Raw genomic sequence first — 67,950 nt, 5'->3', positions numbered from 1 at the left:
TGTGATGTTGAATTTCTTGAACCCACTATGAGGCTAGCTAGCTCTGTTTCGTCTCTTCTTTGCTTGAGGGAGAAAAAAAATAAAAAGAAGAAAAGCTTCTGGGTTCTTACATGGTGTATGAATCCACTTAACACAATTATAAAGCCCAATTAATCTTAGCAACATGAGTGATGAATCATTTCTCCAGGTGTCTCTTCAAAAGAGAGTAAATTTCATTCCAACATTTGACTATTGTTTTAAACCAACTATAATCTTGCTACATTAATGAGGAAACTAATAACTGAACTCAAATCCATATTGAAAAAACACCTCTCCACAGGCACCACCGTAAGAGCACACTGACTACCCTGGATACCAATTTTCCAGGTAATGCAAGGAACAATGACTGAATTTTGTCATTTGCTCCCCTTTTTAATCTTGATTTGATGGTATCTCCTGCCATCTACTGATAGATAAAAAATATAAAATCAACTTTTCTGAATTATTTTTGCCTTTATACCATAGATAATCAATTGTCACCTTTTGCTCAAATGTGAAAAATCACCTAATTTTAACATCCGTGGTTTCGTATCCAGAAACTAGCAATATGCTTGTTTCTAGTGGAAAACCTTTGGCTGTATTTACAATGTTTTACATTTAAAAGCATCATTGTATAAGAAAAAAAATTATCACTGGCTTTAGAGTCACAGACCTTAGGGGCTTATGCCCCATCCCAACACAGGGCACAGACTTTGCCGTCTTCAGCTTAGGCTCCTTATTCTAAAAGTGTGGAGGTGGGGGCAATTCTTCCCAGCTTCAACATGCTCAGACTTACAGGGCATTTGTTTGCATTCTTGATAAACACAGCTCCTAAGACCAGGTCACTCACAGTTTTATAGATGGCTCAATTAAAAACAAAAACAAGCAAACAGAATGAACAGCGTTCCATCTCTCCGTCATGATTCCAGAATCCCTCAACCACCATCTGCAGAGGCTTTTCCCCATTTTGTTCGTTACATCCAACTACCCTTCCAGCCTGGCCCAACATGTAGCATCTTCAGGAGCTGTCTGCTCTTTCTCCTCATGTTAACACAGCATCTTCACTGTGAAGACTTCTCTGCATTCATTCAGAGAAAGTGAGCATGGGAATAGCGAATAAGCTGTTGAATCTAAATGAGTTTCCACCGACAGCTGACTCCAAGTCCCTGTTGGGAAATAGATATATTTGACTCTTCTTTTTTACCCTTTGAAGAGCAGTCAGTCCAATGACTCCTTCTTATCTGAGGTTCACTTATCTGGTAACTTCAAATGTCTAAGACACCACAAAGAACCACAGATGGATTAAAGAAAAGTCCTCTGAGAAACATCTTTAAAGGTCTCCAAAAAGCTGAAATGCATGTCACCAAAACTCATTTCACTAAAGTTCATGCACTTGGCATAAGAGTTTCTTCTGTCCCATTCAGAGACATATATCATCAAAATTTCTAGTTTATCCATGTTGAATTTTTAGCCATTGCCATTTAAAAGCAGCAAATTGGACACGGGGAAAAAGTCTACTAGAAGCAGGAATGGAAGGCTTGAGAAGTGACAGCTGAGCATCTGACAGTAAACAGAAAAGTGAAAATGTTATATTATCTTAACTAAATCTTTTAAGAAAGCAAAGAAGTGTGTACTTCATTTTTAGAAACATTGATGTTAAAATTAGTGTTTGTTTAAAGTAAAACGTAAAGCACAGGTTAGAGAATAAAGTTAGCAATACTGTAATAACTATGTATGGTACCAGGTGAGTACTAGAATTATCAAGGTGATCACTTCATAGGTTATATAAATGTGTAATCTCTATATTGTACGTGTGAAACTAACAAAACATGGAATGTCAACCATAACTGAAATATTTTAAAAATTATTTATAAAGCGGTCAGAAGCCTTAAAGGTATAAGATTCAGATAAAAAAAATTCACTGTGTAGATTTCTGCATTCCATTTCTAAGTGATTTTAGAAAGGTGAAGAATTTCTATAGAATAAAAAAAGCATTGACACAGTTGGGCTCTTCCATATCACGTTTTTCTATTCATAATAATTTTTTGAGGACATTTTCCCAATCTGCTTCCTTACACCACACCAAAATTTTCAGATTCTTAAGAAGACAGTGTGTGCAATGAAACTTTTCGTGATAGTTCAGATTCTTCTCTATTAACATCATGGGCCAAATACTGATAACCTTAGGGCTGACAGAGTGGTAGAATTGTGTGGCCTGCCACAGAAATTTCCTTGGCCAGGACTTTGTTGGAGTTCTTGCCTGCTTTGTTTTGGTTTATCAAATTGAGCTCAAGTTTGCCAAATGGCTAGGATTCACAACGTGTAATATGGTCTTCTCCCCTTAGGGTCCTCCCCTTTAACTAAATTATTTTCCCAAGCCCTCAGCAACACCTTCCTCCTCTCCCCTACCATCCTAATTCCACCAGGGCTCAAGGTTTACTCAACCTGAAATTTACAGAGCCATGCAAGGCAGACCAGGCAATTCTTTCCTCACAGTTGACCTTCGTTTCGACCATTAGTACTGTCATGTGAAGCAAATTGTGTCAAAAAACAATAATGTGTAACAGATTGCAAGAAAAAATATGAGTATGCTTCTGCTTCCGTCGGATTTGCCCTTTTGCTGTCATGCACTGGGGTGTGAAGAAGCACAGCTTGGGAAGAAATTGACCTACTCTGTAAAGGTCACAAAAGTTTCCAACAGAAAGTGATGACTCATGTTCCATACATCCTGATATTTCAGAGTGTTCAGGAAAAATGCAGTCTAGGCCAGCACACCCTTTCTTTCCATCATTTTCTTGCCAGGTCACTGTACTCGTGAATTTCACTACAAAGGGAAGTTCAACAACGAAGGTGAGGGAAATTGCTTAATGTGAACAAAAGTTCAAAAGCAGGGCAAGAGGAGTCAAGCTTCTCTGTGCCTTGTGTTTATAAAAGAGACAGGTTTCATCCAAACATACAGATCTTTCCCATAAAAATATGTGGCACAGTGTTTTGGCATCTTTCAAAGCAGAGTCTTAGAGGCTGCCTTTCCTCCCTAGTTCTGTACACACAGATGCACGCACACACAAACACCAGCTTTGAAATCGGCTGGTATTGTCTCAGAACTTGAAACGTGTCCAGCATTTGACCTTAACTTTCCAGCACTTCAGGAAACAGGAATTCTCACACCCTAAGGCCTCTAGTTAAATGAGCCCATGGAAATCTCTCCTAAAAGATGATTATTTGAAGACACTGGGTATATATCATTTTTCATTTTTACTGAAAACCAACAAGGTCACACTCCAAATGTTGATATAAACTTCTCATTTAACAACCAAGAAATATGAATACATAACAAACACACAATTTGTGAAATCAACTTGCCATCTATTTGCATGTGGATCTAGGTAACAAGACCTAAAAGACTTTCCCTTTCCAAGACCCTGTAGAGAAACAATGAGTTCCAGCCTTCCTCAGGCCCGTGTCACAGTCCTCAATAGTCCAATTCCAAGACAGAGTCTGATTGGCCTAGTGAGGGTCAGTCCCCACCCCTTAGCTTAGAAAAGTCAAGGATCTTGGATGGAGGGAACTACCAAGACTGCATGCAGTGGGGAAAGCAAAACACTAAGGGAAATGAGAAGAGATACCACGTGGGCAAAATCCACAGGTTAGCTTTATAAGCAGGGAAGTAGCAAGATATCAAAACTCAGTTAAAAATCTTCTGAGGATGTTCAGGTTATAATGAGGATCAATGGGTACTTAGCCAGGGTTGTAATTTTTCCTTAATACATGATTATGTACTCCAAAGAGAAAATAAATCAGAAGTAAAAAAATGGGTATAAGGCCAACTGTGTTAAAGCCACAAAACAGCTTAGTTAGCTCAATTATCTTCTCCTATTGAGGAAAATAGGAAGAGAAAAGAGGTCTTTTAAGCCTCTGTCCAAAAGATAATTGCACAAGAAACTCCTAGTTGAGAAAATTATAAAATATTTAATGGGAGGTATCTTCACAAGTCAGACATAACTATTTATTAGTGCAGAATTCTCTTTACAAGGTCTTACTGCTTTTGCTTGCACATATATATTCCATCATTGCATAGCTAAGAAGCAGAATGATGTTCCTTATATAGAATAAAAATCTGTAGCCATGAATCCCACATATTGATTCTAGTTCTGCTGACTAGAACTACATGAAAAAGAAAAAATAATTTGCATTTCCACATGACAGCCGATCCAACATTTGGATCATGGCCACTACCCATCCCACCCCATTCCCACCCCCCCCCAAAAAATAAATAAATAACTGACCACTCTAAGTGGAACACCTCCAGTTTTTTTAAACAGTTCCTCATAGCATTTTGCTGACTCTTTACCTCTTTTGTGCAGATACTAGTTATGCATACATGAATGCAATTATTGCTGCTCCTGTCTTGTTCCCAGAAAAAGATTTCTGGTGGCTGACTTTCAGTTTGTCAATACTCCTTTAAAAAATATGATGCCCAGAATGAAACACAATACTCCAGAGTCAGAAAGTAAATGGACTGTGTTCAGCACACTTCACAGATAGGCTACCATATGTCACTAAGTGTTTTGGGATCTGCCATCATTGAGGAGGAGGAAGTACAAGACTGCAAGGGAGTTAAGACTGAGTCCTGAGTTGCTGTTCCAGTATCACTCAGTGTAAAAAATACTCAATATAAGGAAAACAACAGATGCAATGTGCTGCTTGTCATACAAAACTCTTCCACCCTGGGAATATCTTATCAGAACCACAATCTAATGTTGCCTCACACCCCCTAGGGGAAATTCCCCCGGGATGTGTTAGAAGAGGAAACTGCCTTGAAAGAAATTTTTCAGGCACATTATAGCTGACAGAAATCGGTTCTGATGTCAGGACTGGGAATGTGAAGGATCTAACCAGAAACGCAGCCCAGGTGCGCTCAATGAGCCATCACCGCCTGTGCTGAAAACCACCTCCCCGCCGCTCCTGGCACTGAGGACTTTAGCGATCTCAAATATGGGGTAAGAGGGAAAATGAAGATTTGGAAGGTAGGAGGTTGTAATCATGGACAGATTTTGTTGGCAAAAGCACGTTTCACAAGTTTACTGCATTCTCCATGCCTGCTAGAACGCACAACGTATAGGAGAATCTGCTCTGATTTTCAGTCAGTTGTAAACTGTCTGTCTCCATGTGATTTTAGCATTGTTTGTGCTAATTCAGAGATTTAATATTCCAGCCCATGAAGCCTCTTGTGCATAAATGAAACAACTGAGAGATTACTGGTTCAGAAGCCAGGGATACCTTGCATTTAGTTCCCCAACTCACAACACATTCACACACACACACACACACACACACACACACAAACACACATACACACTACCCTTGTTGATCCCTGGTAGTGTGTGTGGTAATAGTCTCTTTTTTAAAAAATAGTCTCTTTAAGCATGATTATTTAATTTTCAAATCTCCTAAGCAATGACAATCAATTTTCTATGCTTTATCTAAAGTCTATTTCTAAACTTCTTATTCTTACCACTGAAAATAGTAGTTACTACTTTTGGAAATGTAACAGTGAACTTTGTTTTATTTAGCTGTTTTTGAACTCTGTCTTGCCAAAAGAAAAATAAATGAGAGCTCTGTGTAGTGACTCTGGCTGACTCTGACTACATGTGGCTTATGCAAACCTGAGTTGGGATTGCAATAGCATTTCATGACCGGTGGCATAACCCTGCTTGAAATGAAAGGCATGTCACACTGTACAAGCACAGAAAAGTATCTCACACTCCTGTTTCAAGAGAAGCCTGCCAAAGCCTATCCTGTTTGAAAAGTCACCCCGTGGCATAACTTTCACTGTGTAGGAAGTCAGACAGTTTCCTATACAACACAAACAGCTGCATCTCAAAGGCAAAAAATACAGGGAAAGCTGTAGCATGCAAGCAGGTACAAAAATCTACCTGTGTTTTCATATAAAAATATGTTATATGTAAATAAGCCCCATGAGGGCAGACTTTTTTTTGGTCTATTATATTTAATGATTTGTCCTAAGCCCCTAGAATAGTACCTGGCACATACTTGTTGAATAAATGGTATGATCGAAAATGATTTTCTAAGTTCATGGACCCAATATTCTGCTCATAAATTTGAAGAAGTAAACAGTCCCATGCTGGCAAATATCAGCATGTAGTCTAATGAGGTGATGGGCATCAAATGAGCAGCCTTAGTAGATGATAGCTGGACCCATGCAGATATTTTTCAAATTGCTTTGATGTCTTACTGACCAACAAATTACTCTTCATGTCTTTCTATATCATATAAAAAGAGTTTACAAAGAAAAGTCTGGTAGTCATATTAATCAGGTGTTTTCTTCACTTATATCTATAAGAAATCACCACTTTACTCTTTTAACTCAATGCGAGGTGTTAAAACTAAGAATCAGGCAGATACATTGAACCCTGGTGCTAACAAGAATCTCTACTAAACAGGGTAGGGCCCAAAAAGAGGGACCAGAAAGAAGGGACTGGGATGCTGAGGAGCAAGTGTAAATAGGGATGTGAGGCTCAAGCTGAAGGATAAAGGTGTGACTACCAGAAACCAGCAAAGCCTGGGCCTGCAGGCAGGGCACAGAGCCCAGAGGGAGACTGCCCAGCCTCTCCCGTGCCCACCTTGAAGGATGCAGAAGAGAAGGGGAGAGGCCCCTTGGAGATGTGTGTGGCTGTCACTACAGTTCTCCTAATTATTCTGTTTTACTACTTGCTTGTGGCTGTTTAACAAATAGCAGATCCGGAGGATGGACCAGGAATGTCCTCATGAAGATCCTACAAGCAAAATTTGGCATCAGTTTTTTAGTCACATACCATTAGCGATATTACTTTGGATGGATATATTAAACACCATAATTAAAACCATAAGATATCCATAATCTGCTTATACATAAGTGACATCTTTCCTCTAGGAACTTCCAAAATCACATTTTATTATTTGTACATAAATAAGAACTACAGGTTAAGTAACTTTCGTATGCTTATTGTAGCCAATAGCAGAGGCAGGAAAAATCCATGCTGATCCAAGTCCTACACAGTTGTAGATTCTATTAGGTTGTTAATTTGTTTTGATGGTTTCACAAAATTTTCATAATTGTGCCACCTCTGAAAGTGAGAGAAATGAAAAAAAATATTTACAAAAGGTTGTATTGTTTTTCATTCAAATACAGGCCAAAAGTTGAGAGCCTTGAGTCAAACACTGTTTACCCTTCACACCACACTGACTTGGAGGACCAGCACCGTTGGGCGTGATAGGGACCATGCTTAGGCTGCCCAGCCCTCATGAGCGGGCCAGATCGTATGTGGTGGGTCACTGACAGAAAGTTCAGGTATGCTGGAATCAACATTGTCTGTATTCTTAAAGTACTAAAACCAGTCCCGAGGCACAGATTTCTGCTAGAGTCCTGAAACATGGACAGATTCTCACATACATGGGGCCGTGAGAGAAATGGAGAAGAGTCAAGTTCTGTCATCTAGCATGAATTTCCAGGGGGCAGATTGGAGCCCTTGGGACTGCCTCCTCAGACCTTTCCCAGGGAAATCTTCTAATGTCCCTGACAAAAATCTGCATATGTGGGAACTTGGGAATCACTCCCAAAAGAGATTGCACAGAAATGTCTTTTTTTCCAAGTTATTATTTCATCCCAAATGGAGACAGTAACTTCATCTTCCAATTAGAAATGATAAAAATGTGAAGTTAATGAATACAGATTTTTATTTTGTAGACCTTAACCTTATTAGATATGTATAAAAATTAAAATAAAGCTTAGATTCAACCAGATTACTATGTGCTGGTTTTCTATAATAGCCGTAGAGCAGCTATTGAGTGGTGAAGATCATGATTACGCCAGTACACTCTTTACGGATATGAACCCTGGGGAGGGACAAGTACAACAGGCCCTCTCTATAGAGCCGTGGAAAACGCACCGACCAGGAGCCAGGAAGATTACTCTTGCCCAGGCTCCCAGCTAACTGACTATGGGATATAGGGCAAGTCCTGTAACAGATTCTTGTCTATTTCCTCATCTGTAAAATGAAGGGAATGAATAATGATGATGACCATGACAATAATAACAATGACAACAATAATAATAGCTAACAAGGAGAGCTTATTATTATTTGCAATTTAATTTATTCCTCTCAATACTCCTATGATTTAAATATAATTATTATCTTCATTTTACACTTGAGGGCAGCAAGGCTCAGAGAGGTTTAGTAGTTTGCTTGGTTGTATGGCAAGTGCCAGTGAACTTGCTGGAAAATAAATGAAATTGAAGCTTCAGAGCACCTTATTTGCATACGCCCTGTCCAAGACTCTCAACCTAATTTTGTATTTTCTACATTAAAAAGGTCTTCCAAATTGTATAAAATTTCCAGGTCCAACAAAAATCGACTTTTCCCCTGATACACACAAGAGGTAGAATTGAAATTCAAATAGAGGTGACCCAGCCCCGGCTGGTGTGGCTCAGTGCATTGAGCACTGGCCGGCAAACCAAAGGGTCACTGGTTTGATTCCCTTTCAGGCACATTCCTGGGTTGCGGGCCAGGTCCCCAGTGGGGGGCGCAAGGGAGTCAACCATGCATTGGTGTTTCTCTACATCTCTTTCTTCCTCTCTTCCCCGCTCTCTAAAAATAAAATAAAAAATAAAATAAAAATCTTAAAAAAAAATACAGGTTATCCAAATCCAAAACCTGAGCTCTTGGTCTGTTTAACTGGCTCACTCTGTTCCCTGGAACTTCCTAGGCTGTCTGTTATTCACTGAATTGTATCCACCCCCGATTCATATGTTGAAGACCTCACTCCCAGTGTGACTATATTTAGAAACAGGGCCTTTAAAGAGGTAACTGATTAAATGATAGGCTCAGTGTCCTTATAGGAAGAGGAGGTAAGAGCAGAGCTTGACCTCTCTCTCCCCAGGACTGGGGACAGCCCATGTGAAGACATGGCAAGAAGGTGACCATGGCAGTCTACAAGTCAGGAAGAAAGTTCCCACCAGAAACAAAATTTGCTAGCTCCTTGATCATGGGCTTCTAGCCTCCAGAACTGTGAGAAAATAAATGTTTATTCTCTAAGCCACCCAGTCTGTGGTATTTTGTTGTGGCAGCAGGAGCAAACTAACACACTCTCTTATGCCTGCCTCATCCCTAGAGTTTATGTCTTATACAATAGGCCTGATGACACTTCCTTAAGAGAGTCATTCCACAATGTGGTATTTTAGATACAGCCAGAACAACATCTTTCTGAACCTGATTTTAACTCATTTCTTATAGGAAAAAAAATGCCTTCTTCTCTGTTTTTGGAAAAATGGTGCATTATTAAATTTTGAACAATAGCAAAAGCTTAAGTTCCAATCTTAATTATTCCTCGTTTGCTAATGATATGCTGGAATTCCATGTGTAAGCCATCCTAGCATCCTTAGGGTTAATTATTTCATTTGCATGGGATTGCTGAGCAGAATAATTCATCAAGATTGTACTGTAGAAACTGTACATGTATAATAGTCACAGGCCTCTCAGGAAAGTGAATTAAATGGACAATCAAATCACATGATGTTTTGAATTCAATGTAGGATACTAAACAAGCATTGTAATATACAAGCAATAATTTATTTTTACTTCTCCCTGTCTCCTTGGTTCTTACTTGCTTCATTGTCATTCATTCAAGCATTCATTCATTCATTTACATGTATTAAATACCTACTAAGTGTCAGATGCCCTTCCAGGTCTTGGAGCCTCAACAGTGTGGAAGGTAGAAGCATATACTGGCCCCCAAGACTCCTACCCCTCATGTATCTGCCCTGTATACTCCCCTCTCTTTGAGTGTGAGCAGGACCTGTGAATATAATGAGTTATCATTCCTCTGATTAAGTTATATTGTATGGTAAAAGTGGTGATATTGTGTAGATGTAATTAAAGTCCCTAGATCAGTTGACTCTGAGTTTATCAAAATGGGACTATCCTGTGTGGGAATGACCTAATCAGGTGAGCTCTTTAAAAAAGACCTAAAAGTCAGAGACTCTCTTGTTAACCTTGAAGAAGTAAACAGCATGTTGAAAAAAATCTAATGGCTAGAACCTTGGGGAGCTTATAGAAGTTGTGAACATCCCACCAGCTGACATCTAGCAAGAAAAAGAGAACCTATATCCTACAACCACAGAAGTAGATTCTGCCACACTCTGAAGGAGCTCTGTAGAGGACTCCAAGTCTCGGGTGAGATTGCAGCCTGGCCAGCACCTTCATTCCTGCCTGCTGAAACCTGAAGCAGAGGGCCCAGGTAGCCTCTGAACGGACTCTGGATACGCAGAAACTAAGATAATAAATGTGCATTGTTTTAAGCTGCTATATTTATCTAGAAAAATAATACAGAGTGAATGTTATAGACAAGATTTCTGCTCTCATGAAACTTTAGATCTAGTGGAGGAGATAGGCAAAAGCAACTCACAGATAAACAGTATTATTTCAACCATTGATATGGGCTACGAAAAAATGCAATATGGTGGTAGGTGACAGGGGACAAGGATGAACCCCCCTTAGGTACAATGGGCAGGAAAGGTTACTTCTGAATGATGAGAAAAAAGTCAACCATGTGACAATAGATGAGAAGGACATTCCAGGCAAAGAGAACAGCACAGGAGAAGCCCTTAGCTACACTGGCCACGTCATTACAGAATTATCTCGAAAAGCCAAATGGAGACATTACTACATAAGCCAATTTATTCAACAAATGTTTAATTTAATATAAAAGTATAACTGCCTAAAAATATGCTTCAGTGGAGTGGGCACTATTGGATATTAATCAGTTTAAGTGTCATTATCAAAAGTTCTAATTATAGTAGCCTTTTAAATTTGACTTTTCTTCAATTTTTGCTAGGAGAGATTTGCCTTATAGGACGGTTATTGAACTGGAGTAAATTCTTCAACTTTATTTGAAGTTTTATGTTTGGTTCTTTTAGGGATAATGTTGTTCCTTTTTTTAGGAAAACATAAAGAGAAAGGGCTATTAAATTGTGCTTTATTCAAGACTGCTGATGGATAGGTCAAGATCTCAATATATGTTTAGAAGACTGTATTTTTTGAGTAAATACAAAATGGGAACACATTGGTAATTTTGACTACTTTGCTGTATTTTTGTATGTCATCTTTAATAAGCCCTTTGTGGTGTCATTAAATCTGAAACATTAAATAACACTGCAGTAAATATTATTGTTAACAGTAGTGGTGTAATTTTTTAATAAAGACACTGAGGCTTAAAAAAGATTAAGTAATCTTCTCAATGTTATACAGCTAGTAAGTGAGAAGCTAGTTCTTGAATCCAGATGACTGACTCAGACTCAGCCTGTAACACCCTGGCTGTATGATCATTGTAATAATTAAAATGAATGTGTTTACCATGTGCCAGGTTAAGTAAACATGAAAACTCATTTAATCCTCATGGCAATTCTACAAAATATGTACTCTTAGTGTTCCTCATTTTATAGATGAATCTCAGAGAGGTAAGAAACTTGTTCAAGGGCACTCAGTATATGGCTCTGGGGCTCAGTCCCCTCATCCTAAGGAGGGGCATCACAGGACCTACCTATGATGCACAGGGCGGCAGGTGGGTCGGACCCCAGACAGCCTGGCATCACAGCCACACTCCGAACCGTCATAAAACACTGCTGCACGGGCAGCAGTCCTGTGATCCAAAAGAAGAGAGTAATGACCACAAAACCTACCTGGCATATTTCTTGTTCTTCATTACCCTGGTGGCAGGTTTACCTAGCCAAACGAATTATAGCTGGACATTTAACTTAATCATTCATTTCTTTCATTTTCTTTTCCTCTCAATTCTCTATTTTATACTGCTTGATCAATATTTAAGAGCTGGAGTAAGGTGTCCCTCTGTCCCAACCATCACCAAATTTTGAAATTGAGTACTAAGTAAAATAGCATGCTGTGCAATTGTGGCAAATAAAATTAATCAAAACAGATAGGAATTGCTAGTCTGCAGAATAACCTACTATAAAATACATTTTGTAAATGTGGGGCTAATGAAACTTCCTTGTATTGTAAAAAAAAAAGACCACGTGGCCTCCAAATCCAAAGAACTAAAGAATATTTCTCAATCTAAGCAAGGTGGCAAGAGAATATCTTGAGGGCCAAGATATAACTAGCATAAAGAAAGTTCTTATTTGATCAACTGTATCGTAATCTTTCCAGGACAACAAATGGGCAACAAGAGGGATGTAATCTGAGGAGAGCCTAGAAAATGAGATTCAAAAAGGAAACATCTGCCAGTGTTTGTTCAGCTATGTCCTGGAATGAGAGAGCACTGAGTCTAGAGCAGTGTTTTTCACATTGTGGCTTGTGACTCATCGGTGGGTCACGAGATCGAATTGTTGAATAGCAACTAACATTTTTAATGAGTAGGATAGATGAGACTGGCAAATTCCACCTTAAAATAAGTGTTGTTTTGTGAATCTTTTAATTCTATGGGTAAATATTTACATATGCATATTTCAGTAGGTGTGAGTTGCCTGTACTTTTTCATGTGGTACTACTGTTTTACTTTGTGGATCTTGGTCAAAAGCTTCAAAGCCACTGGTATACAGATCTCACTTCAGTTTTCTAAATCAGTGATTCTCAGACTTGCGGGTTGCATGGAACCACAAATGAGCCTCTAAAAGAGAACAAAGCAGGACCTGTCATAGGGTTGCCAATATTTTCATTCTGCCAAGTTCAAGAAATTTACAAAGATAGTACTACATTTGGTTTTAAGTAATTTCATGTGTACTGCCCTTATTTTTTTTATTTTACTACAGATTTTTGAAAATACCCTCATTACCAAGCATCACAGAACATACAGAAAAATGCCCAAAATGTGTAAGAGCAATACATAGAGTTCCTCTCACCTTGATGAAACATACCTACCTTCCTTTGCTCTATTTGAGCACACAGGAGCTACCTTCAGGTATGTAATTTTGTACCTGAAGAGGCATGACCTCCCCGACAGTGAGCCAGGGCAGAGGAAGTGAGGGCTGCAGTTCGTTAGTGCCAGGTCAGTCTCCTTTACTAATTACTACACATACTTTATAAATCACTCTCTTCCAGGTTTAATAGCATGAGTCAATTTTCCCTAAATCTTATTGTCTAAGAGTAAGTGGATAATATTACATTTCTGGACCTATAAACTGGAGAATTGGATATTTTAGACCACATGACTCTGGGGGACAGAGTGGAAGGTCACCTCATGACAATTTCTGCCAGTTTAATAACACTGTGGTAAGTGCCTAAAGCTGATCCAGGGCGTTTACATGTGTTTCCCATGTTTTCAAATGCTTTTTAAGAAAACAACCCAGTAGCTTCCTGCACCCAGACTGCCTCCTCTTTCAGGATGCTTTTTTTTTATTGGAGAGAGAAAATAGGGGTAGGGGAAGAGAGAGAGAGAGTCCTTATTGCACTCATTTATGCATTTATTGGTTGCTTCTTTTGCATGTGCCCTGACCGGGATCAAACCTACAACTTTGGTATAGGAAGGACATTCTAACCAGCTGAGCTACCTGACTAAGCCTGGGATGCTTTTAAAACTTTGTCATCTCAGCTTCTCCTTACTTCTTTACTGGATATGACTTCCTTCTTTCCTGACCAATAGCCAAGCTTAAGCAGACACTGTGAGGAACTCTCTTTTCTACTTTGTTTTACTTCCATCTTCCCAATGGCTGTCAGTGCTCTCGTGCCCAAGAAGAGCTTCCAAAAATTGGTCCATCATGCCCTTCAAATGGCAAATAACAGTAACCAGTTGGCCTCCCTCTTTGATAACTCTTTTAATGATAGCTCTTTAGAAATTAGTTTCAGATCTGATTGTAATAAAAGTGCACTGTTTCTAGTAGACAAGAATCCAAGTGAGACAGCATTTTCCCAGACTATACTGATGTGTAAACTTTTGAAAACCAGAAGTCTAGTTTACCTCTGAACCATTTATGTGAAAAGAAAGGTCACTAAACAAATGAACAGCATGAGCAAAATTTAGAGAGCTTGACTGGTCATTTTATTTTAAACACATTAACATATAAATAATGTGCATTTAAAAAATATTCTTAATAAATCAGACTTATTTATCCATTAAAAGAAGATTCCAATAGCACTTAAACTTAGATGCTTTTGTAGCAATCAGTTCAACTTACCACACATACTTGAAAATAATATAATTGCATTTTTAAAAAATGATTGTATAATTCAGGTAATATTTTTCTTTAAAGTAATTGGGCTTCCTCCCAATTGAACTAAATTAGTTCAATTTTATGTCAGGGATATTTACACCAGTTTCCTCTACCAGCTTCATTACCCTCTCCCTGCCCTGATTCTTTTAAAGGTCAATTCCCGAACTGGAAAAACTCCATCTTCCCACGTTTTCATTTCTCTTACACCCTGTAGAGTGCAATTAGCAGTGACAGTAGACATGCCTAATCACCGTAGTAGATTGTGGTTCTAAGTAGCTGCTGCAGTGAGCTGTATACATGAGTTACAGTGTCTGAAACGCAGACCAAAAAACACCTTTCCTTAAAAGGCTCTTCAGCTATAGGTGTTCATCAGCTTTCATAATACTTGAAAGTTCAAAGGCACCTTATGCCTCCCTTGTGCTCCTAGAACTGCATGGTTTGTTTTTCCTATTATAATGCTTAACCTTGTCTTTTTTCCCATTGGGTATGTACTTCATTGAGCACTTCTCCACATCTTTATCTCTGTATTTTCCCCAAGTCCACCCTCATGTCCTAGTGAAGGGTCCTGAGTGTAGGAGACCATTAATAAATGTTTGCTAAACTGAATTATTAGATCAGTCAAACCCTTCATGTTTCACATGAGGAAACCCATTTCCTCAAGGTTGAGGGATGTCATCCCGTTAGTGTCAGAGCTGAAATTCAAGGCTATGTCAGAGCTGAAACTCGAGTTCAAGTCTTACATTCCCAGTCCACAGAAAAGCCACACTGTGCCAAACTACCTTGACTCTGAAAAAAGATGAAACGTGGTACCCAAAAGATGCTGTGTTGTCTGTTTCAGGTTTCTATTCATATTTCATCTTCCTGGTTTTTTGTTTGTTTTTCTCTTTCATTTCAGTTTTCATTAAATAAAAGGAACAGAGGGAGGGGAGCACCTACAGTCTCTTGTGCTCTGAGAAAGAGCCATGAGCCCCTCCCTCCCTCCCTCTGAGGGTCATGGGCAGGGAGGGAGAATCCTGGGCCCCAACTACAGCTCATCCTCAGGGCTGAGGCAGCCTGACCTAAGGCTCAGCCCAGACCCTTTCTTACCCCAGAAAGAGGAAGGGGTAACAACGGCCTTTATTCACTGGAGGCGGCAGAGCTGTGGGGCAGTGTGTCTAGCCCTGGACTGGTGGACATCCCAGATCTACAAGTTTGTCAATATTTCTTAATGAAAATCTGAAGTAATACTAGCAAAATTACTCTATAAAGTGAGTTTAAGTATTCATTAAATTATAAAATGTCGTCATTAGAAAAGGCCTTAGAAATCAAGTGGACAAGTTTTACAAATGAGGAAAGTGAGGCCTCAAAACACAAAGTTTCCTTTGCATCATAACACATTCACGTTTGCCATTATTCAGGCCTGGTATTATGAGCATGTCTATGCCACAGCCTAAAAGTGTTGCAGAAAGGGATACTCAGAAGATGTTTTAGTAAAGCAGTCATGCACATGAGCACAGCCAGCCAGACCCTTGCTCCCTCAGCACTTGTCACCTGTGCTCGTTACCTGGATTTCTGGCTCACTCAGGAGTTATTTATTTTTCCACTTGGAGCAGAGCCATCGCTTCAACTAAGACAACAGTTCTTTGAGGCCAAAACATGTGAGCCCGCCCAGAGGGAAAGGAATTTGGAATCACACATTTTTAACATTCAGAGATAATTTGAGATTCTTCAAGTGCTTTGCAAGTGTGAGCCAACAGGCAAGTGCTTCTTGCTGCCACCATTATTTGCCTACAAAATTTGTTATTGCAAAGGCATGTTGTATTGCCAAAATGTTTTTTTAAAAAATATTTTATTTCAGTGACTTCTATATAGATACAGCCTCAACAGGGATCCTAAATTTTAACATGAATATGTGGAAATTACAGAAAAATGATTAATAGGTAATTAATAAAAATCCATTATGTAGATGTTCATTAACTCCAAAAACAGAACAGAATGAGAGGAAATGGCTTTATATAGTTATAATAAGGATTTAAATTATCTATGAAGAACTGCCTGACAAATACAGATTTGGTTACCAAAATGGTTTTGGAATTTACTTCTTTTAAGTTTTTGAATTAATATGCCTTTCTTTTAAAACAGGGTGAGAAGTTTTTGTTGCTGTCCTTGCTGTTTTTCTCTTGAAATATCAAATACAATTCTTAGTGTTCATTCACCACAATACTTCTGGGAACAAGTTCACAAAAAAGACCTCAGAATGAACTACTTAAAAAGGCTTATTAAACTCTGAAACAGGTGACTAAAAGAATCTCTAGAATTTTCTTCCTAGGAGAGAGTTAAGATTCAATAAACAGCGGCAGGGTACAGAGGAAAGGGTGGGGAAAAGGAGGAGGAGGCTGGAGAAGGTCTACCTCTGGAGGAAGGAAGTGCCAAGTGCATGTGTTCATCTAATAGTTCTGTCTGGAGACCAAGGCCTCTCCAAGCAGCCGCACAGTCATGGGAAGAAGAAAAAGAAGAAAAGAAACAGAACCAAACAAACAAAAAAAAATGGCGAATTGCTGCCAACTTCCTTCAAGTATTATTTTTCAAGGTCTAGCAGTATCTTGAGACAACATACGTGAAAAGCGCTGTATTATAAGAACAGCATTATTGCTAAATTACTCTTCTAATTTAAATCTCTTTGCCTCAATTCCTGTTTGCTTTAGGGCTCTGTAATGAGAAAAGCAAAAGCTAAGGTTATTGTGAGGTTAAGAGGTTTCCTGAGACTGAAAAGGGACAACTTCAACGCCTCATTAGGTATTGCCTTGTATTGTCTTCTAATTGCTTCTTGTGCGTAAATCTCGCCTTTCCCAAAAGATTTTGAACCTCTTCAGGATGATGACCTTGTTTATATTTTGTTATGTTGTCTAAGGGTCTAAGTCTATGCTGAGCATGTAGCCATTCATGTGAAGTGGGTGATTAACTTATTGGTAGGAAAGACTGAGACACTTCCCCACATTTCCCCTGGGTGTTCCACAAAGTGCCAGCGAGGGACAGCAGAAGAAGTATTCATTTTGAATGTGGCATGAATGTGGCATATGTGCCACAAGACCTGGAAATATTTTTGAAAAAAAATAAATTACATCTTCAAAGCCAAGATAGATGCTAAACAGTTATGTTAAGAATTTATATATATATTCTTATTTATATATATATTTATATTTATATTTATTATAAATATATATATATATATATATGGGGGAGGGCAAGAATAGTATGGGAAATATAGAATCTAAAGAACTTGAGACACGTGGTCATAAACTAAGGGGGGGAACGGTGGGGGAGGGGTGTGCAGGGTGGAGGGGAATGAAGGGGGGAATAGAAAAACTGTAATGGCATAATCAATAAAATATATTAAAAAATAAAATAAACATAAAATAAAACTTTTAAAAAAAGAATTTTTATTTATTTAATTCATCTATTTAACACATATGCTGCTTACCATGTTACAGGCACTGGTCCAAACATTTCAGATATACTCATTTGAACCTCATAATAATCTATAATAATAAGAATTTTTATTATTATTATTATTGTTTTGTAATAAGAACCTGGAGCCAAGAAAGAAAAAGCAATCTGTCCAGTCATACAACCTTGCTGGGATTTGAACCTAGAAAATTTGCCTTGAGAGTCCATATTCTTAACTATTACTCCTCATGCAAGCTAAATCCCCTGGGGCATGAGCAAGGAGCACGATGAGGAAAAGAGGACAGGAGAGGGACAGATCTGAGGGAGCAAGAAGGGCTGTCATCTTCAATCTTCAATTCAGTAGTTTCCACTTCAGCATCCAGGTCAGCTTTGCCACCTCCTAGGAAAATTTGGAGAAGGAGGACTAGTGATCAGTAGGAGCACGAACCTAATCCTTTGAAGGGCAGTATCCAAAAGTGGCCTGTGTCACTTCTGCTTCTATCCATTGAACAGAATTTAGTAATACTCATATATCCACTCCTAACCCAGAGAGAGACTGGAAGTGAAGTCCTTAGTTGGGTATATATGTGCCTACCAAAAACCCCATCATTGTGTAAACACACGTATTACTACAGAAGGCTTTCTCCTCTCACCTGCATTCCTGCAACATATCTCTGCTTAAATGTGCCTATTTCAAAGAGGACTTCTGTGATCACTTTATCTACGATCACACTCTTCTCACTCTGACCCATTGTTCAGCTTTATTTTTCTTCATAGTAACTTGTCACTGTCTAAAATTGCATTGCATTTTTATTTTCATCAGTCTCTACCCCCACACGTCCAAGTATAAACTCCACATGACGAGGGAATTTATGTCTCATTTTCTGCTACATTGCCAGAACCTACTTGTTGCTCAGTAATATTTGTTGAGTGAGTGAATGAATAAGTGATGAATGAACAATATTCTAACTTGTCTCTCTGTCTCTCATCTTGACAATAAAACAAGATGTTAAGGAGTTTAGTTATCTTCTGGAACCAGAGTTTTGTTTCTTTGTAAGGGAGGTTGGAAACACCATTTATGATAATGTAGTTTCTCCCCTTGGTCTAAAGAATAAAACACAAGAGCCTGTATTAGACTAAAATTTCCCTTCATTCAATAGGAAATGGAGGTTAAGAGAAAACAGAAGACAGGAAACTTGGAGGAGAAAACCCAGAAAGATGTCAGCAATGTTCCTGACTGTGACCCTGAAGTTTCGTTAACATTCACCACACCGAGCAGACACTCTGTGTGAGTAGATTCTGAGATGCTTACAGCAAGGGTTGGGGTTCACAACTAGGAAGGCAGGGAGCAATACGGAAATGGTACGTGGGGAAATTGGAGTCCAAGAGGCAGAGGAGTCCTTGAAAATGCAAGTCCCTCTAAAACTTAAAAAAAAATCATGGCATTTTCTAAATGATAGTACATAGGGAGTAATGTGGAATCTACCTTTTATGTCAAAACCATGCATTATTTATGTTTTATCACTCATTTTTATGATTTTTTATAGCTTGTATGGAGACTTTGGTTGGAAGACATTAGGGTCATTTAATCATATACTTTTTATCATTAACATTTCCAGTGAAAGTGAACACTTAATTTGTATCTATTATCTCAGAAAAGGATAAGGAATAGGCAGGACCTTCTGGCTTTCGACAAACTGCACCCTCACTTCACCTGGCCCCACTGCAGGAGGCACTGTGGAATGAAGCCAGATGCGGTTGGAGGGTCCTTCAACTCCACATTCCTTTCTGCCTAACTCAGTTCATCTTAGTTTATGCTTATCCCACCACTTTTGGTATCAATCTCAGAGTTAAGTTTCTCTTAGGCTAAGAGTAATTAAACAAGGTCTTTTATTTTCTTTTGCAATATTATTTTAGGAGTTAAGTTTTGGGACAGGAGTGCACATAAAAAGTATTGAGTGCAGGAGTTCTAGCAACAAACCTAGACTGTTCATAATAATTCTTAAAGAACTTCATTTTCATGGTAAACTACATGTTCCCAGTTATCTATTGCTGCATAGTGACATAAAAAACTTAGTGACATAAAAAAATCATTTTATTATACATTCAATTTTGTGGATTAGATATTCGGGCAGGGCACGGCATGGGTAACTCCTCTGCTCCACAATGACTAGGGCTCATATGGGCAAGTAATGCGAAAGGAGGCGCTCAACCACTTAAAGATCACTGACACAGCTGGGGCTAGCCACGTGTGTTTTTTTCTTCATAACCTCTGCATGTGGCTGTCTTGGGCTTCCTCGTAGCATGACAGAATCAACATAGTCAGTTTTTTTTTACATGGACCTGGCCTCCTTCAGAGTTAATGTCCCAAGAAACCCAGGAGCAAATTATAAACCTTCCCATGTTCTAGCTTCAGAAGTCCCAGGGTGTTATTTCTGGCACATTCTTGTTGACCAAGCAAGTCACTAAATCTATTTGAGGTATAAAAAAATGGAAATTGGATTCTACCTCTCAGTGGGAAGAATAGCAAATAATTTGCAGCCATGTCTAGTCAACCACATGGCATATCCCCAGAATCCAATAATCCCATGTCCGTATCCCATAATCTCAACAGAAAACACAGACTCTATATCTCCCTTTGCTCATTAAATTCTATAAGGACAAGGATATACGAATGTCAGTATATTCATGAAATGGGCACATTCCTTTTAAGTGATTGGTGATCAATAAATATTCAATAAATATATAAATGAATGCATTTTTAGAAGCATGATAAATGTGGGTAGCAAATATCCATGCCACTCACCAAACCAAAACTACCAAGCAAGAATACGCACATGGAACTTTATTTCTTTAGAAAGAAATTTTCCTCAGACTCTAAAATAAAAGCTATAACCACAGAGATGTTATTATACCTACTGAAGACCTTTCTAAATAGGCTGCAGGGGACACTCTCTTCTATAAAACTTGCCCTTGAGCACTGAGCTGTGAGCATGCCCTGGCAGCAGAAACCCCTATTGTACCAAGGCATGACTACCACTAGAAATTATCTCTATATGCACATTCTTTCTCCATATAAGTTTCAGTCCACAGAAATACAGGTGCAAGTGCCATTTGAGATCCCTAGTTAGTCAGCCTTCTGGTTCCAGTGTCTTTAAACATATTTTCATATTCTCAAGTTTATCCTCTGAACTTCATTCATGCAAGATGTTATGATTGGGTTAAAATTGATCAATGTCGAGAACAGTGAATGGTCTGACATTTTACCCTACACACAAGCAAACAAGTTAACCTGCCACAGTTTCACGGCAGAAGGTAGGGACTCCTGCCTCAGAGACAAAGAGTTTACTACTCACAGCCCCTAGGCACATAAGCTTCATGTTCAACACTGAGGGGGGTATAGGTGGATACTGCACATGCCATGGATTTGTATCTAAGGCACCTCAAGTTTAGAAAACCCCAGTTTTTTACAAGAGGCTGCAAACAACCTGTCCAAAGTTTGCCCCAGAAGGACCATTATCCTTACTACCATAGGTGTCCTATGACCCTACCCTCCGCTCTTTCTCCATCCTCTGTTACTATCTCTATTTTCCAAGGCTGTTCACCATAAAAGTCTTCTTTTAAAAAAAGATTTTATTTATCTTAAGAAAGGAAGGGAAGGAGAGAGAGAGAGAAATATCAATGTATGATTGTCTCTCATGTGTCTCCTGCTGGGAACTGGCCTGAAACCCAGGTATGTGCCCTGACTGGGAATCAAACTGTGATCCTTTGGTTCACAGGCTTGCACTCCATTCACTGAGCTACACCAGCCAGGGTATAAAAACCTTCTTGAAAAGATAGTCCAAAACAAAACACTTTCAGTGTATTTGCTCTGCAAGATCCATGGAGATTTGCCTCTCAATAGCCAAAAGCTAAAAACATCAAGGAGACTTCACAAGTATGTGAGAGGTAGTGGCATTTTCATTAAGAAAAATAGACAGAAAACTGTACTTGAAAAATAATTAAATAAAATTTTAAAAAAAGAAAAAGAAAAAAGTGGATTCTTCTCTCTTCTGTAGACACCATCCCCTTCTTTTGTTTTCTCTCTCTGTCTCCTTCTTTCCTTAAAAAATGTTATTGTATTGTTCCTCTTTCTTTCCATGTGGTTAATATATTCATAAAACCTACTGCTTAAGAGGCAACCCAATCTTTCAAAGGCTTTTGAATTCTAACATGGGGCTCAAAAGAAAAGATATATGAAGTAGACAGCTTATTTTCTGCTTGAAGAAGAACTTTCTTTTTCTGGGAGCTCATCATCCAGGCCATCTAGCACTGCCACAGTAATAAGACCTCCAGTGTCAGGATTCCCATATAGGTTTAAATGGAAAAGAAAGGAAGGCATTGAGCTGCCTATGGTCTATAAGTTATACTAAAGTGTTAGCCAAGCCCTGGAGCCTGCTAATGATCCAGAATGGAAAAACACATAAAGATTGAGACAGATGTTCTAGCCAGTAAAAAAGTAGGCATTTTCCTGGAGTGACCTCTGTGTTTATATAACTTAAGAGACCTGAGATAATAGTAGGTGGCTAATGATTAGACAGAGGATTCAGACCCCAAGCCATACCCTTGTGACTAAAGCCCTCACGTTACCCCAATCCAGCTCCACAGCTGTATACCTATACCCAGTATTTGTCAACATGCCTAGTTCCAGTAAAGTGGGAGCTTTAAAGGCTAAATATATGTCATTCATTTGGCATCCCCAGTGCTTAGCACTTATTTGCCATTCAAGAAATATTACCAGCTGAGAAGCCCCTTGCTACAATTTATTTCTATACTGATACTTCTTAACACATCACTTTCATGTCCAAAGCCTCTGGGAGCCTCCTAACTGACATTGTATCAAGTCTAAATTCCACTGCCTAATTTCTAAGGATGATCATAATATGGAACAAGTATATTTAATTTTTCAAAAAATTATTTTTAAAATTGCTGAATTTCATTCTTTTTCTCTCAGACAAAGGACTTAATTTAGGTAAACTAAATGGCAAGTGTGCCTGCTAAGAGTCACCTCAGATTCTAACCCATTGGCAATGCTCTCTTTTATTGCCTTTGTTTTCCCCTTCTATAAACTCTTAAGTTTGTGTCATAATATATTCCTTAGTTGCAGGCCATCTTATACAGGACAGGATCCCATTCTATAGTTCCTCATAGTTCCCATGGTTATAAAGTTGTGCAACTAAGCAAATTACATGACAACATGACTATTCACTAATGAATTGATCACTTGCAAATATAATTTCTAAAGGGTAAACTACAAATCCATAAAAATGATTACTCTGACAAGAGGTGAGAAGGAATAAAGAGAGGTGAGGCTCTCTGCTCCTCCTGTTCCACAGACAGCCGTGTCTTCCTGCACAGTGCCAGCCCCAATTCTGAGACAAGGTGAAGGTCAGAGTAAATGGATTTGTCTGTATTGGGTGCCTGGTCACCAGGGCAGCAAAGCCTGACAAAATGGATATTGTCCCCATCAATGACCCTTTCATTAACCTCAACTACATGGCCTACATGTTCCAGTGTGATTCTACTCATGGCAAGTTGAAAGGCACAGTCAAGGCTGAGAACAGGAAGCTTGTCATTGATGGAAAGTCCATCTCCATCTTCCAGGAGTAAGTCCCCACTGACATCAAATGGGGTGATGCTAGTGCTGAATATGTTATGGAGTTCACTGGGGTTGTCTTCACTGCCTTGGAGAAGGCTGGGGTTCATGCAAAGGGTGGAGCCAAGGGGGTCACTATCTGTTCCCCTTCTGTGGATGCCCCCATGTTTGTGATGAATGGGAACCATGACAAGTACAACAAGTCCCTGAAGATTGTCAGCAATGCCTCCTTCACCACCAACTGGACAGGTTCATCTGTAACAACTTTGGCATCATGGAGGGACTCATGACCACAGTCTATGCCATCACTGCCACCCAGAAGACCATGGATGCCCCCCCCCAGAAGCTGTGGCATCATGGCCAAGAAGCTGCCCAGAACATCATCCCTGCTTCCATTGGTGCTGCCAAGGCTGTGGGTGAGGTCATCCCTGAGTTGAATGGGACACTCACTAGCATGACCTTCCGTGTCCCCACCCCTAAAGTGTTAGTTGTGAATCTGACTTGCTCCCTGGACAAAGCTGCCAAATACAACAACATCAAGAAGGTAGTAAAGCAGGAATCGGGGGGCCATTTCAAAGGCATCCCGGGCTATACTGAGGACCAGGTTGCCTCCTGAGACTTTAACAGTGGCACTCCTTCATCTTCAATGCTGGAGCTGGCATTGCCTTCAATAACCACTTTGTCAAATTTACCTCCTGGTATGACAATGAATTTGGCTACAGCAACAGGGTGATAGACCTTATGGTCCACATGTCCTCCAAGGAGTAAGAGCCCCCTGGACCACCAGTCCCAGGGAGAAGAGAGGCCCTCAGCTTCTGGGGATCCCTTGCCCCAAATGGGTCCCCAACACACTGAGCATCTCCTGATCTCCACAGTTTCTATCCCAGAGCCTCTGAAGAAGGGGAAAGGCTTAGGGAACCCTACCTTGTCATGCACCAGCAATAAAGTTCACTGTACCCAGCTGAAAGAGAGAGAGAGAGAGAGAGAGAGAGAGAGAGAGAGAGAGAGAGAGAGAAGGAAGGAAGGAAGGAAGGAAGGAAGGAAGGAAGGAAGGAAGGAAGGAAGGAAGGAAGGAAGGAAGGAAGGAAGGAAGGAAATGGTGATGGAAAGGGACTTCAGCTTTATCTGTAATAATGTTTTGAAATAAAAATGTATTTATTTTGAGGTACATTATATTCAAAGATGGCTTCTGCCATCTGTCTATTCAAAGACAATCTTCTGCATGCTGCTTACTCTTTATCATGGGACTTGTCTGCTCCTCTCATAAAAAGGTGGGGATCTATTTCCTTTCCCCTTGAATCTTAGCTTGGCCTGTGACCTGCTTGGAAAAACTGAATGTGCTGGAAATGACAAGAGGAGAGTTCCAACCTTACAAAATCCTGCAGCTTTTATTTTCACTGCCTGGTCTCCCTGAGGCACAATGTAAAGAAGTTTGGCTTCCCTACTAGGAAGACCAGAAGGAGAGTCCCTGGAGGCTGAAAGATCAAGAAGTAACAAATCCCACATTCTAGTACTACCAGCTAACGAGCTAGTCATGTGTTTAAGACAGTCTTGGATTCCATTTTAGCTGAGTGAGCATACCTGGCAGAGACAACCCATGCCAGGTGAGCCTGCCTAGCCAATGACACAAGCATGAGTAAATAAAATTCATAATTATTGTTGGTTCCAACCTTAAAATTTCAGGCTGGTTTGTTACACAGCAATAGATAACTGTTTATGAGATGCTACTTATGTTACTCAAAATTAATTTTTAAAATTAAATAAGCCCACTTGCAAATCTTTCTTCCTGTTTAACAATTAGCCTGTCTCTTTTTCCCACCTCAACCCATGTCTTTAAGGTCTCTGTGCATCTAAAGGGTTATACAATATCCAAAGATGCAATGCAAAAATCAGTGCAAATCAATGCAAAATCAGAGCAAAGTGATTATAATGTAAAACTGCAACTCTTTCAAAATATGTAAGAAATCATATCACCTTCATCAAGTTGATGAAGTTAATGTTAGAAAAGCCCTTGAATCATGGGCAACTCCTTTGACAAATGAGAATCTGCAGCTGGAATAGTTAACATTTCAAGAAGAAAAAATCCACCCAGATGATGGCACAGTAACTGCTTTAAAAGGGAATGATTTGAATGTCAAAATTTAAGAGAGGCTCTTGGGAAACTGATGAAGCCTTCAAATATTTTTGCAATAATGACCCTTTTTATGATTTGCCCACAAAAGTCAAATGTAAAAGGATATGACACCATGTAATTTTGTTAGAAAATTGTGCTTCCCAGTCAGCACTTGATTCATCCTTTATTCTAATATTTAACATATCATTGACCACCTAGAATTTGCTAAGTATAAGGTAAATGAATTTTAATAATTTTCTTATACTTTTAATAATAAATTTCCAACCAAATCTTTTCACTTCTTTTGTTCCTACTTTAAAATTTTTAAAAATACACTTTGAGTGGGTCTTGGGGGGTACCAAATACCTGAGAAAGTCATTGGTGACCACTGTAAATATCTTTAATTTGTCTGCCTAACTAGCAGGTATACTCACTGAGGGCAGGGGCAGGGTCTTAGATCATGCTGTATGAGTATCTTCTGAATTGTTCATAGTAGAACTGAACAGATAGTGGAAACTCACAAACTCAATCCATGTGACAACCAATGACCTACGGATTGATTGGCCTAGGTATAGATTTTGCCATTGAAGAATGGCACTTTTCCATTATCAACCCCTGATCCAACATGAGCTGGCATTTGTGCTTCTCAAAATTGTTCATAGAAGGCCTCTTGCAAACTTCCTGCTGAAAGCACTTTCGAAGGCTGAATACATTTAAAACCAATTCAAGCATGGAAAGTCGTTTTAGGAAATAAGCCCCACGTCCCAAGGGCTCTGCTTAGAAGGGCCACATTTGAGAACAGGTGTGCCACTCCACTGAACAGGAATTTGGAAATGTCAAACAGCAGAAGCACTTCAGAAACTCCAATGCAACCTTCCTGAGAGTCACACTTCTGGGCACGTGTCAGTAAGTGCCTTACAGAGATGGGCATTTGAGAAAATCTCTCAGCAGGGATTAAAAATTAGTTAAAACAAATAAGCATGGTGAGTGCTTTAAAGGACCAGAGAATTTACTGAGAGAGAAGGGGTTTCCTCTTCCAATTTTACTTCTTAAAAGAAACTATATACTTTTATAGGTACAGAAGTCATTGGCTTATTAAATCTACATGTTCGCGCATTTGAAATGTTATACATTGCAAGCTCATCCTTTTATTCATGAAGCTTCTACAGTGGTATTCAGAGAGCATGGCCTGTCATGGAGGACACACATTCTAGTGGTAATGTGCATTTATTTTTCCAAAGTTACCCTTTTAAATACTATTCTTCAACTTTTATTTTATTTTTAATCATTTTTATTAAGGTTTGAATACAGTTGTCTCCATTTTCCCACCACCACTCTCCTCTGCCCCACCCACCTTCACCTCCCACCCTAGTCCTACCCCCCTTTGGCTTTGTCCATGGGTCCTTGATACATGTTCATTGATGGCCCTTTCCCTTCTTTCCCCCATTATTTCCTCCCCACCTCCCCTCTGGTTACTGGCAGCTTGTTCTTATTTCAATGTCTCTGGTTATATATTGCTCATTTGTTTGTTTTGTTGATTAGGTTCCACTTAAAGGTGAGATTAGATAGTGTTTGTCTTTCACCCCCTGGCTTATTTCACTCAGCATAATGCTCTCCAGTTCCATCTGTGCTATCAGGAAGGGTAGGAGCTCCTTCTAAGAAAAAACATATATATATTTCAAGTAATCATTTAAAAATTTTCCATCTATTACAAGATAACAATCCATAACAACATTACATGTTTTAACATCCCTGAAGTTCAGTCTCTTTTGGCTTATCTTGCATCTCCAATTGCAAAGGAAATTGGGGTTGTTTTCTTTGTCATGATCAGGCTTACTTCCATTCCTGCAGAAATTAAAAACTAACAATACAAGCTTGTCTACAAGCACCCTTTAAACTTGGCCCCTCCCAGGAGGACACCAGGCCATTCTGTGGCTCATCATTCAGTTCTAGGGCAAATGCAAACAATACTTTCCATTAGAGTAACTTGTACTCAGGAAAGAGGAGGGGGGAACAGGCGTTCTGTTTCATCTGTAGCATAGCAGCCAGAAAAGTTTACAAGCTTTAGCCAATTGAAGGCTGTGGAACTGGGCCAAGTTAGCATGTTTTTCTCCGCCCCTAGATGAAATCATGATTGAAATATGGCATTGAACTTATTTTAAAAAGGGAAGAGGAATAGGAAAGAAAAGCTAAACCTGCAGGAAAGTGCCCTGTGGCCTTTGCCGGAGAGAACGCATTTAGGAAGTGTGTGCATACTTCTGAACCCTGAGTGGTTCTCAGTTCTGTAACCTTCGCCTCCCACTGGGTGGAGTAGGGCTTTAAAAGCAGCTGGAATGCAGTTCCCCAGATCAGAGTAGCCAGTTGTTGCCTGTCTGAACCTCTGCCAGTCCTGGAGAGCGGTGCTCTGAGCTCAAACCAGACCGCCTTGCTCTGCACCCCTCAACACTGTCCTCACCAGAGCAGGAAGAGCACAGGTTCCCACCTGCCCAGCCATGGAGGAGGAGGCTGCCCAAGCTGAAAAGTTCCAGCACCCGGGTTCTGACCTGCGGCAGAAGCCTACCAGCCCCAGCCCGGTACCCTCCTCCACGCCCAGTCCCAGCCTCAACCTGGGGAGCACGGACGAGGCCATCCGAGACAACTCGCAGGTGAACGCGGTCACGGTGCTCACACTCTTAGACAAGCTGGTGAAGATGATGGATGCCGTGCAGGAGAACCAGCACAAAATGGAACAGCGACAGATCAGCCTGGAGGGTTCTGTGAAGGGCATCCAGAACGATCTCACCAAGCTCTCCAAGTACCAGGCCTCCACCAGTAACACAGTGAGCAAGCTGCTGGACAAGTCCCGCAAGGTCAGCGCTCACACACGGGCGGTGAAGGAGCGCCTGGAGAGGCAGTGTGCACAGGTGAAGCGGCTGGAGAACAACCACGCCCAGCTCCTCAGACGCAACCATTTCAAAGTGCTCATATTCCAGGTCAGTACCTTCTACTCCTCCTCCCACCCAGCTGGGACTCCTCGACATTCATGATCTCAGTTGGCCGGGCTCTCACAACCGTTTGTACATCTGCCCTGCCTGTCAGGGATCAAACACACAGACATTGTCCCTGTCTGCTTTCAGCAGGCGAATGTGAAATCTGCACACGTGTGGGAATTTCCCAGGTCACTGTAGCCTAAACTCAAAGTCCATGTCCTAGAGGTTAGTAGGCTGGGTTCATTTGTCAGGGAGCACCCGGGTGTACTCCACCCGGGTACAGAAGGTGAGCAGGTGCACAGCACCCTAGTCATTTCATTCATAGCCTAGTCAAATTCATTCTTCTCTGTGCTTTATGAACTTGGGGCTCTGACTGCAGCTGTTAGCTGGACAGGGCAAATTAATTCAGCAGCTGTTTATTAACTCTGTGCAAATGAAGTCATCATATGAGGGTTTGGTTTGTTTCTTGTTTTTTAAATCAAAACGTTTAACTCAGGGCCATTTTAAGTATCCCTTTGTCCAAAGATTACCAATGTTCAGGGGATGAACCAAGTATCGAAGACTGATTCCATTAGAGTTGAACTAGCCTCTTTTTTTTAAGACTCTTTTGGCCAAAGCAATATTGTTGAGGTCTTTTCTATCAAATGATACATTAAAAAGCTCCAGCAAAGCTCTTTGCAAACACACCACACATGCTTCTTCTCATTGCTCAGAGAGACCACAACTGCAAAGTAAAGTAAAAGCAGTGTTATCAGTTATACTTACAAAGGCTGGTCTTGAATATTTTCTGCTTTAAATGGTTGCCTTCGAATAAAAAGGCCACTTAATTTTTTTAATGCATCAATGATGCAATTAACACACCAAGAGGCTATCTGGGGACAGGGAGTTTGCGTGGGGCTGTTGTTCCACCGAGGGTGGGCATTTGTGAATGGAAGGGCAGCCCTGCCTAATGCTGGAAGCCTTCCGCCCAGTGGAACCCCGCCAGCACAGAGCCCAGGAAGCAATTGCCATCCGTCCCTGCCCCAGGGCTGTCTTGTTGTGACCATGTGAATAGGAGAGGATTTCAGAGCCATGGAGGGGAGAGGCTGTAACCTACTGTTTGATTGTGAAAGGCGCACAAGAAGAGCCTTCATCTCCCAAGAGGGATTTAGAAATTGGGATTTAAACCAAGGGAGCCTTCTTTCTCTAAATGAATCTGCTCTGCCGAGTTAGAACCTAAGCCTCCTTCCCCCTTAAAAGAAAAGACTCATCTGGCTGCATTTTTGTCCTCCCCAGATTGCACTTGACTGTTGTAAAGCTTCAGTCAGCTGATGTCCTCCTATACCTTACAGGCTTTTTGCAGCCCAGAAGTTTTTTAGCTTTTAATACAAGTGGAATGTCTTTTCATGTACCAGATACACTGAAGAGATAGGGTAACTGCTCTTTTCTTAAGCCATATAATATTAGCCTAAAAATATTAGAAATCTTAGCTCTCAAGGCATTCCTAAATTAAATATGGATCTCCAAACAAAACTAAACATGCACAGACCTGTTTAAAGCTGTCATCAAAGGAAATTTCCCTTCTTCTGTTATGAATCAAAGAGATTATCTCTGTCCTGGTCCTCAGTAAGGAGGGGGAGAAAAAAAACAAGTATTTATCTAGCACAGGAAAATTGTAATTTGTCTGAATCAGTTTTTTGTTTTGATTTGCCACGGATGTTCTGTAGATGTTGGGAGGATGGAGGGAGAAGATACGCGACTAAAAATTCAAGAGAATTATAAATCTGACATTTAAATAAAGGATTGTTGGGGCACCTAAAGACACACACTGCTGCTGAAGCCCTGCCGTGGTCTCCTGTTCTGTCACATTGGATTGGCGTGTATGAAATTGCAGCCAGAAATGGAAGACACTGTCCTGATAGTGAGTGAAAGGTGAAACAGGGGTGCTCCAGACCAGGGAGGGAAGGGAGCTATGAGAATCCCAGGCGATGTGATTAGGCTCCATTGTGGGTGTCTTAGCAGGTAGTGCCCGAGAACACTTGTTTTTTTATAAAAAGCACTTTCGGAGGCAAGGAACTGAATCCTTCTTAAGCTTGCGAAAGACCCTTTATTAGCCTAAAGGATATTAGAAATCTGAACTCGCACAGCATTCTGTGATGATTATTTTGAAGAAACAAATGCCAGTGCAGTTCCTCAGTGGAACAGTTGGTCCTTCTCTTGATCTTTCTCAAAGCGAGGGTTTCCAGTTAGTAATTATGCCAGTGGGTAAAATTATGACTTGTGTTCGAGCGTGGTTTAGTATCGGAGTTGAGAAGATATATTCCATCACCAGACACTAGTTCAAACCCTCGTTTCACCACTTGCCAGCAGTGAACACATTTTATAGCCTCTCCAAGCTTCTGTTTCCTCCTATGTGCACTGAGAATATTAAAAAGAGCAAAGAAAACTTCAAAGCTTTTAATAAGCCCTTTTTACTAAGTATTTCTTCTGTGCATTATCTCACTTTCATCCAATTTACAGATGAGGATGTTGAGACGTTTATATCTTCTCTACAGTTATTTAGTAAGCAAGCAGTGAAGCTGTGGATTCAACTAACATTTAATCGATTCTGACGTGTATGTTCTTAAACACGGATGCTTCCTCCCTCATATCTCTCTCCTAGGGTGAGGAATACCGCATTTTGCTGTGTATAATATGCACCCACATTTTGTGTACATTATGCACTGAATTATTATACCTGTCATTCTACCCATGGTATGTAATCATTATACCCATGTATAATGTGCATCCTTATTTTTCCCTCAAAAATTTGGACCAAAAGTGCTCATTAGACATGGCAAAATGCAGTCAATGAAATAACATATTTAAAATGGTTAGTGATTGGCATGGTGTAAAAACTCAAGGAACAGAAAGAAGCTCTTCCTGGGCAGATTTGAAATGCTCTTGCAGGAACAGGAGGCTACACTCTTGCTCAGTTAGATACACGCCTCTTAAGTAAAAACCCACCCCACCTGACTCAGGATCTTGAAACAACTATGCTTATGATTTTTCACTTAGGATTTACTGAAACTTACACTCACACACTCCTACTCCCTACCATACATTGTGTGACATCTACCACGTTGAAATCAGAATTATGTCACCACCAATCCATGAAAGCAAAGGACATCATCCGATGAGCCTTACCGAAATAGACCCTTTTGGTGGCAACAGTCTTTCCAGCACAGCAGAGGGTTGATGTTTCCTGGGCCTTCAGAGGGTGAGGAGGGCAGGTAATGTACCAAGTACCACTGTACATCTTTAAGTTATTTTTGTCACTTTCGGTCCCCTTGAACATTATGCTAGTCTTTCCCATCCTAAATCCATTGGTTTTTCTGGTCTAGGACAAAAACAATTAAAGTGAAAAGAAAAGAAGTGAGTGAGGAAAGAAAATCTGTTACCCAACTTGGATGTATTTGGTACTGTGGTGTTAAGAAGGCTATGTTTCTACTTCCTTAGGTCCACTTATATCCTCCCAAATGTACAGGTGCTGGATGGTTGGTTGGTTGAATCTAGATACTTACATATTTGCATTTTCTAACTTCTGAACTTTGTTCTTAATTCATCCTAGTGTGATTTGTTTATTTAAATCTGCCAAATTTACCTTGTTGTAGCTGTTAAGCCTCTCATGCCTTAGCAATTACTTCAAATTATAAGCAGCAGTATCTAAAACTGAAAAAAATTCATTTCCCTTTAAGCAATAAACTAAATTGTCAAATCCTTGTTAAACTTAGCAGCTTTCCTTTCTACATTTTTTTATAATAGCTTAAGATCAATGTTCAAATTCAAAATACTGTGACAGGAACTCAGTATAAATGAAATAAGATTCAGAGGGATTGCTGATCCAAAAGCAAATGCTAAAGAGTAATAAGGCTAATTCTTTGCCCATAAGTATGGCTCTCTTTTTACTAAAACTAGAATTTGTATGGAGAGTCAGTGAACTGACAGTTAAGAGGAAATTTTGCCTGTTGATTGAAGAGACTAGAATTTCATAGGTAACTGACCCTGCCTGCCGGTACGATGCCCACTTATATCCTCTTAAGGTTCTAGTAATGATTATTTGAAAAACAGTTTGAGAGTGATTTCAAATCCAGAAAAGAAAATGAGAGTACTCATGAACAGCTTACACTTTCATCCACATAAAATTGTGAAATCAGGTGAAAAGAGTAGAGGTTACATATTTGCTGTGGACACATTCGTGGAGAATCAAGCCTTTAAATGTGTTCAAATATTCATCTTTTTGGGTTCCTTCTATGAGATCAGAATTTTAGAAAGGTGCTAAAAGGGTAACACCTTCAGACTATTTTTTAAAATGGATTTTTTAAGACTGTACTTTGTCCAATGCCACTGCTCTGAAAACTGCTCAATTAATTCAGACTTAGAAGAAATGAAGACACAGATAATTTAAAAAAAACACCTTTTATGACAGTTCACAATGTTTATATCACATTGATTAATGTGCCCATAATGGGTTATTGGTTTCAATATGCTGTGTATGCAGTGCCCTTTAGCTTATGAGATAAACAAAATACTAGTCCTTATTGTTATTGTTTACACTTACTGAATGTCAGTGTTCCCTCGGGCACTTTCAGTGAATAACTGATTATTGTTAGTGTTTCTTCAAAAGAATCATTACTTTCCTCTCATATATTAAAAAACTAAATTCTTAGCTGCAGACTTTGTAAGTAAATGTTACCCCTTCTATTTTTTTAAATATTTTATTTATTTATCTTTAGAGGAGAAGGGAAGGAGAGAGGGAGAGAAACATCAATGTATGGTTGCCTTTCGTGCGTCCCCTGCTGGGAACTGGCCTGCAGGGAACTGGTTTGCAACCCAGGCATGTGCCCTGACTGGGAATCGAACCGCGATTGTCTGGTTCGCAGGCCCGTGCTCAATCCACTGAGCCGCACCAGCCAGGGCCACCCCTTCTATTTTATAATCTATTATTTGTTTGAATTGAATGAAAAATGTTCTCAAATGCAGCTCAGGATTCATAGTTTTGATGCCTGCATAAAACAAAACGTGTTTGGCATTAGAATATTATGGAATTGCGTCTGTAATGTGTTAACTAGTTTTCATGGTATTCAGGTTAATATCACAGAATCGAATATTTAAAGCTGGAAAGCACTTTAATAATCATTTAGTTTAACCTCATTTTATATCAGAGAAGAAGAGGCCCTGAGCAACAAAGTGACTAGCAAGGTTTCATCTTATTAACAATAGGAATTATGAAGTTGAATCGTGAAATGAATAAAAACAAACACCATGATCCCACTAGGGCAAAGTTCATGTTTACTTGCTTTTCTACCCCAGCTTTTAAATGATTCAGTGTGAGGTGTTTTTTTGTTTTTTTTTTTGGTGTGTAACAAAGAACACCTAACCAGTGTGATCTTAAAAAGAATTGAACCCTTGATAACACTGAAAAATAATGAAACTTTTAAATCCTCCAGAATGTGAAAGACTGCTCAGGGATTATAACTAATGCATTTTATTCTTATGACTTGCTGGTTCCACCGACAGCTGCCTTAGGGGTGCAGTTCTAATCAATGGCTTTATCCACTTGGCAATCTGTACCTCAGAAACAGAAATCAGAGAAAGCCATCAATGTGTAAAAGAGACCCATAAATCAGAATGTCAGGTGGGCATGGCTCCATTTTAATAACTAGTATTTAGAGATTATTGGATAAAACATTTCATGAACACAAATTTATGGTCCTCATTCCCCTCCAAGAGGCCACCACATCCCTGTGGGAATATGACAGCTTTTGTTGTTTTCTTCTAACAACAGGAATGATAAGTTAGTGACAGGAGAGAAAACTGCTGGCTTGTCTCCCCTTATTTAAGCCTTAAATGAGTTACTGTGGGCTAGCCAGAGTCCCCTTCTTTTCTAAAGAGCACATATCTATCTATCTATATCTATCTATCTATCTATCTATCTATCTATCTATCTATCTATCTATCTAGATGTGTGTGTGTGTGTGTGTGTGTGTGTGTGTGTGTGTGTGTGTGTGTGTGTGTGTAAACATTTGCTTCTAGGAGCTCCAACCCAAAAAGTGGCCAGCATGGTGGCAAGTTTCTCTGTGTTTATATCTATATACATGATACAACTGGAATTACTAGTTCATTAGTATTAATATAAACAGCAAACAAGCTAAAGTGCAGGGAAAATACTACTTCTCAAGAGTTCTTTCTATTCCTTTTCTCTTACAAGTGTATGATTCATACATGTTTGAAGAGTTCTGTTTAATTCTCCCTTCCTTTGAAAAATTCCTAAGGGTCCTTGTGAAAGGTCAGAACCAGAGGCAGCTGCATCAGTGATGCCTGGGTATCTTTTCGAAAATAAATCTGTAGGGCAAATAGTCAGCTGCTGCTGGGGGCTTCTAGTGGGTAAAACTACCCAAGAAAGCAATGCAACCCACAAGGGTTTCTTAAAGCCATGTTAAGGAGTCACAACCCCTGGTAGATATATGAGCAGCATAAGTAAGCAGTGGCAGAATTGAAGGTGTGCATTTTACCCTCCCCCCCAAAAAGCCAACAATTTGGGAATCTTCAGAGAGAGCAGATCAGAAATTTTATGACAGGAGGCAGAAGTATAGCCTCACCTGCAGGCAGGTGAAATATCAAATGCACCTTTGAAGTGTGTGTGTCCCGAGCAAAATGTGTGTGCAGGTAAGACTCAGCACCAGGGGGACTGTACAGTTACAGAAGATCTAGTTGAATTTCCAACTTCATAACAGTTACTTCATAGATGAATACCATGCACACATTTTACTGAAGAGATTTTGAAGAGTGTCAGTATTTCTCTGCTTCTAAACAAACATTATGAAGAGATAAGGCCTACATGAGCTTAGACGTGCAGGAAAGGGCTCACCTTCAGAGTGGATGCTATAGAAGGCACAAAATAAACACTATCCAGTAGACAGAACACACAATACTGCTTGAGTAATTAAAATGACAGCAGATGCATAGCAGTTAGCCAAGAAGACATATCTCACTTGTTTCCAGTTGCATAAAGACACATCCAAATCGTTCTGGATTATGTCTGTTCCTGCTGGGTTTATTTTCATGGTTGGCATCAAAGAGCACTTGTATAAATTTCTCTGGCATTGTACGAAAGAGTTCAGTTGGGTTTCCCACAATCCCTTAACTGCCCTCCTATATTCAGTGTGTGTCTACCACAGATCACTACTGAATTACACGATCCGGAACTTTCCTCACACTGTCCTCAAAGGACACATAATAAGAGAGATAAGAAACTAAGAATCAACAGTGACTATGCTTTTTTGGTAGTAAAATTTACATTTAAGAAAAAATATATAATTATTAGTTTAATTACTTTAGAAGTGCAGTAAATATGTCTACCTTTTGTTGAGGTTGAAGAAAGTTATCAGAATAATCCTTTGATTACCCAGAGAGATTATACTATGCAAAATATACATCTTGTCTTATAACCAAGAGTAATTTTTTTTACAGTTTTCCACCTGAATTTCTGCCTTCTTCATTGAAGGCTTTTTTTTAAAGATTTTATTTATTTATTTTTAGAGAGGGGAAGGGATAGAGAGAAACATCAATGTGTGATTGCCTCTCACATACCTGCATCTGGGGACCTGGCCTGCAACCCAGGCATGTCTCCTGACTGAGAATCAAACCAGCAACTCTTTGGTTCTCAGGCTGGCACTCAATCCACTGAGCCACAACAGTCAGGGCCATTGAGGACTTTTAACCAAGAGCTTTTCACTTCACTGAGCCCTTGGTTTCTTTCTTTTCTGTAAGCAACTTCTGTCAAACCATACCAACCCTCTTGTCAAACCTGAGAAGTAATTTTGCTTCTGGATTATCAAAGCCCTAGCTATTTCTGCAGCCTGCCCTTCTTATAGTCACACTCGTCCTCTGAGAATAAAATCCGTCCTTAAAATGGAAACCATTGCACTCCTTAGACCTTAGTTTCTCCTCATTTCCCAGGTGACAGCAACAGTCAACAAGCTCCTTTCTAGACACAGAGCCAGGCCCACTCTTTTGCAGTCTTCAAGCCTAACCAATGGGGGTCAGTCTCCACTCTAGCTACCCTCAGGGCTGCCTTAGAAAGCCACCTTACCCAACATACTTATTCCACAAATAGCAATGAAGCTACCAGGAACTATTCTAGTCACTGGAGTATAACAGTGAATAAGAGACAAAAATTCCACCTTCTGGGGAGTACATACCAATGAAACACAGACAAGTTGAGATTTGAAACACGGGAAAGTTGCTCTCTGTAAAAGTCCATGTCATCAATGACTTGTGGAAATCCCATCCCCCTTTTAATTTCTAACTCTGTCTTGTATACAAATCTAGTGTTCCTGATAATTTTTGGCATTCACAGTGGGAAGGTGTGGAGAGAGCTTTTGGAAAATGTAATCTGTGATTTTTTTTTTGGTCTCCCAAGGACTCTATCTAACCAGGGGTTCTGCTTTTTACCCCTACCCAAGACCTGATCCTTTGTTTCTAACCAGTTTGTGGAAGGGCTTCGGTATGAGTGCATATGTGCATGTAAGGGGGAGACCTGGGGCTGTATCTTTTCTGAGAGTATCACACATATCATTCAGTGGTAACTAGGAGAGGGATTTTTAAGTTTCTCTGCATCAAAACTTTGTTCATTTAGTCTTTGTAGCAAGAAGTTAAAAAACATGCAGGCTCACTTTCAGAGCATGTTTTCCATTATAACCCCAATTTTTCCATCAACCAAAATCGCAAAATGAGAAGGGAAGTTCTTACTGTTAACATGGAATTTAGATCCCAGATGGACTTTTAGTCCCTAAATCTAGTTATTTTTCAAACTGAAAGTTTACTGGGAAGTCCACAATATAATCAGGTAACATCACAGCTCTGGTTGGAGCCAGGGTGGTACGGGCTGGGGAGGCTGGCCCGCCTCGGCCTTCCTGCAGAACTTTTGGTGTCCGTGGAAGTGCACTCTGAAAGCTGCTAATCTGGATCATATCCTCTTGTTCATGTCTGGAGGAAACAGACCCAAGGAGATTAAGTTATTTGCTGAAAGTCACACTGCCATTTAGCAATGCGGCAAGGACTGGGACTCAGGCTTCCTGTCGCAGCTTCTTTCTACGGTGCCATTTCTTTCGATGACAATGTGAAAGTATCTTGCTGGCTGGCTCTCACTTTCCTGCATTCAAAGAAAAATATAAAAATCAAAGGGACTTTTGTGCTACATGATCCAATTCTGTCTAAATTCAAATCTCCCCGCTTAGCAACACAGGAGAACCACTTCCCTCGCACTCTGAGACATAGCAAGGGGCAGATCTTTGCTTGTGTGCCTAGAAGCTGGAGGAAGGTGTGCTGGAATAGCAAGGCAGGGAGATTACTGGGTTTCTTTCCTCACTCTTAAGTGTAGGTACGGGCTGAATTAGTCTTGCCCCAGGAAGCCCTATATAACAAGAGGCTTAATAAGCTGCACTTGGCCTCATAATTCTCCTTTGCTACTCTAAAAACGACATAGTATGCCACCTTCCCTTATAAATCCCCGCAAAGGATATACTAAACCACAAGGCTTTGTGAGTGGGTCCCCAGTAAGGCTGGCCCTTGCTTCTCTTACTCTAAAATTATGTCATCAGAAATATTAGTAGTGTGCACTTTTGAACAGATACCAAGGCTAACCATATCTTTTCTTCTGACTTCTGGTTGGGGAGGAAGGCTAATCAAGGGTTACACAATATCTGGCACTTGAGAACTTCCGGGTTTTCTCCTCTGCCTTCAACTTTTATCTTCCAACTTGACCTCCAGGCTCTTCTTCAGTGGGATAGTGGCTGGAACAGAGCCGGGTAAGAGAGAAGGTTCACAGTAACTTAGTTTAGCTCCTTTATCTAGGCCGCTTCCTGGTCGATCCAAGCCACAGCCCACTTCCCCCTCTGCCTGTCACTGATAGAGCCCTTGCCAGAAACCCTCATAAACTTCTCCATAGGGAGCCCGTGGGGGAAGGACCCTTATCTAGCCTGGGGGAAAGCCATGACCAATTTAGAATTAACCCTTCATGTTCTCAAAAAGTGAAGCCACAGAATATTTGGTTTCTATCAAGCCCAAAACACATACAGTAATTACAGCAGTTCAGGAATTTGCGAAGTGTGTTATTAACATGAAAACTCTCTTGTCCATCTCTTCAGGAAGAAAACGAGATCCCTGCTAGTGTGTTTGCAAAAGAGCCTGTTCCCAGCCTGGTGGAAGGGAAGGAGGAACTTGCTGATGAAAACAAGTCTCTGGAGGAAACCTTGCACACGGTGGACCTCTCATCAGATGATGAACTGCCCCACGATGGGGAGGCCCTGGAAGACAGTGCAGAAGAAAATATTGAAGAAAGTAGAGCAGAGAAAATAAAAAGATCCAGTCTTCGCAAAGTGGATAGCCTCAAGAAAGCCTTCTCTCGCCAAAACATCGAGAAAAAGATGAACCAGCTGGGGACAAAGATTGTATCTGTAGAGAGGAGAGAGAAGATTAAGAAATCTCTTATTTCCAATCACCAGAAAATATCCTCAGGGAAAAGCTCCCCCTTCAAGGTCTCTCCTCTCACCTTCAGTCGAAAGAAAGCCCGAGAAGGGGAAAGTGCTGCAGAAAATGAAATCAAGTCTGAAGACATGTCCAGCAACGATCAGATGCCTAATGACCACGAGGAGGGCGCATTCACAGAAGATCTTTCCCAAACATCCCTCTCCAATGTCCTGGTGGAAGGGAAGGGGGCTGAGGGGGATGCTGGGAGGGCGGCCTCAAGGGGGAGTAACTCTGGCATGGACAGCAACGTGGACTTGACTATTGTGGAAGATGAAGAAGAGCCAGTGTCCCTGGAACAGGCACGGCAGGTGCGCTATGTGGGAGGCTACGCGGTCCCCTCCAAAGAGGCAGAGCAGTCAGGTGAGGATCCAGCGCAGCCACCTGTACTCCAGGTGAACCAGACAGCCTAAAAGGCTCAGCCTACCGTGCCCAGCCTGTGCCTGCAGTGAGGTGGCACAGCAGAGTCTAGAGCAAACCCCTGCCCATCTCCAGCACCACCCGTCCCCCCTGTGTTATTGTCCAGGCAGTGATCTCCTACGACCTAGCAGCAGCAGCACACACGTGACCAAGGTTTACTGCAAGGCAACGTGTAAGGGCTCCACTTCTAATTTGCTCTTAAGCTCTGTTTCTGTAGAATTTTTCCCAAACTGCTCAGAAGCAGCAATGGAGCAGTTGAAAAACACTGATCAGCTTAGCTTAGTCAGAAAAACCAGAGGCTACTTAAGATACTAGTCATGAAGTATGATTTATTTTTTGTCATTCCATAAGCTTGCTTAACAGTGTACCAATAATGTACTGAATTTCCACAGAACCCTGTGAACCTAGTTGTTATTTTTCAAGTGTGTGATATACAATATACATGTGTATTCAAGCTAACAGTGTAACTACTTCCAATTTTAAAAAGAAAAGATTTTTTAATGGAGAAGAGAAAGTTTGGCTGACCATCTACCTAATAGAAACCATTGTTTTATTGAAAATGAAGTAAAAGATGAAAGATTATAACTTTTAGCTAATGAAGTGAGATATGTAGAAAGTAGGGACTAATAGAAAAAGAAAACTAAGAAAGAGATGGGGGAAAATGAGAGAAATGAAACAAAGAATGCCATAGAAAATAAAGACAGAGAAAAACATATATGCATAAACATAGAATATTTACAATATTATCATTTCACTCTTCATAAGATACTAAAGAAGTTAATATGTCATGGAATGATGTTATATTTTCACAATATCTTTATTTTCTAACATTTTCAAATAATATAAAAAATGTTTTACTTTGTTAAAGTCTCATTTTTTTCTTAAAAAATAAAAGACATGACAAATATTTACAAAAGGATGTAGTCTCTTTAACATTGGAATGAACACAAATCTTTAAAATTAATCAACACATATTGCCTTTTCTAGGAAGTTGGATCATACTACTCATTTAATACAATATTTTTCAAATTTGAAATAACTTTTACACGCCAAATGTAGGAACGTTGGTTCAAAAGATATCAGAATCAAAGATGTGGGAAGGGGAGTCTTCAGTTTTTCCTTAGTTTTGTACATAATGGTAATTTCACTCCAGGTCATATTTTATTTATATGTTAACTTCACATAATTTTAATGTTTCTTAAAACATGCTAGTATTTATTATACATGCACATATATTTAGAGAGGGTAATTTTTACTACCACATAACCTTATACTAAAATATTGCTTTCTTTTTAATTACAGAGTGCAAACGTTTTGAAAAATTATTAAACTATAGTTTAAAGACAGGTAGCAGAGAGCAAATCCCTACCTTTAGTTTTTACCACTCACTATAAGTAACCTGATTAATATAGCTAACCCAAGTCAGTATTAGCAAGCTGCTCTGTTTTATAAAAGGGATGTTTAACAAATGTGTTAACGGCTTAACCTATACAGCTATGTCCTTATTTGGCAGTAATGTATCCCGAATATTAGATTGTTGAACTAACAATGGCTGTGTTAAAAAAAGACTAAATAAACCAAAAATAAAAAGTATATAACAGTGTCAGTTGTTTGGCAGAACAATTTTAGAAGAAGCAGAAAGAATTGATTTGTAAACTCTCCTCCAAGTGCAGCTGTAATGTTGATTCTTTCAGCCTCAATTTCCCCTATTAACTCTGCTTTCTCTTTTCCCTGATCTCATTTAGAAATCTAAGTCTCATTCTTCAAGTTTAACTTTCTTGACATCACCTTGCCAGCTCTGGAAATCATCTGAATTTATTGTAGCTGCTTGATGAATTTGATGTTTCCTTCTGCATTTGTATGGGTTGGTACCAAACCTCATTATACCTCAGGTAGACCTGCAAACATGAATGTAACGAACTGTACATTTGGTTGATCCACACAGATAAACCTTTGTCATCTGCATTGTCATACATTTGGTAGATGACTGAATTTCACTCATGGCCCTAAGCAAGGTTTCACCTTTACAAAGTTGTTACCACTTCTTGCTGCAAAGGAGTTGGAGGACCCAGAGCTAATATAATGTTTACATTGCCTTTTCAGAAATGCTTATGTTGTATAGTGGAAAACTACACTCAGGCATCTTTTTATATGTTATAACATGTATTTATTCTATGCTCCACATTTGAAGCATTAAAATTCTAAGCAATAAACAGAGAAGTGGGCCAGGTAATTGTTGGAAAACACATACAGTTGGGATTACAGAGAGGAGTAGCCGTGCAAATGGAAGCCATTTATTCTGTGTTATTGTTGAATTATTAGCATTCTGGTGAGACTGCAAAGTCCCCAAATTAGATATGTCTTCTCCCCACCCATCCAATAACCCATTTCTAATTTTATGTGCCTGGAGCTCAAGGACTGGATTAGTTTTCCTCCAAAGATTGGTTATACATTAATAAACACTGAGATCCATATCTTAGAAATATAATTCAGGAGTAAGAAGCTTCTGTTATATGGATCACAAATCTCACAGAAATATAGTAAAGATGTCACTCTTCTACAAGATTTTATTTTTAAAATATATAGACATAAATATTTCAACAGGGATATTTTCCTCTTTCCACTTAGGAATCTAGTATATAGCTGAATTTCTTTATATATATGAAAATAAAACACCCACACTGAGGCCAGTTTTGCACAAAGTAAAGGTTTTTCACATTTATTGTGTGATGAAAGCCCAAAATGTGTTCACTTTTGGCACTGCTCAACCAAAGATCAGGGTCTGAATTTCATGCATTTTAGTCCACTGTCAGAAAACTAGAAGTTCCTTTGACATAGCCAAGCTGCTGCTGGTGTTCGGAAAGGTTATATTGAAAGTCATTCCCTACATTAAGACACTAATGCTCAAGCTCAGTTAATTTTTGCTTGAAAGTTTGTTTACTGCCCTACAGCCCAAGTCTAAGTGATTTTATATTGGAGATTGAGAGTATGAAGAATTGAGGTATAGGCAGCAATCATTATGAACAGTTCCATAGCAACCACCAGCCTTTTCCTAAACACCAAGGCTCAGAGTCAGCAAAGCAAGTTTCAGATGAAATTGGCATTGTGACCTTTGTATTCTGCCTGATCTGGGTCTTGAGATAAAGACTGCTGTAGCCAGGAACTCATTCTAAAGGCAAGAGGCAGTAATTCCCTTATTAAAGATACATTCTTCTTATTTTTGTTTTAACCAGTGCATTGTCCTGCAGCATTTGAAATACTTAACTTATTTTTAACTCTCCGGTCAAAGTTCCCAATGATGAGGCCACACCTTTGGCAAAACAGCTTGATATTCACACATTGAGACTTTCCACTGTAAAATCAAGCCAATAAATATTTATTGAGCAATGCAACAACTTGTCCCTCCCATTTGCTAAAATTCTTCATGCCCAAAACAATGAAACACAAACATGGGGGAGAGGAAACCAACATATCTGATAGCTTACGTTATACCAGGCAGGGATCTCCGATGGTCAGGTACTGTGTACCTACCACACACTAGACTTAAGCACTACCTGATTTAATCAAACAAATCCCATTAAAAAGGTGCTATTTTCACAACCAAGACCTTTGAAGTTAATTTACTCCAACTAATAAGGTGTAAGAGGGAGAAAACTCCAAAGTTCTTAACCATTCTAAGTTCTCACTTACCATGTTATAATTTAACTACTTTTCCTTTGAAGGTCACAGAGTTAAAAGACTTGCCCAACTACTGAGGATCAGCGTCAATGCTCAACCCATCTGAAATCCATACTCTTGACAGAACAGACTCCTAATCATATCACCCAATTGCACTTAATGATGAATTGCTTTATAAGCTCCTAGATGGTATAGTATTAATTTCATTTTATTGTCCCTTGTACAGCAAGCATCACATATAGCTACATCATGCAGACGATTTTGACAATTGCCATAACAATGCTAAGAAAAAGCAGCTCATGGTTCTTGGGGAGCCACAGGAGACTATTTGTATTCAGGTTTGCTGAGGCCACGGAGGGACTCCAAAGCTCCTTGGCGGTGTTCACTGTCAGTAACTGCAGGTTTCACTTTGAGGCATGGTTTAATAAGGTCAAGCTGTCGACAGAGATAGATACTGGGATCGCCTAATTCAAAGATGGCATGAGAAGCCTGCCTCAAATTCTCTAAGTTAAAGGAGTCATATCCCTGCATCATGCTAGAAAAATCCCTATATCCTTCCTAGACACATCCTCTCATAGGCTGAAAAAATGAACAAATGGCAAATCAGTATGGGGGTGGGTGACAAGGAGAGTATTGAGGTTCAGCAAGTAGGTTGAACCTTTAGGATAGAGAGACCTAGCCTCTGATTATAATCCGTACAAAATTGTCCAACTATCTTCTCAAGGGAAACAATATCTAAGTCAACCAAATGCTGGAGTCTCCATTTCTGTGGTCAAGCAACTGAAGAAAATGCTCTAAGCCGGCCAGTTTCTTCCATCAAGATGTACACTGCAGGCAGACTTCTTCCAAAGCTTTGGCAGTGGTCACAACTCAAATGCCTACAGGGGCTCACAATGAGGACAACGGTTCAAGGAGGTGGTGGCAATTTTGCCAGAGCTATTGCATGTGGACCACATCCTCTCTGATGGTTCAAGTTTCTAATTCGTCCACCCAGAGTTGGTACCTCTTTTAATGTCCAGAAACAGGTGGCACATTCTAGGAGCCATCCTGGATTGGGGTAACCTGCCAACCATTACCCAACTCCAGTTGCCATGTCAGAAATCAGGTCCACTGTGGCCAAAACTTCAACTTCTTTTAAGAAGGGCCAAAACTGAGATTTCTTTTTACATGAAAGCCTCCTCGCCTTTAATTTTTGACGACTAGCTCAAATCACTTTAAGTATCATGCAAACCAGTGGTGACTCTTGGGATGTAGCCCTGACACAGACCATGGTTTCTGACTCCCGGTCTGTAGCTAGGAAGGCTCTCGATTCTCCTTCCCCACCCTGAGGCACAGACATGACAGGAGACTCAAAGCTAGTAACAGGATTGGATTTGTCTTGAGAAAAAGCACAGTAACCTTCTTAGGGGAATATAAAATGTAAAAGGACCATTGCCAGAACTTAAAAGAAATTTTCTCTTGCTGCTTACTGAATTTGTGGAAAGATCAGTATTAATGCAGCATAGTCAATGCCCTGAGTGGACAATCAGAAACCACACTGAATGGTGGCTAAGCTTCTCTAGTGGGAAAGCACCACTTGCTGTTATTAGCGTCGTTAACCACCTGTGGGTTACCTACAGAACCTTTGGATGTCAAAGGGATTGGTATTTTTGGTAAATTGAGCACAGGATGTAACTATTCTATTTCTATATTCCAGCTGAAAAAATATCTACTCCTGTCAATAACCTAGAGGTCCTACAGATGACAAAAAAGCAAGCCTGAGTTGTGCGGTGCCATATATCACAGCAAAATTGCCAGCCAACACTCCATTCTTCAACTCTTTATTGTTCGTAATGAGGCACTAAAGGGAAAAAACACAGTTCAATTTTGGGGGATGCTAAATTGAGCCTTCAGAGCTCAGAGTCTGGGGGGAAAACTGTTACAGATTTAGTACAAGAGGCAAGATGTCCTTTGTTAAAGAGAAACATGTTTGCCCCCACTCGCAGCTCCACAGAAGCATAGAGGTTAGCTGTGTTCTCCAAAGTCCACTGTTAATTGTCCCTAGAATCTCAATGACATGCAGGAAAAGACATTGTGGGTGTGCCTTATTTGAAAAATCGAATTTTCTAGGGACTTTAAAGCAATCATTTAAAATCCCTACATAGTAAAAGGAAGCCCTCCTTCCAGAAAGGGTGGGAAAAAGAAGTATCTTAGCTTATAGGACTGCCCTTGAAATTAACTAGAGAACAGGGGACTGATGTACACTGGGTGTAATTTCATAATCATCTTTAGCTGTCTCTCTTTTTTTCTTTCCTCCATCCCTTTTTTATTGTCAGACACCCAAAATATCTTTCCCAACCACCTTGTAACTAGACTTTTCAGAGATTAAATAAAAGCAGGTAGGGGTGAATTATCCAATAACCACAGGCAGTTTGTATCTACAAGAAAAGTTTCCCCACTAAAGGTATTCCTTTTGTTTTGTAACCTCTGCTACATTTACGGGGCATTTATACGTGCCAGGGCCTGTGCTGGCTCCGTGGCTGTGGCAGAAGACTAAGAGAAGAGCGTGTGCTGTCTAGAAACTGTCTATTGAGGAAGGAGAAAATGCTAAGAATCCCCTACATAAAGATTTTAAACTCATAGTGACAAAGCAAAAGGTAATTTGAGAGAAAAATAAACCTTCAGCCCTAGGAAAATTGTTATTTGAGAAATAGTCACTCAAGATGGTTAATGGAGGCGCTATAGCTGGGCTGTGAGACAATACCATAAATGTCCGGAATAGAGATGGAGGGAAGCTAAACTGTGGAAGCTGTAGGTGAGTGGACTTCAAGAGCACACAGGAACAGAAATTTCTCTGCTCTAAAGTACAAAACAAAATGGTGGCAGAGAGAGTCTGAGTGGAAGAAAATCGATTGTTTTTAGCATGCAACCCTGACAGCAAGTGCATTTGTTTGTTTAAATTAACAGGAGCACATACTGTTTGTCGAGACCTGTGAGAGGCCTTGGGTTCACTGGGTGGATAGAAACCAGGCGAACAGACTTGCTCGTCCCTCCTGCAGTCCCAGCTTTCCCTGCCATCAGCCGCTTGTTTAGTCTCTCTTTTAACAAAAAGTTTGCAAGTTGGTTTTGTCTGGGGCTTTTGTTTTGGTGGTTTAATTTTAAGAAATTTTTTCCTCCTGAAAATACATTTCTAACTTATAATGTTACATACTACCTTTTCCAGAATGGGACAGGGATGAACAAGCAGAAATACACAATGGAAATCAACGAGCAAACCTGACTTTCTTTAGGGACAGCAACTTTGTATTGCAACTTCAAAAGAGCACTTATTCTTACAGTAGGAGTTGGGATTAAAAAAAAAAACATTTTTAAGGTTCTTAATTTAAGTAAAAAATACTTAAGTAAGGAAAAAATGGTCTGTAGTCTTTGTGCTTAGATACTTCCTACTATAATTGTTTATTTTCTTAAATATAATACAGAAAACTAATGGTAGTTTTCTACAACTGAGTACGAAATTACCACAAACTTAGCAGCATTAAGCAGCACCCACTTAGTAGCTCATGGTTCTGGAGGGCAGAAATCCAGCATGTGTGTCTGGGGTCTCTGCTCAGTGTATCTATCACGAGGCAGAAGCCAAGGTATTAGCTGGGCTGAGTTTTTGTCTGGAGGCTCATTCTCCTAAGCAGACTTCAGTTCCCTGCGATTGTAGGACAGAAGTCCCCCATTTCCTTGCAGGCCATCAATCGGGGACTTCTCCCAGCTCCCAGGTGCTGCTCACATTTCTTAGCAGGCCGTCCCCTCCATCTTCCAGCCAGCAGCGGCATGTGCACTTCCTGTGCTTTGAATCTCTGACAACTCAATGACAATGATTTCTCTTCCTCTTCCTCCTCCTCCTCCTCCTCCCCATCTCCTCTTCCTCCCATTCCCTCTCCTCCTTCTTCAAGCTGCCCAAGAAAATTCTGCTTTTAAAAGTCTCTGGGATTCAGTCAGGCACACCTGGATAATCTTTCTTAATGTTACGGTATATAACATAATGAAATCACAACAGTAAAATCCATCATATTCACAGAACTGTGGGTTAATCAGAGCATGCACTCCAGCAATATGGGAAATCTTGGGTCCACCTTAAAATGTTGACTACCACATAGTGCCATATGGTAAGGAAATTCAAATGATGCAAAGGGATATTAAATAAAAATTGAAGTTAGCCCTTTCTTACCGCTTCTAACACCATATCCCAGTAGTAGCCATGGTCAACAAGAGTTTTCTTACACATCCTTCCGGGGGAAAAAATATATTAAAAGATACAGATACATCTCTATATTTCTTCTTTGTACTTAAATAAGCAGGATCTTATTGCACCTAGCTTTTCTCATTGACTCTTTTTGGTGCTCCTCCTTAGTAGCAAATGTGAGTCTATGTTATTCTTTATCACAGCTACACAGGGGTAGCTCTTTATTTCTTTAATGGCTACATAAGAATAAGCAAACAGATCATCAATGAATCCTCCCTAAGGCCAAAACAGATTATTTATTGTCCCAAGGACTTTAAATTGTGGAGAGAATTTACATCAGACCCATTGTTCTAGTTGAAACATTCACTTTTCTAAGAGCAAATGGGTTCTGCAGGACTCCCTGTTTTGGAAGGTCAACTAATTTTTCTCCAAAGTAAATTTAAATAACATCTGGAGAAAGTGATCTATTGAGACACAAAAGAATTTTAATATAAATTGCTCATGTGTGAAGGAAAGGTACCAAAAAAGAAGAAGAAAGATAAGAAGGTAAAAAGGGGGAGAGGGGAGGAGGAAGAGGAAGAAAATGGAAAAGCCAAAAAAATCAATTAGACTTCAAATGAAGTCTAGAATTTATTTATACTTCAGAATGGGAATAAAGTTGTACCCTCCGACCATTGCCACATCTTTCCTCCATAGCAATATCAAAGAAATAAAAGGTATTTTTGCTTCTTTTTCACAAAGGATGCACTTTTTAAAGAATGCATTTCTTTCTAATTATTGTCATTCTAAAGTTCTTAAACTATACTGTTTGATCTATGGCTTTAGAATAGCAATTTTTCATATCTGTTTCTTCTAAGTAAAAAAGACAAAGAGCCTTTCAGTAACTTTCATTGTTCTTTGAATGGGACTAGATGTTAAAAAATAGACTTACATTACTAGTCATAACTTGCAACTTCTGAAGCTCCCACAAAACTCATATATTCAATGTTTTTTCTACTGAAGTGACAAGTTGCCCTGCTTTCATCAGTTTAAAGGAAAACACAGAAGCCGTGATGATAGCCCCGATTTCCATGAGCAAAGTTTTCTCTGTGTGAGGAGTCCATGAACTGAAGGTTTCTCTTCAGAGGATGGTCCATTATTCTGAAATGAAAATGAACTATTAAACATAATATGAATGTTTATGAAGTTATGAATTTATACTCAAATCATGTGTGATTTATTCTTAAAATCTTAGAAGTTCTCGTCTTCACAGCAGGGAAATGAAGTTTTTGTACTCGTCTTGTAAAAAAACCTCTAAATGTTGCCTACTGGGACATGGCAGGGGGCACTCTAATAAGTAGCTTAGCAACGACTGAAGAATACACCCCAAACTTGAATGAGGCAATTGCTACTGAGATAAATTGCAACACAAGCTATGAGGAAATCCCATATTACCCTGAAACCCAGGCAAGCAGGGACCTTGCACTTTGCTCCTTAGGGAGCCCCATGCTTAAGGCACCTCCCAAAAAATGTTTCAAAGTTTCCTTCCAGTGCTTAGGACCAGCAAAGGCTACCAGTGTCATCGGACAAGAACTCAAATTAACTCAAGACCCTATGATCCCTAGTCTCCAAGTTTGGGGTGTGTTCTTAAATTGCTGCTCAGTTACCACTAAAGTGCCCTCCGCCGTGTCCCAGTAGGCAACCTTTGGAGATGCATTTTTAAGACCTCACCCGGCAGTGAAGATGAGGAAGTCTGTGATTTTTCCCTTTCAAAATACTGTCTAAGCCTCTATACCATACAAGGGGTAAACCAAGTGTCTCAAAGAGCTTCAGGAGGAAAACTGGTGAAGCCACTAGAGTCTGGATGAGATGGGGCCTCTGGAATGGTGTTCATGTGCTGTGTTGTGGAAATTGACATCTGTGAGGGACACAGGACAAGTTTAGGGCACCAGGATATTGATGGTATACTGCCAATCCCTGGCTTCAGCCGCATGTGTGGGCTGGTATCAGAGTTCTTAGGACAGAGGTGTCGCCTCTGGTCCAGAGCACCAAGAAAGTAAGGTAAATGCAGGTTTACCTGGCGCTGACCCTCTTCCTCAAGTTCCACATCACGTGCCAGGCTATTTTCTCGGGGTTACTTCACCCTTCTCCAAGAGCTTTTGAGATCTTTCTTCTCCCTATGTCCAGTGATTCTTCAATCCATGTTCTCTCTTGTCTTACATCATGTGTTGGCATTGTTCTCTGCCCAGCCGGTCTTAAGTCATGCTGGACAAGGGATGGACATCCCTTGTACAAATGGAGCCACTCTTCTTATCTCCTATGGTTCTCACCTATCTTCCTGGTGGAAGTGGTAGAAGGCAGGGTAAAGCCAACATGAAAACAGGCCATATTCTATGAAGGCCATCATCGCTGCCTAAAGAGTTCAAGAGAAGATGTATTGGAAGATACATCATTCTATGTTGATACTATAAAATTCTGAACACTAAGTTTGACATGACCAGAAAACAACTTATTATTTACATTTTCCTGCATGGACTAGATAATACTTGCATTTGTGGTCATCATCAACTAAGCACAGTAACAACTTTTGAGACAGGCATGGAAAACCAGTGTTCATGACACGTTGAATGATACAGACTCATGAGTCATGATGTAACCAGCATTAAGTAAATAGTGTTAGAAACTGCAGAGGCAAGGAGATCTATATTGTTTCCATTTAAACAAAATCCAAAGAGCCATGGCATTGTGAATAATAACAGCATTGCTACCTGTCTCTCACATGCCGGAAGATAAGAAATTAACCAGGAACCATGCATTTGACAATAAAGAACAAGAATGTACGGTGCCTCGCTACTAGCTACTAAGAATATTTATATGCAATTATTCTACAATAAACAAATGCAACATAGTTCTACTTTATCCATTATTCAAAAGCTTTATTGAAAATTATCATACCTTACATAGGCCCATGCATTTTATAACTTTTTAAGTGTTATAAAATGTACAGACATAAATCTTACAAAAACAGATTTGCCTGGAACCCTGTACACTTAGGGATGGCCCCCAGGAAAACTGAAGAAAGTTGGCAGATATGTAACCTGTTAACATGCAATTTCATCCTCTCCCAATACAGCCACAATAGATTTCATATTACATGGTTTGGGAATCTACATGACTTAATTTAGCAAATACTATATGCGCCCAATGAAATAATTACCATTATATGTTACTTGGGGACTTACTTTATAAGACTTGGGGACTTTTGTACTGTTTTACTTTGTAGCTATTCTGTTTTTGTATTTTTCTTCCTGCTTGGAGATAATTCTCAATTACCGAGATGTGACTTATTCCCTTAGTAAATTAACTGCATAAAATTAAAGTTTTATTTCTAGATTGTCTGACCTCTGACACTGAGCATTTTTATATGGTCCTACTATATCATTAGTTGGTGGAAACTCAGAGAATACAAATGAACTTTGATGTTAGTCTTAAACATTTTAATTATGGAAAAACATACTCTAACAATTATAAAATGCATGTTATTATATCAGGTCATTTTTGAAGTATCTGTCTCTTGGTTTACCTTTGTCTTTATTATGGACACATATAATTGAGGTTTAACTATTTTAATGCTTCCATTATGTCCATGTCTGTTCTTCCATACATCATCCATGTGTGTATCTACAAAAATACTTACTTATTCACAGGTGATCGATTTGCTTAATGACCTAAAAATGATTTGTCAAACAATTGCTTGGTTAAACTCCTATAAGAGATTGATAGAAAAGCTCTAGCTTCAGTTCAAATCATTTTAGTTCACTTCTAGAAATGAGCAAGAAAGAAATAAAAAGAGAAAATCATTAAATTTTAAATCAATAGATTAAACCAAGTCAGAAATTATAAAGTCACTCTGTAAGTATTCTTACCACTAATTTCTTACCCTACCAACTTCTAACCTAGAAAAATGCTACTAGAGATGTATGAGCTAGTTGGTATTTTATTCTAATGAGATTTTTAAATTTCTAATTCCATTTTCATTTTAACAAATATTACAAATATAAAAGTTAGAAAATAAAACATACAGTTTGAAGTCCACTTTTATATTTCCAGTGTTTCTAATAATACAATTTTAGTTGAACATTTGTCAGTACCACCATTCCTGATTTCAAAAATTTAACAGATTTTTCATTTAGACAGAGATGGCTATAAAATGCATGAAGGCCATAGAGAAAATAGTAGGGAATAATTCAGATTTTCTTTCTGAATTTCTGAAGTAATTCTTTGTCTCTTTTTTAAAAAGATTTATTTTACTAATTTATTTTAAGAGAAAGGGGAAGGGAGGGAGAGAAACATCAATGTGTGGTTTCCTCACACACACCCCTCACTGGGAACCTGGCCCACAACCCAGGCATGTGCCCTGACTGGGAATCAAACTGGTGACCCTTTGGTTTGCAGGCCAGTACTCAATCCACTGAGCCACACCAGCCAGGGCTAATTCTTTTTCTCTCTACTCACCAAGGCTTTCTTCTCTTTCATCCAATAGGATATAAAGTACCTACTTTCAGAGATGCTTCTTATGTTATCCAACCCTTTCGAGTGTTATGATAATCATATGGCAGGTGGGAAAAGATTTTGAATAATCATCTCTACTTTCTTGATAATGAATGACAAGTCCCAGGCTTTTATTTTTTTGGAAATTCAACAAGAAAATGGTTTATATTTCCTTAAAAAGCAGTAGGGTTTTTGAAACAGAATCCCTAGGGAAAGTCTTAGAACATGAAATTCTGTGATTTTTTTTAACATATCAGCTATAAATTATATAATATTAAATATCATTACCTGACTTTTTAGTACTGATCTTCAAATGCATGCATCCCATTCAAAGATTAAATGCCAACAACTTTAGATCCTCCAAGTACAGCAAAAAGCACTTGTTAACATTTGGAAATTAAACCAGAATAAACATCAGATGGCTAAATAGAAAATAGCTAGCACCTGCTTGCTTTTAAAAAGAATGTTTTAGATTTAATTAAAAACTACTGATTATAAATAAGCAATAGCATGGTGGAAACAAAGAACAAATTTTTTAGCCCAAACTATTATATCAAGAATCAGTAATATCCAATTCGGTGCATCAGTCAGCATATTTGGACAATACGTTTGGTTCAAAGCACGGATTTGATGTCTGTGAATGTTTCACGCTTTCACTGTGGAACCATGTATATTTCCCACCCAACAGAAATAATGCCTTTAAACTACTTGTTCCCTATGTCCTTTCTCATCACCTCTATTTATGCTCTGTTTTACTAAGCAGCAGGGTCAGCCTGACATTTCCTCCAGGACTGTGCCTGTCAGCTAGAATCACCATTCACCCAGTTGCTGAGTCAGCCCACCTTTACACCACGAGCTGGTAGCAATAGAAAGAGACCTTCAAATTTTGCTTTTTTTTTTTTTTCTTTTTCGTCTGGATTGGAAAGGGCTCCAGGCCAATTCCTTTAAAACCAGTAGATTTTCAAACATTTGCACAAGCACATTTCTAATTACAGAGGACCCTGAAAATACACCCCCATTGCAGACTTGGATGCACTGTTTGATTCCCAGTGAAAATCTTTTGTTGTGTCTCCCAGATGACTACCACAAACTAAGGCCCTAATAATTATTCCCATTGTGGAAGGGCATCGTTCTAACTTGAAAAACTGAGCTTTTAGAAGGAGCGCTATAAATAGAATTAATACTAGAAAAGTACCTAAAATTGTAAGGGAGTAGAAATCAGTCATTGAGTTCAAATTTCCAATCTTTTGCCAACCATGCTCCTGTGTAAGCTGATGGATAACGGCCACACAGAGAACACTAATGAACTGAAGGAACATTTCTTCTGTTACAAAGGCTTATAAAGGGTTAATAGAACAGACTTCAGCAATTCAGAGAGAACAGTTTATTGTTTTCCAGTCGAATTCTGGTTAACAATACTATTGTATAATAAATCAGCACACAATAAGTTAAAATACATGGGCAAACTCACTGTCGTAGGTCCGGACACCCTAGAATAAAACCTAAGGTGGTAGTTTGGTGTGTGAAGTTATTGGCGCGGGGCTTTTCAAGGACAGCTCTTCAGGGGAGATATGACCAGCAGAAAAGGGCTGAGCAAAGATGTGGTCCTATATACAGGCGAGGCTTGACCTTGTCCATGGGATCACATCACAAAAATAATAATGACCCTGTCCTTTGATGTGAGGTGGCCTGCTATTTGTAGCTCCATATCCATCACTCCATACCTGGTTCTCGCCGGTTGGTCATAACGTCTGGGGAGATGCAGCCGGCATCAGCGATTGTCTGGAAGAGGAGTGGGGGACCAGTCACAGGTCATTAGCAACCAATGCAGCAGCCAAAGAACGGTGGATGGTCCTGGTAAAGGGATCCGGGGAGGACACCCACCGCATCTACTATACTCGCTAATTGTAATTCGCTCTGAAATTAAAAGCACACCTAGGATTCTGTCATATTTCAGACAGACTGAAAAGGGCCACCTTTGGCCTCAACAGGGGAAGTCAAGGAGATGGAATGGCTGGCGATCTTAGCCAGTTGCCTTTAACCGTATTATGCCCCATGACTTGTGCTTCCTTTGCTTGTTAACAATCTACAGCCTCTGACATAATGTATCCTTAACCTATTTTGGAGCTCTTAATTCAGAATTGTTCCTTCTTCCTGCACAAAAGAAAAGCTGCCAGTTTTGAGAATATCCATTAAGTTAAGGGCACAAGGCAGAACTTTAACATTCAACTTGAAGAAGAAATAAAATAGACTTTATAACTCACAAAGCACAATTGTTTTTTTTTTAATGGAAGAATGAACTTTTCAATTGAGAGATTTGGGGGAGTAGGAAAAAATCTTCCCTAAGGGGCACATTGTATTGGCACTCCATGAGTCCTGTTACATGGGAATCCTTTCCTCAGTAAGGAGCCTACACTCAGCTTTGGTTTGCGACCCTCCCTGTTTCTCAGTTAAAGGCACTAGAAGTTCCAAACATTCGACAAACGAAGCACTTTCCCTCCTTTCCTCCCAGACATTTTGCTGGAGGTAGAGTGGCGTGTGTTTTTATTGTTGCTCCGTGGTATACTGAAATAGTCAGAACAAGCCTGAGCTTTTATTAGCCAACAGGTAGATAGGAAATAAGAACCTGAGGCTGGATAGCAATAAACTTGATAGTTTTCACCCAGATGGGTGTTTTGAAGAAAAAAAAAACCTCACACGTAAAATTTTGCACTTCAACTTTCCTCCTCTTCATTTTGAGGTGATTAATTTCATGTGGACATCTAAAGAACATGCAGACTTTATAGTTGGGCTCATTATTAATAGAGAGAAAGAAAGAAAAGATGTGCCTACCTCTGTAGGAAAATCCATTTCTTTCTCGTTTGACTTAATCAAGAAGAGGAGGCATTAAATATGATGGTTTCAAACTCTTCACTGGAAACACCAGTTTGGCCACAAAAGGCTTTGTCAAAGGGCACATAGGAATCCATGGGGAGGATCATCATTATAATAATCCACCCAGAATAGTTTGATTTTTATACCTCTGAGTCAGATATTTGTCCTGGATTCGGCAGCCAGACAAGGCAGTGGGAGATTTTTTTTCTAAAGCAAACAAATCTCCCTGTTTCATACTGATCCAATCTAATTCTAGTCATCCAGCCTACATATTATATATTTCCTATTTTGAGAAAAACATTCCTGGAACAGGGAGTGGGCAGTGGACTCAATTCTATTTTCCACTGAATTAAGACACCTTACAGATAAGGAAAACCACATTTTCTGTGACAGGGAAGAAGCAGTGAAAAAAAAAACTCACAAACCAAGACCCGGCAGATGAGAGGAAAATGGCAGGCTGACTTCCGGTTAAAGGACAGCTGTAAGCTATTACAGGCTCCTTCTGGCATTGTCCATTGTTCTCTGGCTCCATCCACATCCCCCAAAACATTGTTTCCCAAAAGTGGAGCAAAACTTGGAAGGGATTCTGACCCCGGCTTCATACAATCAAGGCAATACCCTCAAGCTATAATTAGCCTTCATTGACCCTTCCCTCCAAACATGTTTTACCCCGGGGGCAATAGAAGCTGTCAATCAGTCTGACCAATTCTCTGCTATTTATATTGGGGCTCAGTAGCCAATTCTGCAGCCACAGTTGTGACCTGACCTTCTCCAGAGGGAGTACTGGGGGTCAGTAGGTGTTGTTCTGCTTAGGTCATGGTGATAGATCATCTCTGGAGATTAGAATCCTGATTAATGCAGTATATGGCAACTTTTGGCTTTATTATTGATGCACAAGAGTAAGACTTTAATATTTGTGTTTAGTTGGTAATAATCAGTGAATACATTTATAAAATGTATTCATAAAGTGAGAAGGAGAAAAATGTGAAGAAGGGAAGGGGTAAAACCTTACTAAAATTTTCCAGAGTTTACAGGAATCTAAGATTAGACTGGTTTTCTAAATTGGCATTAATACAAATTTACCTCTGTATTGAGGCTGAGCTCAATCTCCTAACAGAATTTTACCCCTTCAGAAATTCAATTGAGCAAATTGAAAACTAGGTGAACAAAAGCACTGAAGCCAGAGTGTAGCCTCCTTGCTAATAGAATTAACTGACATTTATTCAGGTTCAAAGATGCCATGCACAGTTAAGAGTTCAAGGCTAGTATGAAGTGTTACCACTTCCAGAACACAAACTAGTCAGTGCGACTGAAACCCAGCAGGGACATTTACTAGTTGCATACCCCCAGAAAATGTACTTCTGGGTTTTTTTCTCTATTTCTTTCATTTGTAAAATGAGTGTTAAAAATAATCCCCACCATACACGCCGTTGTATAGTTAAAGGAATTAGTACATGTTAAACATTGAATGCAAGATCTGGCACATAAAAACAGTTTAAATAAATGTTGTCTGTTACTATTATCTATTTACTATAGATGAAAATGGAAATTTAAAGGGTAAGTGACTTTCTCACTTTACAAGATTACACAGTGAAAAATGGGCAAAGCTAGGATTTGAATTCAGGTGACCTATCTCTGAAGTCCATGTGCATAAGTAGTAAACCTGAGGATGTTCCTCAGGACCCAGTGTGATTTGAACTTGGCCCTTCCTGACATGGCAGGAGCAGCACAGCAATAAGATAACAGTGGGCACTTTGGGCCAAAAGTCTGTGGCAAGAATAGAATTATCAGTCACTCCAAAGGCTAATTGTGTTAGGTATTATAAGGACTCTAGAAATAATTTAAAGAATGCAAGAAGATATGCATAAGTTATATGCAAATACTACACCATTTTATATAAGGGATTTAAGCATCAGCAGATTTGAGTAAGGGAGAGGTTGTCCTGAAACCAATACCCTGCGGATACAGAGGATGGCTGTATCCATGGATGGCTGTAGTTCATTTCCTACCTTTGTCAACATTGTCCAGAATAGGTGATCAAAGGATCTAAAAATATAATAGTTTCTACTAATGTAAGTGGTTTGTATCAAAAGGCAGAAACTCCAGATGTCTGTACAGACATGCCAACAACATTTCCACAGCCAGAGTTTTGAACATATGAGGTTCTCAAGATTGATAGACCTTTGGGATCTTTCTAAAGATATTGATTGATAATTTGAGATCCTGTTCCCCCAGATCTTCTGTGAATATCATGTGGTTTACAAGCTCAAGATAGCTCAAAGGCCAAAAGTGCTTCCCAGATGGTGGTGGTTGGCCCTGAAACATAACAGAGCAGTGGTGATTGTGGACAGGTGATTTCAAGTTAATGCTTCGTTTTCATTTTCTGACTATGAGGAGATTAAAGCAAAATCACAAAAGGAAAGGAAAGGAAGAAAGAAAGGAAGGGGAACATGGAGACAACTGTACTTAAACAATAAAAAAAGGAAGGAATAAAGGAAGGGAGGGAGGGAGGGAGGGAGGCAAGCACAACCAAACGTCTGCCATACAGCACACAATGGCAAGCCCCCTAAGACTGAGCCAGCTGTGCCAACATCATTAGCCTTAGCTTTGAGCTGAAAACTCAAGATTTAAAAAGCAACAGCATGCCTGGTATTCCTCTTTCTTCTCTCTATGGCATTGGGAGATAGGAAAGACAATCTTCCAGAAAGAAAGAATAAAAAAGAAAGCTTTAATTCCTTGCACATATTTATTTATGCAGATGGAAGAGCATTGCGTGCCAGCCAAGAACTCCTGCCCCATAATGGGCACTCAAGAAATGCTTATTGGATGAGGAGCCTGGGGCTCTCAAAGTGATGGAGACGACATCAGTCCTGCCCAGGAGGGACTTTCAATTGAAAACTTCTGACACTAACCCAGACAGAAGTGGACAGGCAATCCAGATAATGCACTGAGAACTCCAAGCAATCAAATAAATATGCAGCCTGATTTATTTTATTTTTATATCACTTATGTTATAGTCACAGATGACTCAATTCCAAACCATTCTGTGCATAATCTGGATCACAGACTATTAAAATAAAGTCACAATACATTTTGAAAAACATCCTTTAATGATGCAAATATGAAGCCATTTTTGACTGGAGATGAGTAGAATGTTTTTAAAGAACATTAAAAGGCATTTGTGAGTGAATCTCGCATAAGATTTTTTTTCAACTCTTATGAAAGGTAAGTAAGATCAGCGGCTAAACTGGTTTCCACTCAGACACAAATTTGATTACTCTGGCTAGCTCAGAAGAGATCTAATGATTCTAATGGATTTCTTAACTGCCTTGAGTATTTCTCCACACTTGGCTATGTCCACAGTCACAACAGATTCAGTCGTGTGCAGATGGAAATGGAGTCAAGTTGGGCGACGTCTGACGAGTTTGCTTCCCACATTCCAAGGCCTGACACACCAGCTGATTTCAAACCCCAATGTGCCTTTTATGTCCCTTTGTGTTAACTTCCTTTAATTTCTCATCTTTCTCCTACAGTATTTCTAAGGTACCTTTCAATGGAACTCACTGCACAATTGCATAGGGTTATTTTCTATTGTCTGAAACTCTCCTGTGAAAGTCTTCTGGGACTGCTGCACAACACCTACTAACAACTCAGCAAAAAGCCCTAGAACATGAAGAGAGAAATGAGCTTGTAAATGCAGTCTGGAGAGGTCAGACTAAATATTTTGTTAACGGTGGTCTCAGGAGTAATATTTGTTGTGAGGCAGACATGAACATTTCCGCTCAGAATCAATAGTGGACCCATTTGCACTACGCTTAGTGTTCAAAGGGTTTCCGTGCATTTATCCCACCTTGTGCACTTTCTCTCTATAAATAAATAGCAGTGGCTGTCTGGGTTTCAAAATGCTTCTGCTGGTTGTGTTGTTATCTTTGCCAGAGAGTAGAACTGAAAGACAGATGCAGTGCTATCCTTCCTCTATATCCTGTATTCAAGCAAAGATCTTCCTGCTGTGGTCTTTCTGAGGATGCTTTGTTTGCCTGCCTTTAACTCCACAGTCTGTCTGCTGCTCTGAAGCCTTTGCTCAGAACAAGCCACCCCATTTCTGTGGGCTGAACCTCCAGGCCATGACTGCTGATTTTCCCAACATGGCAAAGCTCTGCAGACCATATGATGGGACCCCTCAAGGCCCTGAATGTGGTATCCTATGCCTGACACCTTTACATCTGTCATGCTTTCAGCACAAATCTTGGGATCACTGTCTGTATCTCTTTTCCATACCTGCTCCAACCAATAGAACAGAGTTATAGCAAGTAATGCTCAGAGGAGAGGGGGTTAGGGCATAGTGGGAAGAACACGGACAGACCTTTCTTAAATTCCAGGGTTGGCTATTAACCAAGCAACTTAATCAACCTCTTGTGTCACTTATATGCAAAAAGAGTATAATAATGTCTCACTTGAATAAGGGGTATAAAGATTGAAAGAATAGCTGGCAAGGGCCGGGCCCATATTGAACATGCTATAGGCTAACCATTGCTATTTAATTCTGATAAAAACTGGCAAATTCCAGGAGCAGGTATCACATTACTTAGAAAGTTAGAGGAATACACTTTCTGTAGACTCAGTTTGGCAGAAGGACTGAATCCATGCTTACTCTGTCTATTCAACATTTGAAAAAAACAGGTGAGCCCATAAAATTGGCTTTGGGGATTTCTCCCCATCTCTCAGTATGGATATCCTTAGAGAGTGCGTGAGCTGGTAGCAGAATTCAGAGACAGATTTATGACAATGTGTTGCTGATGGAAATCTCTGACTGGGACAAGCTGGAATATGACCCCTTTCTCCTTTCAGTTTGCCATCAATCAGTGGTGCTCTGCCAACTCTGTAAAGAGGATCTTAATCTCTTTTGCCCTTAGACGTCAAGAAAAGATCAGGAGCAATCAAGTTTCTGCTCAGTAAGTTCAGAAGGACTTTCCAGCACCTGGAACAAGAGTAGGCACCTAGTAGGAACCCAAAAGCACTAGATGTGAGGAATTATGAATGACTTCATATGATACGTTATGTCTCAGTGAAAGAATTTCCCATGGATCTGGGAGCATTGCAGTTGCCCACAAGTTCCTCTTTACGTTTTCACATTTTGGACATAACTTTGTGGGATAACACTGGAACTCACCTAACTCCATTTCAAGGAGGTCACTGACAATACTCCCATGAATGATTGCACCCAGGTAAATGTTGAGACATTCAAACGTCCAGCTGAATAAGAGCCTTAGTGGTTTGCCCTTATCTATTTTTCCTGCACACCTACAATGTTGGTCATGGAGCAAAGCTCATAGCCACTTTCCCACATTTCATTCTAAAGACCAAGTGTGTTTCCCATGCCTTTAAGGAATGGGAAAATGCCTTTAAGGAATCATTCTCGATCTCAGCCATAAAATTGGAAAGCTGCATAACTGACAAGATGATCCCCGAAGGCAGCTGAAACATGGGATAGATTGAAACTGACAGTTAATTTGTAACAGTAAAAAATAATGATATCATCATAAAACAAGTTTAGGATCAGACTGGGCTCAAACATGCTATGCCCACAGAATATATAGATGGGTATTGTCAAGCTTAAATAACAAAGCAAAACGAAACTGAACCTCCCAGCTTCACCAAGCCCAGTTTATTTGCTTTGTTATAGTACACTAACACCATCTGCTGGCTACAGCAATAAAAGGCCTAGCATTCTATAAGCCTTGGAATATTCCATTCTCAGACGCTTGTTAATTACTATGCACAAGGAAACATATTTTTAACCTCACAGTATCACTGAAATAGTACAAATAAATCAGATCTCCCCAGAACACCAAACAAATGAAATTTCCCAGGGGTAGTCCTAGGCTGCTGTGCCAAAAAAAAAAAAAGCTGCACTTGCTGAGTGCAGAAGTCCTAGAACATTCTCTCTTTATTCCAGAGCTCTCTCCTTTACACTCAGTCACTTTCCGACTTCCTCCTCTCCAGCTGCCTTCTCCACCAGGCAGGCGTCCTACACACTGCGGTGATAGGCAAAGCACCAGCCCTCAGCTAAAAACAGCTTCCTCCTGGTGATCGGAAAGGAAGAAAACCATCGACACATCTTCAAGAAAAGCAAAGCTCCCATGAGATTCAGCAAGGAAAGAAAGGGTATCGTTGGTTCTCACAACTCTGGGAGCATTATTTTAGCACGTTTTCCTCAGGGTTAAATGCTTTGCGTTATAGCCATTTTTTCCTAACTTGGCAACCAGTTAAAAATCTTTGGATGGAGAAAGAATAGAGCCTTTATAAGCCCATAAAATCTAACCACCTATAAAGGCCTTATCTAATGTGTTCAGTCTTACCCTTCTAGACTCTTTGTTACTAACATCCCAGGCCTCTGACCTTCTAACCGTCTCGAGGATAACAAAGCTTTAGGAAATATTCCTTCATGGTGACTTAGCTCTTTTTTTTCTTACATGAATCTAAACTTTTTATTCAATGAGCATGTAATACTTGTGTAATGCAATTTATAAAAACCATTTAAATTTTTGTCTACTTAGAATTTTTTGTCACTAGTATTTTTACAATCACGATGAGGATGAGGTCACATTTGCTCTCAGATAAGATATCTAGTCCTTATTTGGCAACAGTGTAAAAACATCTTCAGATGTTCCTTCTGGGAAGAAGACTGCAGCCTGGCGGCGGCAGCAAGTGCCATTCTTCGGCTCTGCCGTGCATCTGTGTACGACCAGGCTATTCCGGTTCAAAGGGTATACGGACTATGCACAAAACACGCTGGGCCGATTTGTTTCCTCCTGAACGGTTTCCCCCTTGAACCTATCTAAACAGCTCGCTCACTGTCCCAAACATTCTGAGATGTGAACTACAGTTCAAAGGCATTCTGCAATTGAGTCCTTGTGCTGCAATTTCAGAAAGTTATCACAGGCTAAGTGAGTTCTACACAGCAAAGTAAATCTCTATGAGAAAGAGGGTGTTGACTAAAATTTCCACTTAAACTATTTCCTTTAGTACAAAGGACCACTGAAAATATTTTAAAATGTCCCAGTTCTGGAGAACAAAGTTTTTTAATCAGTGAAACTTTGGGATAACTCAGAAGCATTTCCCTGTATTAAAGCATGAGACTTTGCCATTGCAAGAATTCTGTCTGCACAATCTATCTAAAAAAGGTACACCTGATGTGAGAAAAAAACTCCAAAGTCATTGAAAGACAAGATCCTACATGTTCTCATGACTGTTTCTTACTACAAACTCTAGTGTGAAGACTAGTATTCTGACTTAGCAATAAATCCATCTCTAGTCTTAGTCGGGTTTAAAACAGCAGTTTATAAACAGGGGTCCATACAAACCTGGACGCACACAAGACTTTGCAGGGCACAAAGTCACGGACACTTTTAAGGGAATCGATTTCCAGATCCTCAGCTTCTGTGTGGACTCTTTCCTAAAACTAACCCCCCAGAGAGAATGGTCGTGGTGGGCCAGTTATCTTCCCCAACTGCCTTGCACAGCCGCTCTGTTCTGTAGGAGAAAACTGTGCCCCTCACCCACCTCTGATCTCACCACAGTGAGTGGCAGTGATGTGGAGACTGCCCGGCTCCTGGGGGAGGCCCCTGTGCCTGGGAGCAGGGGGACGCTGATGAGAGTCACCGATGCGCGCGGCACCCTATTTCCATATCGTTTCAGCAGCACACTCGGGTCTCTGTCTGAGTCTATCTCACAAGGAATTGGAATTTATAGGTGAGGAGGAATGAGATGTGATTCATCATGCTTATTAAAATAAACATGGAAGTCAGACGTTTTGGGTTGGAAACTAGGTCCGATTTGGTTGATTGGCTTGACAGCGAAGACAAGCTTTGCCAATTAGTTCTATGGCAGACATTCTCCATAAATTTATTAAATTAAATTTTCAACTCCAAAGTTTTGACAAATATATGCTTAAAGCATGTATTAATATAAAATATATTGGTAAATACATCCTCCTCAATAATTTAAGTTTACAGTAAAGGTTTTAGAAGTCAATTAAAAAATGTAAGAGGGGTTATATACTTTCTCCAAAGCTCATGAATTTAAAATATTAGCTGATGGGAGTAAGAGCATGTGTGGGAGAGCAGAGAATGAAAATGAGGGCCCCAAACCTCTCACTAGGAAAATGATTTAACACTAATGAAATATCTTAAACATTAAGTAAACAGGTTTCCTGCAGAATGATTTATGGAGAATGTCTGCCATAGAACTAATTGGCAAAGCTTGTCTTCGCTGTCAAGCCAATCAACCAAATCGGACCTAGTTTCCAACCCAAAACGTCTGACTTCCATGTTTATTTTAATAAGCATGATGAATCACATCTCATTCCTCTCACCTATAAATTCCAATTCCTTGTGAGATAGACTCAGACAGAGACCCGAGTGTGCTGCTGAAACGATATGGAAATAGGGTGCCGCGCGCATCGGTGACTCTCATCAGCGTCCCTCTGCTCCCAGGCACAGGGCCTCCCCCAGGAGCCGGGCAGTCTCCACATCACTGCCACTCACTGTGGTGAGATCAGAGGTGGGTGAGGGGCACAGTTTTCTCCTACAGAACAGAGCGGCTGTGCAAGGCAGTTGGGGAAGATAACTGGCCCACCACGGCCATTCTCTCTGGGAGGTTAGTTTTAGGAAAGAGTCCACACAGAAGCTGAGGATCTGGAAATCGATTCCCTTAAAAGTGTCCGTGACTTTGTGCCCTGCAAAGTCTTGTGTGCGTCCAGGTTTGTATGGACCCCTGTTTATAAACTGCTGTTTTAAACCCGACTAAGACTAGAGATGGATTTATTGCTAAGTCAGAATACTAGTCTTCACACTAGAGTTTGTAGTAAGAAACAGTCATGAGAACATGTAGGATCTTGTCTTTCAATGACTTTGGAGTTTTTTTCTCACATCAGGTGTACCTTTTTTAGATAGATTGTGCAGACAGAATTCTTGCAATGGTAAAGTCTCATGCCTTAGTATAAGAAATTGCCTCTGAATTATCCAAAGATATCAGTGATTAAAAAAATAAATCTGTTCTTCAGGACTTGGGCAATTCTACTTTTGATATGAATGTGTAAATTATTTAGTTATGATTCCCATTTATTTTCCCACATTCCATTCCTGGATTTTTATCATACATAGAAGACCTTCATGAGGTTGTAATCTATAGCATAGTAAGTATTTTGATTAAATTAAATTTAATCAACCAGCATGTTTTTAGTGCATACTCCAGGCAGGCACTATGCTAGATTATAAGAAATGTGTTATCGAATCATGCTATAATGCCCATGAAATGGAGACAGTAACTAGATATGGATAAACCAATGATGCACACATTTTGTAATAGTGTCCTGCTGCATTTGAATTTACAATCTTATAACAAACTACTCTTATTCATTAAATCTGTCGAATGTTAACCTCACTTTGAAAAAAACCTAAGGCCTCCCCACTCCTGTCCAGCTCCTCCACTTTGTATACTTGCCAGAACCACCACCAGCCCAACTGTTAGCATTAAGAGAATTCTCCTTATCTCATTGTAGCTACCTGCTTGCCTACCCTGCCTATAATCTTACCAGTCTTGCCAGCATTCTCTGCAGTCCAACCGTTATAGCTCTCTTTCTCTCTAACCCGAGGAATTCTCAGAAGTTGACCTATTTCTGGGATGTGCCTCTCTCTCTCCCTCTTCCCTACTAAATTCTATTCTTCAGATCCTAGCACAATTGAGAGGCCTGGTTCTGTCTTACAGAGCCTTAAATTTCTGATCTCAGTTTGTAATAATATTTTTGTTTCTTTTATTATTTGATTAATGGCTGTCTCCTTCACTAGCCTCAAAACTATATGAGGACAGAGTCTAAATATGTTGTCACTGTTATCTTCACGGTGCCTGGAACCTAAAAGAAGCTACATAAATATTTGTTAGCAATTGGTACAAATGGTCTAACCCTGCTTGAGAAACCCCAGACCTGGATCATCAAAATATACTCAGAAGGACAACTCTCTGAATGTAGTCTCCAGTCGCAGCCATTGCCTTGCAAGGCCCAAGGAGCCTGCGAGGTATGCAAGGTTTCCAAAGGCTTTTTCAGACCCTTGTCTGGTTAATAAGGAGCTTCATTTCTATTGATGATATAGAAACTGAGAAATGTGCTGCCCTCCTAGTCAGCACTGCAACTGCACTATCCTGGCCTCAAGACTGCAGTGATCCTCTGCCTGAGCCTGAGCTTCATCTGCCTTGTTCACTACTGAGTTGCCAGCACCTTGCAGACTGCCTGTCACCTACTAGGTGCTCAATAGATATTTACTGAATGAATCAACAAGTCATTCAGTCTTTGTGACCTATACCTTCCCTTGAGTACAAAGCCCCCTGAAACTACACATTTGCCACCTACACACCATTTGGCATCTTTCCACACTACTCTTACTCTTTTTTTAATCACCATTTATTTATTTTCTTCTTGACTCATTAGTTTCAGCTTCCATACACAAACCACCACTTCACTTTGAAAGGTCAGCAGTAACAACTTAAGTTGACCAAAAGAGCAGAGCTTTCTTTTTCTCATAACACAAAAAAAGCAAAAATGAAAAAAAAATTGTTCCACTTTTTTGCAGCCAATTGTGCCTTTGAAAGATTTAAATTTTGAGCTCAGACTCCAATGCTGTAATTATCTAAACAACTCCACAAGTACAAAATACCATATTTACATATGCAAAACAAGAATAGGGAATTAGAATACTTAATGTAGTCACACAAGTGAATGTTGAAACAACTACAGATTCAAATACTATTCCTTGCAAATTTACATCTCCAAAGTGCCCTTCTAATATATTTCTTTACATAGCATCATGGTCCTCCATCCTTTATCTCCAAACCATTGATATTTTAAGAACTTAAGTTTTTAGGTAAATATTTAGGTGTTTGCAAATGGAGGTTCCATAAGCAAGGTTGTTAACTTACAGGCCTTTCTGGAAAATGAGGTCTTTGGTTTGCAAACATTTTGTTTTAATACCCAGGTGAGCAACAGGGAGGGGCTGCATTGGTGGCTTAATAGCTCCTTCTTTCTGGGTAGACTCATTCAGGATGAAAATGATTATTTCGAAATCCATTTCATTCTAAGCAAATGTCTCTACCTTGGGAAAATAAAGCAGAGCGACTGCTGGCTAGCTCCTGAGCAACTGTTGCCATTTTATTCAGTGTTCTTCCTTATTACTCCCAATAGTTTCAATAAACATCTGTAATGGCCCCCTGTCCTCCTTGTAATCCTATATAAAACTTACCTCATTAAAACATACGTATTGTAATGAAATTGTAACCTTTCTTCAGTCTTTCTAGGTCAACAATGAATGGTTTCCTTTTCCAATTTTACACCAGCTCCTAGCAGAGTTAAGGGCCAACTCCATCCTGGAATGACACACTCTTCACTCAGTTGTCTTCTCCCTGTTGAATGCTGAACATCATTTCTAAAGGGTTGTCTCCCACGAGCTCACCTTCCAGCCCGCAAAATCCCCTAAAAAATACTCCAACCTGTCCTGGTCCACCTTCAATGGCTCATTAAACAAAATTAACTGTAAAATAAGTCAAAGAAATAATGAAGCAGTAGTTGAGAAACTTTTAATAAGTGAAAAAATTAAAATGTAATCATTAACATTATGCTTGGGTCTCTGAGTTCATTTTTCCCCAGTTTTACTTTTTCCTGCATATCTAAAAATCAAGGCTTCTTTATTTTACTCAGTTTGGCATAAAAGCTTAAAGCCTCCTTTCTGCTTAATCTAGGGAATCTGAGAAATAGCTAATTGAAAAATTTCACATTCTTCCCAACTCATTGCATCATTTTATTCTTGCTCTATCAGTAGACTCTGAAAGTACAAAGTCAAGATGTGATTGTTTTGTGTAGCACATCCAGACAAAGGCAATATCCCATATGGGCTTGGAGGAAGGGAGAGAACGAGGTATTATTTACCTGGTCTGTGCTCTCCAGGTACAGGAATTCTAACTACGATTGTCAAGTGTTCCAACTTTGCCAAGATATCTAGCTGTAAAAATATCTGGAGAGATGTGTTACTATAATTCTTTAGGAAGATAACGAAGGATGTATTGAGAATCACTTAGCCTGCCCAATAGAGTAAGAATTGCAGATAGGCTACCTTGCAACAGATTATAAATCACATATTAAAAATAATACAGATGGATCTAAAATTTATTTTTAATTTTCTCCTACTAGGAATTAGCAAACACTGGTACCATGGCATCAAATGAAGCATCACTTGTCCATCCTCAAAGTAAATTCTTTCACTCTGAAAATTGTGCTGATTATCCCGAGGCTTCATTCTAAGATGATCACTGTCTTAATTGCATTTAAAAATTGTCACTCGATGTATTTGAAGGAGATTTTTTCCCAAGAAGCTTTGCTGAATTCTGTATCAATCAACAGTCATTTATTTTCAGGGCTAATGATGTCACTCTGCCACTTTCTGTGCTCGTGTCTATAAGACTGTTACCCAGATCTTCGGAGTCTGCCCTGTTCTTCTATTGGGTTGTGTCACACTGGGCACTGAGAAAGGCGAAAAGGGAACAGGTAGGAGTATTTACTTGGTTCCATTATGAATTATGTTTTCTTGCTTTTTGCAGCCTCTAGAGCAGCAATTTTCAACCTTTTTCATCTCATGGCACACATAAACTAGTTACTAAAATTCTGTGGCACACCAAAAACTATATTTTTTGCCGATCTGACAAAAAAATGGGTATAATTTTGATTCAATCACACCAGACAGCTATTGCTGTGTTGGCGGTTGTCATTTTATTTTAATTGACAGTCTAAAGGAAAAGAAGTAGTGCCTCTGACTAGTCAGGTATTGTAGGTTTTAAACATTCTTCTGGCACATGGGTTGAAAATCACTGCTCTAGAGGGGACCTACCTTCCTTCGCATGCGGCCCCCTTCTCCAAAGCTGACTGAGTTCTCACAATACCATCTTCTGGTTCTCTTTCTTCTACTTTTTAGGACCCTTGTCATCATATTAGCCCCACTTAAATAATCCTATTTTAAGGTCAACTGCTTCCTTAGTTCCATCTGCAGCTTCAATTCCCCTTTGCTTCGCAGCCTCACATATTCACAGGTTCCATGGATTAGGATGTGGATATTTTGGGGGACCATTATCCAGCCTCCATACACTGTACAAGAGAAACAAACCAAACAAAAAAATAAAAACAACAAAAGTAAGCATAAGAGGTCTAGATGAAAATATACCAAAATATTGGCATTAGTTAGCAGAGTTGTGGCCTATTGTTTT

General features: G+C 39.7%; 1 protein-coding gene and 1 pseudogene across 1 annotated transcript; both read left to right on the top strand.

The window, feature by feature from the left end:
- The first annotated feature begins 23,089 nt into the window (after positions 1 to 23,089).
- Positions 23,090 to 24,068, top strand: LOC119065610 (glyceraldehyde-3-phosphate dehydrogenase-like; annotated as a pseudogene).
- Positions 24,069 to 27,617: 3,549 nt separating this feature from the next.
- Positions 27,618 to 41,623, top strand: CAVIN2 (caveolae associated protein 2). Its single transcript, XM_037167701.2, has 2 exons — positions 27,618 to 28,385; positions 38,552 to 41,623. The coding sequence occupies exons 1-2, from the start codon at positions 27,906 to 27,908 to the stop codon at positions 39,341 to 39,343; spliced, it is 1,272 nt and encodes a 423-aa protein (XP_037023596.2). The 5' UTR covers positions 27,618 to 27,905; the 3' UTR covers positions 39,344 to 41,623.
- The last annotated feature ends 26,327 nt before the right edge of the window (positions 41,624 to 67,950 follow it).

The sequence above is a fragment of the Artibeus jamaicensis genome, unplaced genomic scaffold (genome assembly GCF_021234435.1).
Source record: "Artibeus jamaicensis isolate MK-2021 breed Jamaican fruit bat unplaced genomic scaffold, CSHL_Jam_final contig_391, whole genome shotgun sequence".
Lineage (NCBI taxonomy): Eukaryota > Metazoa > Chordata > Mammalia > Chiroptera > Phyllostomidae > Artibeus > Artibeus jamaicensis.
This window is presented reverse-complemented; position numbering and strand designations above follow the sequence as displayed.

Excerpts from the sequence above, each read along its gene's own strand:
- CAVIN2 (XM_037167701.2), top strand. The coding sequence starts at position 27,906 with ATGGAGGAGGAGGCTGCCCAAGCTGAAAAGTTCCAGCACCCGGGTTCT. Across the intron at positions 28,386-38,551 it reads TCAAAGTGCTCATATTCCAG|GAAGAAAACGAGATCCCTGC; the intron begins GTCAGTACCTTC and ends CCATCTCTTCAG.